Raw genomic sequence first — 72,089 nt, 5'->3', positions numbered from 1 at the left:
TTGCCGGTAAAGTTAAGTGAAACCTAATTACAATTTTTTACTTTTAAATATTACATTTTCAGTTGGCTTCATATATATTTGTTTATTTTATAATTGCAGAAAATTAACTGTACCTGACCATAGTAATAATAACGAGCAAAGAATATGTTTGGACTGGGCTAATCCAGTTTAATTTTGCCGTATGATTCACTAGTAAAGTTTACATTACGTTGAACATGACACAAATAATCGATAATCGTTGAACATGACACAAATCAGCTTTTACTAATGTTAAAGAACAATAAAAAATTCTCTTATGTAGCTCTCGCTGGAAACTTGAAATTGCAAGACAATTATCCTTTATAAACTGCATAGAATCAACTCCACAATGTTAATCGAAATTTTAATATAATTACAGCGAGGTATTTACACACGTGAATATTCCAGACACTGCGAAATATTTTTATCGTTGAGTTATATTTTTATATATGAGTTATTGACTCACCAAATGTCATGCGAGTCACGGCACTCGGTCATCTAATTGCCTTATTTGCATTGCTAAGTGACGCATTATCTCCTATTATTTAGGAAACTTCAACGTTCATCTCTCGTGCGATAAATATTCATTTTAATAACAATCAAATCCCAACATCTAATTACTTCAATGCACCGGATGAAATACAACCGGACGAGATTACAGCTTTACCAAGAATTACATATGGCAAGATAATCTATGTTTATTTTTTCTTGAGAATTCATAACCATACTAACTTATTGTTCATATTTTTGTAATCAAATAAGCGTATTCATATTTACGTACAATATTTTGTTAGTATTTGGTAAAATACATTCCCTGTAATATGAGTTCATTCTTAAATATTAATTATATGGTTAAATATACGACCCCAGAATTAATAGGTAATTTCATTTATATTTAATATTTATATAATAAGAGATAATTAAGTATTCACAATGTTTTATTAAACATAATAACTTTATTAGGCTCGTCGTCTTCACGAGCACGCGCGACGCGGCTCTTCAGAAGACCCAAGCCTAACTCGAGCCTACGGCGCGTACAAAACAAGTAACAAATAAGCAGAAACATTTTCTAATATAATATTCTTTTTGCAACTTAAACTATTCTTCGACTCGTCCATGACATAAAGATTTTATAAAGAAAATGACGTTGAAATCCACAAGAAAAATATTCGAGGAATATGCACGAAATATACATTGGTTAAACAATATTATGAATTAAGAGAAATCAATAATAATTAAACAGGAAAATCAATCCAAATAATAAAACAATAAATCGAACGAACCGAATAGCTCGGTTGCTCGGGTACTGCAGGCATCCGTCTCTAGGTCTGACACTGAATGCTGTGGCGCATGTGAAATGAACTGCGTCTTGTAGGTCAATTCTCTTGCTGCAAATTCCAGTGAGCATGGAAAATCAGAGATGCTGAAACAGCGGCTACATAGTATGTTCGATGAAATCAATAAGCGGCATCCGCCAAATGATTTTAAATCAAAATTTTAAGCACGTCAATAACAGCACTACTTTCTGTCGTTGATCAAATTATCTTGGGATCCACCAAGATTTTTTGCTCCTACGCGCCGACTTAAAATTATTTGAATTAGCTTCATTACTATCCAATATTGATTACGTTTCTTCTTTATATTGCAGTTAAATTAACAAATTAGCTTTTTGGACAATAGTAAATATATATACACAAGACCGAGGTCAAAGTTCTCCGAGGTGACCGAGAAGTGACCGAGGTCAAAGTTCTCGAACTTTATTGTTCGAGAATAAAAATTAGGAACAAACGTCAGCGTCCGAGTAATAAAGGATCCGATGCAAAAACAAGTTTCAGCTAATTTAAATTCTTAATTTCTCTGTATAAAATGGACATGCGTGCCCGCCGGTGAACCAACAAAAATATTTTCAAAACAGATAGGTTCAGTATTCATTCTTGTCACTCACAACCTCTGTTGGTTGGGAGTGATGTATTCATTACCGATGCAATAAGAGGTTACCAATTTATGCACATTATAGAAACAAATATATTTAAATAAACTTATCTACATAGCCGTCCATTAGCATAGCAATTCAGTCCAGCAATACGTGACAGATGCGAAGCTTTTTTTATTCTCAAAATTGAAAATTATGAATACGTTTTCCGCAGCCGCTGTTGAACTGCACTCCTTTGATTATAGATAAAAGTGTTTCTTGCCACGCATGATTATGTAGGTGATTATAACCTCGGTGTTGGTGGTGATTAAAGCCTTGGTGTTGGTGGTGTATAGCCTCGGTGTTAGTGGTGATATAACCTCGGTGTTGGTGGTGATTATAACCTCGGTGTTGATGGTGATTATAACCTCGGTGTTGGTGGTGTATAGCCTTGGTGTTGGTGGTGATAATCGGTGAGGAAGTCTTTAATGAACAACTCCACGCTTCTTTATAAGATTATTTTAATGTAAATTGTTCGCTGAATGAATATAATGGCAGCAGTCCAATAAAAACAAATGTACTTATCTGAGCACAGGATAGGAAATTCATTTATCTATCGCGATGAATGATTTTGTGCTTAGGAGAAACGCAATTCTTATTTGTTTGCTATTACAAATTCTAATAACAAGCACGTGCTTGAATTTAATATTTTTGAACGTTTCCTGGAAGCAATTAACTTTTATTCATGCGTACAGGGCTTACGCTAACGAAAGTTATTAATTATTCAGCGTGACATAAAGAGTTGCCTTCATTAATTTATTATCACATCAAGCATGGTCCCCTCTTGATTAATACTGAAAATCCAATTAATTTTTATTATATAATAAAAAATCCCGTTTGAGCTTGCTTTTGTGTTGCCATACAGGAAAGAACCCAACCCTCAACACTCGCATAGAATCAGACTACGTCAGAGTTGAAAGTTTCAACACAATTGATGTTTCACGCTGTTAAGGAATAGTATACATTTATTCATATTACACAGTAACAATTTTTCCATTTTCATTTACAGCTTTCCATACTTTAGCTTATGCAAGCATCCGGGATTCATTTATTCATGTTTTAGTTACACGCTGGTAAGGACTACACGGGCACAACGCAAGTGTACAAATTTGTTTTAATAAATACAGTGTGAATACTCAGTCTTCTATCTTAACTGAACCTTTCACGGCCGTTTCGAGATAATGTGAGAAAGAAGCAGTCTCCCAGCAACGCCACCCACTATATTAGAAATCTGTGATTCGCCTGTAAAGAAATAGCAAGAGCGATGGTTGAAATTTTGACGCATATACGTATAAGTTGAGGCTTATCTATGTTGAAGCGTATATATGTAGAGGAGTGTATTGGTACACGTTGCCACGTCGTTATTTAACATTTACACGCAATGCTGGAGCGTGTTGATAAATAATACAAGGCGATTGGGATTAACGCAAAAATTGAAAGTCACCGGCACAAATTAGTTCTCCTATTGAGCGTTTTTAACCATTTCCGAAGAGTCACATGAGAAACGCTTTGAATTTATAAACATCTTCTACGTGAACAACCGAGCTGTATAAAAATATTTTATAATGAATGACACTGACCTTATTTTTGTGGGAAAACAGCGATTTGAAATCCGCAGCGTATGAATATATTTATGCTCTGAAATCAGAATGAGAATTGACTGAAAATATTCGTGCAGAAACTTGGGTCTAGCAAACGCATTAACTTTTCAGCATCATACAAATGCGAATACAATTTATTCAAAAAGATAAGAACACGATTTCAATAAATTATGTGATTTAGTATAATAGCATTAGATGGCAGAATTTTCTTACTGAATAATGAATAATGACCAGTGAATGCATTATATTCCAATTTGCAGGGAATCAAAATTCTTCAGATGACGTTAATTTAATAAAGTATACACTTTTTATTATAAAAGTCTTTATATCTGAATACCAGCACGTATCTGCCGTATTAAAAAATGCCCTACAATACTCGTGTGGAAAATCGTTTATGATTTAATAAACGATACAATCATTCAAGCCTGAGCGTATTCTTGCTTATTTTTGCAAAAAAATTAAAAATCTTTGGTACAAAATATCGATGAATTAATTCTCATGCACAAATAATTCTATAAACAAATCATAAAAATATTTCATGAAGTGTAGTTGGTTGAAACTTTTTGAGAAAAAAAGACTTCTCGTGGAAGTCTTCATATGTTGAGGTAAGAAAATTCTTACCTTGCTACTGATTTTTTTCAGTAGCAAAAAACTCTGTCGGGTGTGTTTTGTCCGAACTAACTTGCAGGCTGGAAAAATTCTTGCGCTTACTTAGGACACGAAGTTGACGGTAAGTTATTTGCCGAGCTTCTCCTCGACCTCATAAGAAAAATGATCGCTTGGAGGCAGATACAGAAGCAATAAGATTTTATTATAGCAATATTCAACATAGTTATCCTCAATAAGATTTTATTGAAGCAATATTCAACATAGTTATCCTCAATAAGACATTATTGAAGCAATATTCAACATAGTTATCCATGAAATCATACCTCGGCAATCGATTGCGTGTAGAATGCGAAATAGAACACGATTATATGCAAGTATTTAGATTATTTTGTTCGCATTAAATTATTCATCACACATATTAGAATATTTTAATTCATATGTTGCTGATTTTCCATCGATAGTTTATTCCGTCTAAATAAAAGCAATAAACAAATTTCTCATACTTTTTAATTAAGTATTTGAGAAATTCACTACTAATTTTCCTATGCCGCATTTTAAATATCCATCGGCTTAACAATCAAAATATGAAATAAGGTCTCTATCATTATATCAGTTGCGACGTATCATTGACAGACTTTATTTCATATTCTGATTGATAAACAGAAATATATTTAAATGCTGCACAGCAAAGTGAATTTCACAAATATTAAAGACAAAAAGCATTATGTAAAATTCAAATTACATCACAAATTATTCAATAAATTAAAAACTAAGAAAATCGAGTAAATTTGCATGAAATGTACTTTCCAGGAATTTTCTTTGCTTTTTAATTTTTGTTAATACAAATAAAAATTGGATGCGCTCGCTTTCGCAATTCATTTTGAACAATATTCTTTTATTTTGTAAGTTTCAAAACTGAATTTAAATTGGTTCACTGAAAAAGAAATGAAAATTCATTATTTATTACTACCGCCATGTTTCATCTTGCCTATACAAATGATCTGTTGTGTGTGTACTGATGAATTCAGCTACACAAGGATTTATACAGCCGACAAAAAAAGACTAAAGGACTAAACGAACAACGTGATCTGGTTTTTCTAAACGCTGATTACGGATTTTTTTTATCAATACAGAAGACAATCAGCTTTTCAGCGAATAAGTCAATCTTTTTGGTGAAACTGGATTACAAAAAAATCGTTCTAAATTCAAAGCCCTATCCATAAAACTGCCTCAAAGTTAGAAAATGAATTTAAAAGTATATTAACATGTGTGGAACATCAACGAAATTTGTAGAGAAGTTATATGTTATTTGATGCCCGATGTAAAATCTTTGAACTCCGTTCCATTACTAACACTATAACGATTGACTTATAGCTCATCTTTATTGTACATATGATACCTGACGTATGATTTTACAAGTGTCTGTTAGTAAACTTATGATAGTTGTACACTAAATATTTTATTACGTGCCGAGCGCCTCATATTCTAGATTCCCTACAGTGCTAACTTCACTCTGGCCTGACTCCTAATCTGAGATAGAACTCCGTTATCTTGACTATTTCGTCCAGCAATTACGAGTGCACCGAGGCACTAATTGCTCGGAGTCTACAGTATAACTTTGCGGAACACGGAAAACTTCCTTCACTTAAGTCCCTTTCTTCCCCACGTGTGGGGATCATAAATAAGTGACTTGGGTACATGGTTCCTCAGCGTGCGATTTTTGAAGTCAGTGTCATAATTCTGTGTTGATTCGGGAAATAACGTGTCCAACGGGCGTAAATAATATGATCGTAACGTGTCAAACGCACGAATAGCAGCCAGAGCAAAATTCAATATAAGTGTTAGTTTTTTGTAAGAAAAGAGTACTCATAGAAAACCTTTGGGAAATCCCATGTGTCCCTGAAGAATCTTTTGTTTCTAACAAACCGTTTACACCTCTCTTTAAGTGGAGTTAAAAACATCTGCATTGCCACGGGTACTTTGATTCAAATAAGAAAACGACAGCATCTCCTGTAGCGCTTAAGGGAGACGGAGGCGACCCAAAAAAGGCCATCAATCAAGAGTTTCGAAACAATATACCCAACACAAATCTCGGGCAAAATTTATTAAGGAATAAAAAGTTTTTCAATCGTCCAGTATCCATCGAAAATTCGTTTATAATGTCTAACGCAATCAATCTAATTTAAATTGAATTCCCTAACGGGTTATTTCCAAGCAATAACTTAGCCTGGATCTAACCTTGGGAAGCGCGCGTCGGCAATTAACGGCTATACGCCGTCACTGGCGCCATTACGACGCCGCTCAACACAACATATCGCCTCGTTAAAGTCTACTTAATTCAGCCATGCCACATCACTGGCCCAGTGCCTGCATCACAGTCGTGTTATCGCCGGCCATTCAATAAAAGCTGGTGAATGTTAAAGTGTAAGGAGCTAATGAATTTAGTAAAATTATTTTAGAGTATTTGTTTCTGCGCTGAAAGTCTTAAAAATGTAATTGTTTCGCAGGCGATAGCCGACTTCCAAAATACTTTGAAGGAAAAGAATGTCTCGGTAGGGGAAAAAATTATCTAGGTTTGTTAAATCATAATCTACTACTCTCACTGCCTACTCGGTTCAAGAAGAAGCTCACCCGACCACTCAGTCATCGGGATTCAGTACAGACAACTGAGCTTTAATTGTCGTAGTAGAAATAGTAGACAACAGTTGAATCCAGAGCATATAATTGCTGACTACAGTAAACTCAACTCACTGTTACTGTTTCAAGACGCCTAGAGTAGCAAATAAGTAATAAAAATACCCAGTTAAAATCACCTCTCTTAAAATAAAAAATGCGCTAAAACATATAAGTAATAATAATACCAAGCCTCTAACGTCTCATGGACGTCTCTAAAGAGCAGATACAAGTTCCTCCTAATGATAAGCAGATAATAATAGCAGCGACTTGTAACCAACAACGGGCAGTTTTAAGTAACTTTTGGCTTCCTGTTACAGATCATCAGCAGTTATGTGTTGACGGTAAATAAATATCAGAAATAATCAATAACGAATATCTATTATTAACAAACCCGAGTCAAAAGACAACAAACCCTCCGCCAATTAACAAATATAAGAAACTTTTCGTGGATGACTGCAAATAAAAAAAAAATTCTCAACAACAGCATCGAACGAAATAATATGTCTTACATTCTGCTGCCTAATGCAAGTAATTTTAATATCTTACCAGTAATATAAACTACTTACCAGTAATACTGGTATCATGAGCGTAATATTGATATTACGCCAGTAATACTATGAAATTACACCACTATAATCATAACAGTAACACTGACATCATGGAAAAAGTTGTGCGATTACTGGCCTATAATGCGAACAAATTGGCAGTTATGATGCAATGCTCATTTTCAGAACAACAGTTTGCCCCTGTAATATTGGCCGTGAAGTACAGTTACTGCAGAATGTACGAGGTCAGTGAGGTGTACAGGACAGTCACTGTACACGGTGTCACAGTCGCCAGTGTCGTGACCCCGACGCTCGGCCGCCGTGTAGCTGCCCAGCACGGCGCTCGTCGTGTTGTCCAGGTCGTGCAGTGGTCTAAAAAACACAGATTTCTTTTATTTAAACATCGTAGTGAATTACATTCCTTTATCGAAAATCATTATAGCTTCTTTATTGAAACAGCCTGGAGAATTATTTTCCCATTTCTTAACTCATGATTGAATTCTGTATAATTTTTCAAAAACTTCTCTCTCTCATCTCAAAATTCCAGTCCAAAAAATCCCTATCCAAAATTCCAATTTATTTTGGCAAGAACATTGAAGCGTTCATGACGAACGATTTTTCTTCTGTTTCATTCTCCAACTCACTTAAATGATGCACTTTATATGATGCTTATTTAAAACGTGTTTATTGAATAAGTGTTTTTCAGTGTGATTAGAAAAATTCGCGAGCTAGAAGCCATGCTCCAAACCTGGGCACCTGCACCCACAGAATAAAGTGAAAATTTGTACAAATGGCGATGCATCTTTGCCCTGGCATGGCTCATCCAGATCCAGTGTCAGTGGTACGTGCAGACAATGTGTCACTATTTTGATAATATGACCCCTTAATTTCTCCGAGGGTACATACGAGGGTACATTCATACATTATTTTCTCCGAGGGTACATACGCGAGGAGCATAGCGGTGATCTCGCCGAGCAGCCCGTAGCCCTCAGGCAGACCCTCAGCCGCAGCCTGGCACACAGCCCTCAGCATGCAGCCCTCGCCCGGCAGCCCCACGCTGCACCAGGGCAGGCAGGGGTTGTGGGGTTAGTATGGGGTAAATAAGTGATGCGGGTTAAGGTGGGGATAAATCCTTGATGTTGGTTGATATGGGAACAAATAATTTATGAGGGGTTGATAATGGAAAAATAAGTGATGAGAGATGAGATGGGACAAATCATTGATAAGGATTGATAATGGAAAAATAATTGATGCAGATTAAGATGGGAATAAATCATTGATGTTGGTTGAAATGGGAATAAATTATTGATGAGGGTTGATAATGGAAAAATAAGTGATTAGGGATGAGATGAGACAAATAATTTATGAAGGTTGATATGGAAAGTTCATGTTTAAAAGGGGCAAAATCATTGTTGGGGTTAATGTCAATGATAATCATCGAAGTCAATAGGAGGGTAAGTCGTTGATGCGATAGAAAGGGTATCGGATCGTTGTAAGGGGTTGGCATTCGGGTATATTAAAGGGTTGTATTATTGTATATTTTTAGAAGGAAATGATAGAAAATCGTGAAAGAAATTGGGGAAGGTTTAATAACTATCTTCGGGTAGGAAAGCATGCGAGGATCACAAGGATGACTGAAGTGTGAAAGGAATATTCAATGGAACAATGAAAGTTTTTTGAGGGCAAATTTCTTATTTCAAACCAGCACAATCATGAACAAATTTAAATGACTGGGATGCAATATGAATGTTTAGCGGCAAGATTGTAATGTTATAATTCCTTTTATTTTATTACGTAAAAGTATTATCTTGCCCTCAGATTGCCCAGCTCTTGGTAGAAAAAGCAATTTTCCGCTGATCGAAATTATGCACATATTAATATCATAATATATTTTTTCCTAAATAATTATGTAATTTTTTACGAATCCCTCATATCTGCGAATACCTCATCATCAATCCCTAGTCTCTGGTGAGTGAAATTTTGCTCATTTTAATATTCTTGTGCTGATTATTGTCAAAACTCTCCAGTTTCAAACTATATTTATTTTCATTTACTTATTTCTCCATCTGTGAAACTTTGCTCATTTTGATATTTTTTAAATATTTCCGGCCAAAATACACGTCAGTGTAGAAATTCTATAATTTTTAGTCGTCTATATCTCATTTAGCTTCTCATTCCGTTTAAAGGGAGAGCACTGCTATATTAATGCTCTCTGTACACGTCGTTAGACGCTTCACCTCGCCCCTGGCGTGCTCATTTCCCTTAACTGCGAGTGATCCAAACCTCGTCGCTAGCCTCGTTTAAAGTCGGCATAAACGTTTGCATTACGCAGCTGATGTTATCGTTAGCTATCCAGCGACATCTTATCTCTAACGGCCGCCATTTCTCCTCTGAGATAAAAGCCTTTGAGATAAGACGCTGCTCAGCAGCTCCACGGTGAAAGATGAATGGCTGATCTGGCAGGATCGGGACTGCAAGATCGATCCGTTTACTGATCGGGAAAAAATGTCGACTTGAAGGGGACTCCCGATACCAATTCTGCGTTGACACCGCTTTGTACCTCTCAAACATTCACGGAAAATCAATTTAGAATTGAGCAGTTTTTTATAAATGCTGATTGGGTTAACTTCTTTGATATTTACGAAACATCAACAGCTTAATAGCCCAACACAATTGGGCTATAATTTACAAAACTTCTGAACGCACTCTACTCGGAGCATCTAAAACATCCGCGCTGCCCGTTGAATGTTTTATTGCCCTATCAGGCAATTTTTTTTTAATCCTTAGAGAAGTTTATTTAGAAACACGAAACTTCATCTCTAGAATCTTCCCTTGATAAGCTAGGTAGGTTCCAACGACAAATAATGTCTGCCCGAGTCACTGCCTTCTTATTTGCATTTCAAGTTCGTTATGCCTGAAATTTTTATTAAATTTAAATTAATTTTAACATTTCACTTTCACAAAAAAATTCAATTTCAGTGTAAGGAACTTGTATGCATTCAAATTTATTGTAATTCATGGCATGATAATCATTAGGAATTTTCCCTTATTTGTTAATAATTTCCATAAACTATTTCACTCTTGAATAACAAATAATACAAATAATATCTTTCTGACACTACACTGAATACAGCTTGATTACAGCAATAAATATATAGAGACTTATATACAAGAAAATTAGATCTGTTTATATAATTGCAAATTTGTTCACCATAATCAATAAACTCTGAGCATTTCTCATCAATATTATATTTGCTATCGTTCATTAGCTACAATATCCTGCGATACTATCCCTAGATCTAGCTCCTACATTCATCACAATTCTTGTTCCCAATCCTTCTCAATTCGCCTCACCCCTTTAGCAAACAGAATTTATTATTTGAAACAACTAAAATTTCGTCATCCTGCTTTGCCTTTACCTTTCGAAGGCGTTCTCTATGGCAGCGTAAGCGCGCGTACGACCTTCAGCTACGCTGCACGCGCGTCGTGCGCGCGATGTGTCCCTGTCAGCGACACGCGCATCTGACAGCGATCTGCCGAGCGTCACAAAGTTCGTAGGCAGGCTGTACGACCACGTGGCGAAGCCTTTGAATGTCGCCTCTGTAACACGAAGCGAACATGTTACTTAGCAAAAGCTTGCTCCAAATTTTTGCCCGAACGAGAATTTTTAGTAGCAATTGATAAAAATCTTTAAATTTATGCATTTTTTTTAATTTTTGCGGATAATAGTCTTTGATTTTTAATTACAACTAATGAACAAAATAAAATCCTTTCAGTGTAGGGTTCCATGCTTTTCAAATTACAGTTTCGACCGTGCTAGATCGTTCAATTATATAATCCAAAACGTGTATATACATTTTTAAGAAATGTTCCATTTATTAAGCACTCAGTTTCAAGACATGCATTGAACTGCAATTGATGTGGATAGGTCTTTGTAATTTCTACCTATTTAAGGATTCAAATTTTTATCTTTAACTGAACTCACCTCTCGTATACTGCCGTACACTTAACATGAAAACCCTTATTTGATAATAAAATTTTTCTTTCGAGCCTCAACCTGAGTTAAGAACCAAACGTTCATCACGTTCATAAGAACCTGAGTTAAGAACCAAACGTTCATCAAACATTCATCACGTTCATAAGAACCTGAGTTAAGAACCAAACGTTCATCGAGAACCATCAAACCCAAAAACATTGTAATTGAAAACAACGAAGGATTAACTCCAGTTACCTTCTAGAAATACCTACACTACAAAGCTTTTTCATTTTTTCATCTATCCGTAAAAATGTTAACGAGTAAAATAAATGAGGGACTTGATTTTAAATTCAATTATTCATTACTTACGAACAAAATTTATTAGTCAATAAGCTTAACTCACTGACGTATGAGTCATACTCGTCGAAGAGAGGAACGGTTAAATGTTAACGAGTAAAATAAATGTGAGACTTGAGTTTAAATTCAATTATTCGATACTTAGGAACAAAATTTATTAGTCAATAAGCTTAACTCACTGACGTATGAGTCATACTCGTCGAAGAGGGGAACGGTTATCTGAGTCTTGACTTTGGCCGTGGAGCTCGGAGGGAAGCTCAGGTAGCGCTTGGCCCGACGATGGGCCACTTCTGAAGCGTCCTGTGGGTGTTCAGTGCAGTGGAACTTGTTGCTATTCTTATACATCTTCAAGTTTGTATTTGTTACATACGCTAATTAGTAAAGAAGTGGAAAGAAATACAATGAAACAAACATAGGAATTCGCGTTTAGATTTGTTGCAATTTCATTTACCGAAGACTTTTTTTTCAATAATCAATAATTGACTATCATATGCCAAGTGAAGCACCTAAAATTCAAGCAACTACAAAGCAACTAAAAATGCCTTCTCAGAGCCTAACATCAGTTGCAAATAGAAGTTCTTCATAGGCACTTACGATGTTTTGTTCGGATAAATAAACATCGATGGCGTGCCCCAAGTCGTTTAAGTCTCCTGGATCGCCAAAAATCTGCCGACCGCCCCCAGCCTGCGCAAGTGAGCCGAAGGCAAGCAGCGCCAGCACGGCTGCAACGCGGCTAAAATGCGGCCGTGTTGCGGCTAAGACGCAGCCCTGCTGCATCCAGTGGACGGATCTCACCGCCAGCATTTTTCAGTGATGCTACTGATGATGGTTGAAAAAATTTAAATAGCACTCCGACAATCGAACTCAAAATGTTCATAGATAGATTTTGAAATCACTATTTCAAATCTAAAAGTGATGAATATCCAGTTTATTTAATAGAACAAATAAATCATATCTGAAAAATTCAAAGGGAAAATTTATTTTTTTTTTGCGTATATTATCAAAACATTTGTGGCATTGTTTGTATAGTTGAATTTTGTTAAGTAAAATATGCATTTTGCAAAAGTATGATGATGTTCGGGTATCATTATATATAGAAGCGCTTCATTTTTCATTGAAACACGAATAAAAAAACCTAGAACTGTTGAAAATACAGTGTTCCTAAAATTCCACAATTCATGGTTCGAATCAACTTTCCACTAATCAGGATAATGATTCAACTGCTGTAATGGTAGTTACGTATATAAAGATCCACTGAAACCTTAGTTTAACAATGAATCCTATATATTTATTAATTAAAAGTTGATTATTACCGAAGTATTTTTGAGTAACTGCAACGACATAATAACTCATTCTATAACCCCAAATTCCAGACTTTTTCGTCCGCGTGTCTTGACATCAACTGAAAAACCCTGACTGTTTCCTAGAACTAGCGGATAAGCAGCAACAACTGCAGCAGCGTTCGCAGCAACCGAGAAAACATTCTTAATTAGATAAAAAGCGGCGTGGTTTAGTTCTAATTTTGCAACCTGCCTTTCACGTCGGTTTCGTCTCGGAAATTAAAGTTCTCATTACTTCTTTTGGTCTTACCTTAATTGCTTTCTATCTGAATTACGGTCGCGAATGGGGAGCATTACAGAATATTGGTCTCTAAAGTCTAGTGAAAATGTAATGACAATCTCTGATCTCATATTTTAAATTCATTTTCTTATTTTCGCGCTCATCCCGAGAAGCCTATACTGATGTATTCATTACAAACGTTCAATTTATGTATCGTGATTTGCATCAATCAACGTTTATTGTTTGATTGATTTTAATTAAAATGTTCAATTTTACTTACACTTATTTTGAAAATTTGATTTATACGTTTTCAGTTCAAACGCTGCACTAATAATGTTTATACAAATTATTATAATTTTGAAAGCGAAAAAAAGACTAATTCATTATTCAGTTCTTGAAGTTAATTTGCTAAAGGGTTCCCTCTGAAAGGAATTCAAAGTTAGTCTGGGAGCTTCAAGTTAGACTTTAGCTCCGTGTGCCGCATTAGACTTTATTGAAGTCTGTATCTTGCTCACCGTCTCAGGGTGCTGGTCGTCTCGGCGGATTGACCTGCTCAATTTATTTAATTGTATTCATGCTATTTGGCTGAGCTTCCCTTTGAATGTGAAGCCTTTTCATGTAGGGATATTTCTGAGGTAATTCTTTCTTTGACATGAAAGGGGCTAAATGGACTGCAAGTTCTAGTAGGGCGTAATTAGCTGAATTTTTTCGTCAATTATACAATACTATTATAATTATGCGAGACATGGAGTCAATCAATTTATTTTCTTTAACTCTTCCTAAGTTTTATTTTATTTTTCTAACATGGCGCCTGAAAAAAAAACTGCCTTGCTTTTCATGATGAAAAGTTGTTTAGTTTCTTAGTTACTTGATGCAGCTTCGCAATATTTTACATTTCAGATTTTGTAAACTTTTTTCGGCTAAATTACTGCTTAAATCCTTCGTTGAAATTAATATGAATACCATAATAGGATATCTTAAACGAGTAATCCGCTTAAAATGCTCTATATTGCAATACACACATTATACGTTAATATATATATAACAAATTATTACTGTACACGCCGTGGCGATGATTAATATATTTGATTACAGAAAAACGAGAAACAGATAATATAATGTCGTCAGGGTTAAATAATAATAAATTTCAAAATTTCTATTTCTCTCACCTATGTGCGAAATCAATTTATTTATTCATGCTTGACGCCAATAAAACATGAAACAAAGAAAATAATATTATATCTAAGTATGAATAAATGACAGACGACACCAAAATTCCCTCCGCGTAAACTAAAACACGTAACATTTATACTAACAGACCAATTGCTTCGGTATTATTTCCGAATTGATTAAGTTTCGTCAAGATCTTCATTTAAGCCTTACGCCGTCGCCGGAACTCCGCAGTTTTCGGTTCCGCGTCGCATTTTTACGGACGAGATCGTGCGAAGAATTGTCTTATAAATTAGCTCCGGGACCTCGGCGGAGAACTTGTGCTGTACACTCGGATGCGGGAGGAACTTTTGAGAGACAGCGTCCGGGGGCTTGTCTTTGGCTGGTGGCTGGAGTGTGCAGCTGGTGGCTGGAGTATGCAGCTGGTGGCTGGAGTGTGCAGCTGGTGGCTGGAGTGTGCAGCTGGTGGCTGGAGTGTGCAGCTGGTGGCTGGAATGTGCAGCTGGTGGCTGGAGTGTGCAGCTGGTGCTGGAGTGTGCTGCTGGTGCTGGAGTATGCAGCTGGTGGCTGGAGTGTGCAGCTGGTGGCTGGAGTGTGCAGCTGGTGCTGGAGTGTGCAGCTGGTGCTGGAGTGTGCAGCTGGTGCTGGAGTGTGCAGCTGATGGCCAGGAATGCATGCCAGGTGGCAACTTAACTTATATATGACAAGTGAAGTCTTGGTATTTTCAAGTCAGGTTATGTCTATTGCGGTAGAACAGGCGGTCTTCATTACAAGTTATTGTACGATTATTTCTAGCGGTGGCCAAATCGTCGGTAGTTGATTCATGCATGGCCGTAGTAATGAGTAAACTTTTCACGATCACAGGAAGAGCAAAAACAAAGCGAAAAGCAATAAACCAACTTCATATGCACAGAAATAGGGTTCGTATTAACTCCGGGCATATAATCTCGGCCTTGACGCCTGCAACGAGACTGAGGCAGTCTCGGCCCTGGCATTTCTTCACAATTTTCATAGAAATTGAATTAGGTTAAAAATCAATAGCGCTATGATGAAGAAAATGAGGCTATGATCAAACAGATACAAATGCTGATTTATGGTATGGGATGGCGATTGTACGGCAAGCAAGCCTCCAAAAATTATTCAATTATGGTTAATAGTCAGCAAGAGCTTGTTTGTTGGAAACCACCGAGATTCAAATAGGGAGGCGATGCCTTAAATTTGCCTAGGCAACAGGCATCAGCAATCCTCCCCTCCTCTCCCTCACTAAATCGCCCATGTAATCTGAAATTTAAATCGGCTTCAAATTCGCAGTGAAAATTTTACAAATTAAATTGATCGAACTTTTTCATTTCCTTTGAGTAGAATGACAAGGAATGATTCGAGGATGACTCGTATATTCTGTGAATGGTATGAAGTGTGACAAAGCCTGTGTACAAGGGATGTCATGATTTATACCAGCATAACACGTGATAATAAAGCTCTATAACACACAAATTTACTAACGTCACCAGACGCAGAGAGCAACACTTCCACATACCTCGTGCATTAAGTTAAAATATCCTCAAGTCAACTCCAGACGATTTGTATGACCTCTGCCATCATCAAAACACAGATTCCATGGCAAAAAATACCCCACCCTACACACAACATATAATTGCCATGCAAAGACCATAAAAAGCCGCGCAATATGAGCCATAATATGCAATAGTCCGTAATTCAAAACATCCACGTCGTCCTGAGCGTCACAAAGCCCTACTGCATCCGTCGTCGATGGGTGAGTGCGACATGCGCATTGGCTGTGGCGGCGACACGTGGGAAGTGTCACCCGTTTCCCGTGACCGATAACAGGTACGAATAGCATTGTGATATCGGCTGCAGATGTGAAACTGCGCTTTCATCAAATTAACCGTTGGTCTATTGAAGATTGGAGCCGCCATGCTGAAGATCACACGCCAATCTTCACTCTCGTCGCGGCCAGAGCGTCGCCGCGATGAGGCCAGAATAAATAACTATGAATAAATAATTGGTAAATTAGAAACTACCGATGGATTAAATCTAAGCAAACATAACAATATGAATGCCAAAACTTTTTGAAATTAACTGCGTTCGAATAATTTTACTATAACATTATTTTACAAACAAATGAGATACGACAAAGCAACATATTGCTGATATATAGTGGTCTCTAACGGTACCAAAGTCTAATTTTTTACTTGTCTTATCATGATCAATGCATTAAAATCATCTGTATCTGAATTAAAGTCATCCCGTCATTTGTGTTTGAACAAAAATGTCAAGTTACATGTACTCTTATTTAAAAAAAACATTGAGCAGCAGCACTGGCCATACATGAGTGCATGGACTTGCAGCAGCGCTGGATGAACATCAATACACTGAAACTTATGAACATCAATACGATATGAACCTTATGAACATCAATACACTGAACCTTATGAACATCAATACACTGAACCTTAAATACGTGTCAAATTAATAGATCCCTCACTAAAAAAATTATTGCAAGGTCAACATTTCAGGTCACATTGCTGATCATGAGCTTCACGAAAGCCGCAACTGGAAGTTTGAACTTGCAAAACATACGCGATGATGCACCAAAAATTATCTGCTGTCAAAAACCTTAAAAAAAATAATGGTGCAAGCAGCGCATCACGGCCGCCTTGCGCGTTCGCCGACTTGCCACGAAAAGTTGCCGCAAAAAATTCGCACTGAAATTAATGAGAAACTTTGCCGCTGAAACTTGGAGTGAAAACTCCATGCACACAAGATGGACTTGCACTCCGGATCTTGGCTTAGTTTTGGGATTAGTCAAGCCAGAGGCTTGAATTTACCCTGTTACTTGAGGCTTCTGTATACACAGGGACTGAATTTAATTATAACTTGTAATACATTGATGTTAAAAATTATCATCTGGACTTTCACCCGAATGAAATATTTATACTTTTTAGCGCATTTTCTCATTTATGGAAAAAAGGCGCTATTGTGCTCGTCATGTCCGTCTGTCCGTAACTTTACGTTTTCGTCGACGAGAAAATTTGCTCTCTGTCACTCACTGCAGTGAGTACTGAGTTATATTTTTTTTAATTTATGTAAATTAGCACCCTCGCCTCGCTTCAAGAAATGCGACGCCCAGCATGGAGGCAGCAGCAAAAATTCGCATGTAATAAAGTAACCGCAATGCAAGTAATTAAGTAACTACACTGCCAGTGATGAAGTAACCACAATGAAAGGAATCTCAAACAATTTTCGTTTACTTCATTGAAGGCGGAAATTTATAGCTTTTCTGGCGATACTTTCCTCATTAAATGAACGCGCTCGCTAACGATGTAAACTTTCATTCGCCGTCTAGAACTTGATATGTTTTGTCTGGGACGTTTTTCCATGCGCCCACCGAACATTTTATACATATCAACGCCAAATTAATGTTGGACATTAATAATATTCAGTTCAGAAAAAAGTTGTATTATTACTGGAAAGATTATCATCAAAACAAACCTTATTTAGAAGTACTTTGAATTCCTGAAAATATTTCGCCTGTTTATTGCATTTGCCAAAATTGAAATTATAGCAAAAAATAATCGTCGTCAGTCACAATTAATACATTTCAGTTACTGAACTGCTAGAAATAAACTTGAATATTAATCGCGTTGTGTATTGAAAACGATGGCCAAGGGCCTTCTAAGAAGTAATAATATCCTATAAAAAATATTGCGATAAAGTATTTCAATTCGCCCATCAAAGAAGCTAAACCCAGAAAACCGAGAAAAATGTCTGTCAACGACCGTGAAAGTCAAAAAAATTAACTGCGTAAAAAATTATGGTAACGACCGCCATTAAAAACATTAAATTGTGAAAAATGCAAAAAAAAAAAAACACGTCAACGGCGCACTTCGCTGAAATTTTGAGTTGGGATCATCAATTTAGGTTACTTTTTTGGCCCGCTGCTCCAGGACAAACCTGGAGGTCTTTAATGCAGCGGCTATCGCCGGCACGACGCGCCTGTAAAGCTGTTAACAAAACTATCGGCGGAACGTGACCTCCGCCAAGCTGCTGGAATCTCAGTAGGCCGCTGGATTCTGGCTTAGAAAACCGGAAACTAATGCAATGTTACGGGACCTAATTTGAAGTGGAAAAGTTCATCAAGATCTGAAGTTATTCAATCGAAATCGTTGAATAGAACTGAATCATCATCGATGAAGAATTCTTGGAGGAGGCGATTTCTAGACTATTGTTAGAATTAGTTATGTGATAGCTCAAATTTCGTACTGGGTTAAGCAAGCGATGTTTTATGAATGATTCCATACAATCGTTATGGAGAAGATTGAAATTACAAAGTACGTATTAACGATTTTACTAAATTATTGTCATTCCTCAATCGTGAACTCCAGGCTCACACCATATCAAGAAACAGTTCGTCCAACTGTAATTCACTTCCAACTTTCCCAGGTCTCTAATTTTGCTAGCTACTAGACATTAGCTCGATGCATTCATTATTAAAACATATATTAACATGAGGGAATTCACACTCGCGCAGCCTGCCTATAATTATGCCGTAGAAATATCCTGTTATTCATTTTACGAGGTTCCGATTCTACTGTTATCCATTAATAAGGACCTTTCTACCAGTACTAATATCGATACTAATAGCTATCCATTAATAAGTTCTAATCCTAACTCTCCATTCTATTTCGGAATTTGAAAATTATTCGCAGTAATATCTAAACATGCTTAGCTATTAACATTATTAAATTTTGAAATACTTCGGACATAATGCGATGTGTTCACCAAGTTCAGGGTATTAAAGCAGAAGAAACTATATATAATGTAGGTATGGAGCATTTAATATTCTTGTACTGATGGAACTCAGGTTGATGCGTTGAACCTCTCTGACCACAGGACATTTGAAGAGTGATTTTTAGCGCAATTTCTCATTCATGGAAAAAATGCACTATTGTGCTCGCCATGTCTGTCCGTCTGTCCGTCCGTCCGTGACCACGTTTTCGTCGACGAGAAAATGCGCTCTCTGTCACTCACTGCAGTGATGGGTACCGAGTTATATTTTTTAATATTGAGGTCGAGAACCCAATTCACAAACTAGTACATCTTGGCAGCGTTCACATTAATACCTCAATGATAAATTATCATTAAATATTAATACTGAGAAACGCTGTTCCTAAATCACATTTTTTCAGGAATGAAGCGTACACATAACCATGTTGCTTAACAATTGTTATCGAAAATGTTAATGCTAGGGAAAACTGTACCTAAATGACATCTCATTCGGGAAGAAAGCGTTTACAGCACCACATTACTGGACCATTATAATCCTAACTATTAATTTTGGGGAATCCAGATCCGAAATTTAATCTTTTTCAGAATAAAAAACGTTCCCGTTCCCCCCTCCTTGCACAATTGTTATCTCACGCTAGCAGCACAACACAGCGGTGCTCAGAATACATGATCCCAGATATTTGAGGCGCGGGTTTGTTCTCTTCCGTTTCCCCGGATGTCATTAATTAATTTCATGGCAAAGAGGTAATAATTAAAGGAAGACCCGTCAAACCTGATGTTTGCCACGGAACTCCCATTAAAGTCCCGTTCTAAAATGTACAAGGAACTTGAGCTTTTTAATTCGTAAATAATTTACCCTTGCAAGAAATAAAATCTAATTTTAATTGTTTACTTGATTTCCAACACCCAACCCCCAGCAATACGAATTTTTTAATATATATGATTGCGTTACAGAAAAAAAAATAAAATTCCAGTTCCTGGTGATATCTCAACCTGTAGTTATTATGTATACGCGCCCCAACAGCGCCACTAAAGCCAAGCTTAAAACAGGCATCATCAATCACAAAGTATCACAAAACAGAGCATGTTACCGCCTGAACTCAACGCTGAGCGTAAAGTCTTTCGAAATCCCTGGAATACAGAGCTGAAACCACAGATTTCAGGGAATATATATTTTTTTGTTTGCCTCGCGCATATCAGATTCACTAATGAATCAATTAATCGCAAAAAACTCTCTGTTCGAAGTAAGTTCTTTCTTTAATTGTAAAAAGTAGATCCAAATGTATCATTCCTTATATGGCAACCAAACTCCTGTCATGTAAACTAATGGTTTGAGGTCACTTACCTTTCACCTCTCTCAACACTAGAGGCATGAATGCTCAATAAAATTATTGCAGGTTCATAACATCAGATTGTGCATCATATCATCTTGAAACCAGATTGACCTATTATTAAATGCTATTCAAATCAGCTTTAATCGATCAAATCAATCGCACCACGGATATATACATTTTGCACACACACACGTCACCAAAAAAACGGTCATTGACAAAAATAAAAAACCTCCGTTGGGTTATTCAATCAACATATGGATTGGCAATCATTATTATCCGTCACTGGAACATTCAACCTTTAGACTATAAAGAATATCCTCGGAGTACAGGTAGCTTAACAGAATACAATATAGTTTAATTTTAAAGCATACAAGCACACAATGTGTATCTATTTTGAAACTAAACAAGACCTCTACGAAGCAAGGAACATCTGTCAGAAAGTGCTATGCAGAAACGTTCTACTTTCACGTTATCACGTAATATAATGCATATTGTATAATTATATAATATCGGTTCGATCATGAAAATATTGAAAAACGGCACGTGTAATCGTAAGAAAGGCTCTTCGCGCATCATGGAATACAAATTACGACATGTAATTTCAAATCCCATTAAAGTTCAAAGAATCAGAGATGATATCTCGAATTGAGCGACGGCAATGTTTTTTTATGGCTGAAATTCTACAGGACGCTACGCGGTCTCAATAAATGATACGTCTCAAAAGTACGAAACAATTTGTCCAGAATTCATTCCATATTTCACGCTAAGTAGAGCATAAATGTGAACTGAATTCACAATTTTTATTTAACTTATCTACATGCAGATTTAAATTGAGAGAGGCTGGTAGCAAAATTGTAATACATAAGTAATTTAGATACACGGATGAAACACTATAGAGTTGACGCTTCTGCGTTTGGCGACATTTGAGCATTTCTCTTCCAACATTACATTTAAACGCACTCACTTGAACAGCGCAGGGCCAGCGCCGCCGCAGAGCAGGGCCTCAATACACTCGCCGGCCAATCGAGAAGTACGGCCCTGATCTTGCGTCAAGCTGGACATGCCTGCGAGGATTACCTTCTCTTAAAGGCTGCGTGGAGCTGTCCTCAGCACAGGCATGCGCTAGAGCTTTGGAGGTGGGAGACATCTGCAAGACATCTGCAGCTTTACCGAAGTTTGCCATTTGGTCTGTGGAGTTGAGGTTTAGCGCGGCATGGAGTCGGCAATCGGCTTAGATAAGAGCTTGTGATTTGGTTGCTGTCTTTCTAGAACAAGCTGACAAGCGCGACACTGATGTTGGGAGAAGATCTGCACTCAGGCGGGTCTAGATATTCAGAGTAAAGGGTTGTGAAAATAGTAATGATACAGGTAATACAAAAAAAAATAACTCAGTACTTACTGCAGTGAGTGATAGAGAGCGCATTTTCTCGTCGACGAAAACGTGAAGTCACGGACAGACGTACAGACGGACATGGCGAGCACAGTAGTGCATTTTTCCATTGATGAGAAGAAGCGCTAAAAATACGGAAAGTCAAATCGCAAGGAAATCGAATGTGTGCAGATCTCGAATTTCATGGAATAAGTGAAAAATTAAGTACTAGAATTAAATGTAAATACAAAAAAACATCAGGTTTTTCCTCATAAGGTCACCAGCAGAGATTGACCTATGCTATTAATTTGCCATAATGGCCTCATATACGCTGGCACTCATACGATAGTAGCTGATATTACTGATAAAATCGACAAATATAAATATATATATTTGAAAATATTTTTAATGCTTAAGGGCCTATTTTTTAAATTTTCAAAAATATTCACCGCGATGAGACAAATGGCTCAGCATTAATATTGAAGCTGTACAGTAGAGGAGACTATTCTTTCATTTGCAGATACGAATAACGGTTGGTGTATAGCTCCTTGTCCTGGAGATATACGTGCTTGTAATCGCGTAGTGAAGGACCTATGTGCGAAACTCTTCCTACATCATCAACGCCATAGATTCTAGGACAAAACACAGTACACTCTTCCCAATATCTCGTGGGAATTTTCCCAGCAAATGAGCGCTTTCACCATGATTCCCACGCGGGAGTTTCTTTAATGAATGTCGGGACAGAGGGACGACGAGACAGCGGATCATTTCTCTAACTCGCGGTCACCGCCGTTTGAAGTAGCGGCCAACAAATGTCGTTGATTGTTGACGATCTCTATCAAAACCTAGAAAATAAATACAACCCTGATAATAACCCTGATTATTTGGATAATAATCCAAATACACGGGACGTCGGGGAGTTGCTGATTATTTTTTGGATAATAATCCAAATATTTAATAAATAAATATATTTCGGATAATAATCCAAATATAAATATATATTATAATCCTGATTATTTGGCTAATAATCCAAATAATCCTAGAAAAAATAAATACACATCCAACCCTGGAAAACGGTGGGTTATCGTATGTTGTTACAGTCGTATTCGAAAAATGTTGTTTATTTAATCCTAGATTTAAATTTACCTGTAAAATGTAATCACATGCAAATTTTGTCCATTCAATCCTTGGAAGAATAGGTTTATTACATAAAAAACGTGGTGTATTCAGACCCAAAATAATAAAAAAACTACACACAAAGCAATGCATGTGCAAGGTAATTATTGAAACTTTTAAGGACTATCAATATAATTCAAAATAACTTTTCCATTAATTTCGATATGTATGCTAGTGCACGTTTTGTAGCGTTCATAAATAAGATACGAATTACTTGAAGTGGATTTGAAATGTAATACGAATTGAAAGAAACAAATTAGGAATTCGTATTTGTGGCTTAACAAAATGTTGCGAATTCATATGAAAAACAGAATAAACATTTAGCGTAACCAATAAATTCAGGAAGGGACGAATGGGTTAATGCAGAATTTCATATTTTATTCCCATTATCATATAATGATGGATAATTTATAATTGTTTAAAATATCAAAGAATGTCCTGAATATTTGTGTGAATTTATTTTTCATCCACGTTGACTCAACCAATTGAATAGTTGCGCTAGAATTGCAGGTGGCCGACATATGTAGTATTTACATCTCATGATGCAATTTGATTTATTTCAGCGTTATTCGAGCCATTCACAATCATATAATCACGAATCATGGAATCCCATCAAAATTGCGATATATTTCCAATTTAACGGAATTTGCAATCTAAATCACGATCGTGTACTCCCAGAAAACTCTGAGCTTCCCCTTATTGCTCAAGTAAAAATTTTCCCTCAAACTGTTTTTTGTATGATAAATTTGTTACACGCTGCTCATAGAAAACGCTTTAAATTTAAAAACTGCAATCTAAATTACATTAATTTCTTTAAACTTCATTTATTATTGCTTTCATTTAGGGCTTCATTCTCGAACAAGAAAAGGATTCCATATCCTTAAGGTCTCGAGACCTCTTCAAATATTAAGAACCTTCGTGTGTCACAACCAAAGTGAGGAACCGTGCTCGTATAGACGCTTGAGAAGCTGCTTATTTTGCAATTTAAATTTAGAACATTTTAATGCATTTTAACGAATTAAACAATATCTAAATAATAATAATAATAAGAGTGAAATAATTCTTTGGAGGCAGTCGACTCCCTTAAGAAGTATCGCAGCATCTCACTTTTCACGAGCGTTGTCTCGTTAAAAATGTGCTAAAAAATGTCACATTTCGAGGTTGAACTTTTGAAATCTTTTGAAAATATGGAAGGGGAGCCTTCTGTGAAGCAGATACTTTACCTGGCGTCAGGTTGTTCGTGTGTGGATATTCAAAATAATGGTGAAGAATTGAAGCTTTATTTTTGCCTAAGAAAGTGTCCTTGCGAAATAAAAAGTAATGAAATGAACGGAAAATTTGTAAAAGATTCGAACGCATGAATGTAAGTATTATTAATCGTCTTCAAGCATTAAGAGTACTACAATTGTGCTTCTGGTGAAATGTTTTAAATAAAGTTCAATGAAATTAAATGCTCAATTGAAGCTAAACATGAAATCCTTTATTTAATTCTCTCGAATTACTGGATATATTCTCATAAAATAACATCGTTCTCTCATGATGCCATTTATCCGTATTCCGAGCTCCCGGAAATGACAGACGCGTCAATAATTTATTTTCTTTTCCGTTCAAGAATTCAAATGTGAGCTGCAATATCGTCATGCGCTCAGGATTATTTACAAATATTTTCAGTCATTATTATAGATTTTTCTAATGCACTTAAACTATTAAAATTAGAGTTAATGTTATTATTCTTTTCTCGGGAAATTTTAGAACGAATAATAATTATCTACGAAATCACATTTAGAATAAAAAGAAAAACTTTCAAAGAATAGGACGATTTCACAAACTGCAATGTTATTTTAGCGATTTATTATATAGATATCTTTATTTATTAATAGTTTTTACTAACAAATGATAGAAATTAATATTAATCAACGAATTATTTTTGGAAGAATTTTTGGATTTGCAAAATTATCGAACTTGAATCGTAAAACATCTAAAAACACTTTTTCAAAATTTGTAAAATGGTGTCAAATAACAACGGTCGCTAAACTGTGTGTATATTCCTCTTTTATTTTCTTTCAACTCATTCCACAGGCTAATTCAAAATTATTATGATTATAACTTGCTGTATTGATATAATTATTATTATATTAATATACATTATAATCTAACATAATGATTATACGTAATTATATTACTATAATAATAATCTGTAGGTAACGAATAAAATAATTTCTTCCCTATTTACAAGAGCTCCCCACTCGTCAAGTCTGTTAGCTGAAGCGACTTTATCTGCAACATTTAAATAAATGAGATCGGATCAGAATTTCCCAGAATAAGAGTATTTCACTTGCAAAGATTCATCGTATTTCTGATTTTATGAATAATTTTAGGGACATTTATTTTCCATCAGTATTATGAATAAAAACTCATTATAAAAAATAAAAACAATAAAATAATAACTCTAATAATAACTTGATATTTTTGAATAAAAAATATTCAAAAAATATCAAGTTCCACGAATAAACAATCTAAACCCTTCAGCGATAAATCCTATTACGAAGGTTAAGTCTCCTATATGCTCGACATAATCCAATACACGAAATTAACCTTTTTCATTTTGGATCAATCCTCCCCAGATAGGATAGATTCTGATATTAACCAATGTATCAATATATATATAGGGGATGAAAAGTTTCAATGAAGCTCGTACCTTCAGTCACGATCAATGTTTCAAAAGCGATCTAACCTTCTAGATCCACCTGTCCACCAGATCCACCTGTCCACCAGATCCACCTGATCACCAGATCCACCTGTCCACCAGATCCACCTGTTCACCAGATCCACCTGTCCACCAGATCCACCTGTTCACCAGATCCACCTGATCAGCAGATCCACCTGTCCACCAGATCCACCTGTCCACCAGATCCACCTGTTCACCAGATCCACCTGTCCACCAGATCCACCTGTCCACCAGATCCACCTGTCCACCAGATTTTCTTATCCACGAGATCCACCGGGAAGTGCTTCAGTCATCACAAGCCATAAACTAAATTAAAATATTAAAATGCATCTACGCAGCAGCAGATGACAATCCTCCGCCAAGGACTGACGCTCCAGACGCAAGCAGATCCACCAGATCCACCGGGCACGCCTGGAAGTGCCGGTCGCAGGATCCATCCATGTAACCGATCTCCTCGGCAATCATATACTCCACCAGCGCTGGAGATCCATCTCCGTATCCAGCTCTACCGATATCCAAGAATAAAATCAGCTCTCAGTCAGGTTATGCGCTCTTTTGTGAAAATTAATACAATAAAGAACCTATCCTTGCATGCTAACTAGATTGTATAGCTTATTCGTTTGTTTTTATTATTGATTTCCAAAATTCAGACACCATCTATGAGCATTTATTATATTAGAATATATTAAAGCGACATGTTAGCCATGGTTTTCAACGATAATTAAATCGGTAACGAACAAACATATTATCCATTCAGGTTGGGCAGCACATGGTTTGTATGAGCATTTATTACCATGAGAGTGAAAAAACATTTAATTTTTCGTCCATAGAAGCATGTCAGGATAGCATTTATAAATTCAATATAAATAAATATTGCAACTACCGAGTCCATTTGGCAGCGTTTGCCGTCATCATGCATGACCATTTTTAGCGCATTTTCTCATTTATTGGAAAAATGCCCTGTTGTGCTCGTCATGTCCGTCTGTCTGTCCGTCTATCCGTCCGTGACTTCACGTTTTCGTCGACGAGAAAATGCGCTCTCTGTCACTCACTGCAGTGAGTAGTGAGTTATATTTTTTACGCTTTATCAGAATCTTTGATAAAATAATTGATCGCCGAGCATCATTGCACGTGATATATTCGGTCACCGGCCATCGTGACGTATAATAATTGGCCGCCAGCCATCATGACATGCAATAATTGGCCGCCAGCCATCATTGCAGGAGATAATTGGCCGCCAGCCATCATGACATGCAATAATTGGCCGCCAGCCAACATTGCAGGAGATAATTGGCCGCCAGCCATCATGACATGCAATAATTGGCCGCCAGCCATTACGTGAGAGGAACGTAATGCCATGCGGTATGAGCGGCCAACCATGCACAAGTCTATGGCCGCCTATAAGCCGGCCTAGCGCGCCGTGTTTGCACTCACGCCAGGAACAGGTTCAGCATCTCCCCCAGCAGCCCGAACTCTGACAGAGGCTCGGCAGCCACGGCACACACAGCCTTCAGGAGACACCACCGCCCCGGCAGACCCGCCCTGTGGGGGACCATTGGGTGCCTTTGTTATGTACCTTTGTGTACTTTGTTACTATTCATGTTAAATGTTGCTAATTCAAATTGTGTTGATAATTCAGATTGTGGTGCTACGCGCAAAGTTTGTGAAGGCGGACGAACGAAAAAGTTTATTTTTAAATTCGCTCGGGTCGCGTCGACTTCTGCTTCATAAATAAGAAAAAAAATAAGCTTTTATTAAGTCTAGTTCTGATACGGCCAGCTTCCCAAATACAACTGGACACAGGAAATTAATTAAACATGTGCGTTCCGCTCGAACTTTCTGAGTGAAATTTTGTGGTGATAAGCATGTAGTATTGCTATTCCTATGCATCTTCATGCAAAGGGTGATATATCGTAAGTTTTATCTTTTCTATTTTATACATCATCGTTTTGTCACTTAGATGCAGGCATATATATGATAATATCATTGGATCTTAACATTTATTCCAACTATCGAAATTTTTATTAAATATAAAATCATATGTATTTACCCGTCGAAAGTTTTTTCGATGGACTTGAAGCCAAGCAGCCTCTGGTGGTCAAGCGGTGACATGATGACATCGTGAAGATTTTGTTGACTTCCATGTGGTTGCATCCAATCATCCAAATCCTCTTCATATTCATTGTGACTCAACGTAATATTCTCAGGTAGAAGACCCAGGTCTGATTCATGAAAAGTTGCTGCATGATATTCATGAAGCTGCGTTGCGTTTTCACTTAGTGATGTCAGATCAGGATGGAGTAATGAGTTCACTTGCAGCTCGTAGTCACTCAGTGTTGAACCTAACAAGTCTTTCTGCAATTTGCTGTAAGAACTCGTGCCGGAATCCTGCTTTTGTTCATCCGGTTTTCCATAATCCGCAATTATTCTCGTGTGTGAGTTTGGTCGTCCGTATGTTGCGCCCTCGGACCCGTGGAGCAGCACTGTTTCCGGGCGAGGTGTCCCGTAGCCTTTGTCGTGCGGGCCTTTGGCTTTGCCAGGGTAATGGAACACGTCATGGAGCCCCGTGAATATCAACTTCTCTGTCGGTAACTGTATGATGAATGCGTACTCTATGTACTTCTCCAGCACTGAAAAGTGGAAATGGGGGAGAAAAGTGATCAGCTGTGTCTTGAATAAGGTATAGTGCATTTAATTGTCTACGATAGAAACCTATTCAATGTATTAGATGATGCATATGTTAACAAATTTGCCGAGCTTTGCCAAAATAATGGCATGAAAATATCAACTAAAAGTGTTAAAAACTAATGTATTAACTATTTCAAAACACATACATATCAACGTTGGAATAAGTTCTAAGCTCGATCGGCTATATTCAAGCTCCTCTGGGACTGCTCCTGTCACTACCTATTCTTTCGATCGTATTTTAAAGTTATATGCTTTTTGGCTCGCACCTAATTGTTATCATATATAGGGTAACATGGGGCAGCGAGCCCACTGCGGGTCACGGGCCCATAGCGGGTTTCTCGCTAAGTATGGCAGATATTGGTCCGTGTTCTCTACCGCCGGTCGACAGTTTCACTGGGATGAAGTGTACGGATTTACGTTTTGCTAAATGTTTGCGTTATTAAGTTCTTTGCGAATAACTGTTTTAGTCTAGATAAAAATTTTTTTGCCGCTAAATAAAGTTTTTTTCCATTAATATAGATGAAGATTTTGAAATTACTTAATAACTCTATAGGCGTCTAATTCACATCATACATTCCTCATTAGTTGCACCTTTAAACAAAACAAAGAACCACCTCGTATCAATTAAAACTTCATCAAAAATTTAGTTTAAAAAAAGTGGGGGGGCGCGCTGCCCCACGTTGCCCTAATAGGTTTATAACGTAAAAGATTAAGTTACTTTCTTTCCATAAAAACTATACAAGATCAGAATTTTACGGAAAATGCCAGAGGAAATTCTTAACAATTCTAATGTTTTCCGTCTTCTCACGTTTACTATTCGTAGATCCTAAATCATCTCCTACGTTTAGCTCAAAATTAAGCATCAAATTATTTCTTTTTATACGTAATTTCACAAAAAATATGCTCGGCTTATGCTTCGTCACTTCTATACTCCGAAAGAGTGTTCAATTCTATTCTGGTTATCGATTTTAGATTGCATTATATATATACAGAAATATGACAATTTTAACTCGATGTATAGTTTTATTCAAACTGTAGGAATTTCGATTTAATGTTAATACTCAAGTTTATTATTTCATTCCAGCTGTTTTTTACAAACAGAAGAATCGAGTAAAATTACATGTAAGCAGAAAAGTTTGCAAGATGTAACTAGGCTGATAATTCAATATAAAATTAAAATTGAATTATTTAAATACATGGCTCACACTTGTTTCCGTTGTACATGCTACCAACTGGAATTGAGAAAGCAACTTTGAACGTCAGTGTCGAATCGTCGGGAAAGGCCAAGTATCTTTTCTTCCTGTCTTTTACCTGAAATTAAATAAATTGTTTGGAAAATATAAAAAATTCTAATTGAGCAAATAAATTAGGTAAGAATTACATTTTATATTCATTCATTGGATAATAAATTTTACTCGCCTACAATAACATTTGAGCTTCCTTAGCTTATGTAAATGGGGTTTGCATTTCGAATTTTGACCAATTTATCCAAAAGTTTTTATAATTTAAAATTTGGTCACTTATTTTTTAATAGTTCAATTATAAACTAACAGATAAATTCAAAACTCAGCATAAAATTCAAATCAATACACAGAAATTTACAAATATCGCTAAAATTCGTAATTTTAAACAAATTTCTAATTACTAACTTTATATTCTAATCATATACTACAAGTATAATAGATCAGTGTGCGTCAGCAGGTCAATGAATTCACTTATAAATTCAATTATCTATTCCGTCAAAATCTAGGCTCAATATAACATGGGTTTTTAATACACTTCACCAGCTGGACAAAGCCTGAGGTGGATTTTTTAATGAATAAACAATTAATATAAAACATTAATTCAATAATTTCGCAAATGTAATAGCTATCTTGTGGCATACGAGACAATTTCCAGATGATGTAAGGACAGAAACTAATGTTTACTAAACGTAAATCTATAGTGAAAATATTAATTTTCTGCTAATAGTACTTCATTATATTCATAACATTCATCTTACCGGCTCTTGATATCCTGAGGCAAGACCCTGGTTGTGATGATTGAGCAGCGCTCCAACATCTCCCCTGACGCGGCCGTGGCGTGCACCACCCACGCATTTCGGTGCGCCCTTGAGGGCCCTCGAGGCCACAAGCGCTGCCGGCTCTACAGGACTCAAGACGAAGCCATCGACGTTTTCCAACGACCAGCACATACAAATTACCAAGACTACAACGAGGCAAGTTCGAGTGCCGACGAAAAGACGTGTCTTCCTGACAGATTTGACGGAAAAAATTGAAGAGATAACGGTAAATTTTCGGATATATTGCGATAGACTGAGTCCGTGTGATGACATCTGGAATGGCTCAAGTTTCTCCGAGACTGCATTCGCTTCGGCCGATGGAGGAACTAAGCACGAGTTATCGCAGAACTGGAATTTGTCGGAAATGAACAGGTTTCTAGAATTGGTCATGCCGAAGATTGCTTGCCTTTCTCAGCTGCTTTCTTGCATCGTTATAGTTGAGAGTCAAGTGAAGCTCTGATCTAACGACTGAATGAAAAAGATTACAATCGATAACTCAAATTTCTAAACAAATGCGCAATATGACTTAAGTAACGAAAAGTTGTACATAAAGAGTTCATGCTTGCCGTGGAAAGCCAAAAGCGTGGAAAATTGACAGAATCATGATTGCATGTATAGTCGTTTTTTGTCATTAGTTTGGTTTATTTCTGCAAGAAGAGATTTTAGTCTCATGAAATAATCATAATTTTATTGAACGTCTATTGTAAGGCTTCTATTGGAGGATTTATCCTGCAGTACAATTTCCAATAGAAGAGCAGTGGTAATTACCTGCAGTGGTAATTTCATTACCAAATCGTTGTTGAACCGGAATTTAAACTGTGAAGTTTGAAGGTACAAGTCATGGTTGTAATATGAGTTTCACGATGACCTGCAGGAATCACATGCGCGCACTAAATTTCAATTTTTACAAGATAAAGTCAATATCACGTTATGAATTTCACTAGTTCAACGAAATGGTCGTTGTAATGTTTTTGGCTCTCACAAGGAAAGGTCATTGTTGCGTCATGAGATTTGCGAGTCACAGCTGTTCGTAAAGTTTTACGAGGCGGTGCGAGGGTTACAGTTTTTCGTAAGTTTCAGAATGTGGTGCAAGGGTTACAGTTGTTCGTAAGTTTCAGTATGGTGCAAGGGTCACAGTTGTTCGTAAGTTTCAGTGTGGTGCGAGGGTTACAGTTGTTCCTAAGTTTCACAGTTCGGTGCAAGGGTTACAGTTTTTCCTAAGTTCCACAGTTCGGTGCAAGGGTTACAGTTGTTCCTAAGTTCCACAGTTCGGTGCAAGGGTTACAGTTGTTCCTAATTAAGTTCCACAGTTCGGTGCAAGGGTTACAGTTGTTCCTAAGTTCCACAGTTTGGTGCAAGGGTTACAGTTGTTCGTAAGTTCCTGATTGCAATGGTAGTGTCATTGGTGCCCGTTAATAGGGAATTTCCGTCGAATTCGGCAAAAGCGCAACGAACTTGAGCCCTACCGTAATTTTTTAGCCCGGGCAATTATGCAAATGCGGTCTGAGCAGAGAGCATTGAAGCTCCTGGGCGATGCTCAGCGAATAAAGCGATAGATCTTTGAACCTCGTGGGCCTGAACGCCAACTTCTGCAGCCGAAAACTCTTGAATGTAGCCCCAGTATTATTGTTTATTTTGGAAACTTGTTTTGTGTTGCAGTGGACTTTAGGTTTGATGATATTTTAGGTAATTGGTATTTTCTATACGAAAGTAAATTTTGTGACTGTAAGTAAGCCATTGGTCGAGCCTTGAAAAATTGAACAGGGGCATAGTAGAAATGCCAATTTACATTTCATTTTGAAAGTGTACTATAAGGAGTTAATGTTACATTTTTTGTGCATAATAGTTCGCTTAAAATTTGTATAACAGCTAGATGACCATTTATAGAAAGGTAGTAAATAATACAATACAGGCATGAATGATGTTCCAAATCGATAAATAAATGGTTCACCCAAACGGTATACTTAATCTTTAGTAAGGGTATTGCATAGGTATATCAAATAACCTTTCATAATAATACATATTATATTGAATTATGTTGAATGTGTGTCACAACAACTATACAATATAGCGACAGCTGCAACACCTCTAGCACACGTTTACAACACCTGCAGTATAAGCGACGTTATCAAAATGGATATATAAAAGTTGTATCGTATATAATTAATGCATTTATGATTTACGTGAGCTTAGGCATAGGTATTGCATAGAACATCCAAAACATAGTAATCCATTATACGTAATACAAGAAAAATATAAGAACAAGACACGTACGCTACAGAAAATGGGTTCAAGATAGGCACACGTACCGTCGTATGATGAATGAACGTATCATCTACGTAATATACGTGAACGCAAACTCTACTCAAGATAAATGAACGCATATTCAAAGTAAGATAAATGCACGTATACTCTACGTAAGATAAACGAACGTATACTCCACGTAAGATAAATGCAAATATACTCAACGTAAGATAAGTGAACGTAAATTCTACATAAGATAAACAAGCATATAGTCTACGTAAGATAAGTGCACGTTTACTCTACGTGAGATAAATGCACTATACTCTACGTAAGATAAGTACATGTATACTCTACGTAAGATAAGTGCACGTATACTCTACGTAAGATAAGTACACGTATACTCTACGTAAGATAAGTGCACGTATACTCTACTTAAGATAAGTGCACGTATACTCTACTTAAGATAAGTGCACGTATACTCTACTTAAGATAAGTACATGTATACTCTACGTAAGATAAGCGCACGTATACTCTACGTAAGATAAGTGCACGTATACTCTACTTAAGATAAGTACTCGTATACTTTACGTAAGATAAGCGCACAACAGCGCAGAGCGTGGTCAGGTAACGCGACACCGCTGCTCAGTTGTCGCAAAACTCGGCGGGCGCGCGGGACGGCCGCTTTTATACGCAGTGCGTCATGCGCGTCGCCGCGGTACTAAGCACCGTAATGAGATGTGCGTTATCTTGCATATGTGCATTGGGGATACAAATTAAACATATCTTTTAAGTCCTTCTTATTTCTAAGTTCTTCTTGTCATTTTTCTTGTCATTCGATAAACGGCAAAATGAATTTGCGTATCGTTGGTTTGGCCTGAACTTCCTCTCAAGTCTCCCTTGAGTTCCTGTTTGGTTTTAATGATGATATTTCGTCATATTTTTACGTATTTTAACTCTTCAGTGCAATCCTCTATACAGGTTTTGAACTTATGTATAAACCATCACAAGTGATCACCGCTTATCCATACATCATTTTCCCCGTGCATCTCAAAAAGGTTTTCACCAAAAACTTCTTTATCCAAAATTTTCTTCGTGCTTTTTCTTTGCTCATTTCAGGAGCAACACGTGTCCATTTTTGGGTCTCAATCAATGAAGAATTTCTATCCATTTCTATTCATTTTTATCTATGATTATCCAGTGTCATCCACTGCTATCTCTTTCTATTCCTTACCAAATTCTCCCCAATCAAAATTTTATCTCAGAATCCAGCGTCATCTCTCATATACTATTCAATCCACCTGGTCTTCCTGTTGATTTCTTTTGCGGTCAAATTTTTCACCTAATTTTCCGTCTCCCCTCGATTTCTATTCAAATTCTGGATGGTTTGCAAAAGAATATTCTTCTCTTCATGAAATACTTCAACTCTCCATAAAATACAACTAAGAAATCCCTCGTTTCGCAATAAAAGAAAAAATCTTTCATTTCAAAATAAAACTTATACAATAGAACCAATAAAAATTTCTTAATATAGTATTGAAATTAATAATCAAACCATAAATCTGGGAATAAATTATTTCATCAAGGAAAAGTGATATAAATTAGCACTATTAATTAGTAGGAATGTAATACATAGTTACAACTCGAATATTATACGAGAGTGTACAGCCGACATTTTATCATTTTATTTCCTTGTTTCCATCTAGTAGTTTCTAGTAGTAACATCTCGCACCAGCCCATATCATCTGATACCATGCCATATATTGCATACCATGCCATATATTTTATGCCATGCCATATATATCACACCATCTCATACTCGTAGTACAACTCATAGTCGTCAGGGGACAGCTCCCCAGTCGTGGGGAGGAAGAGCGAGGAATTATTTACCCCAAATTCTACACGTCGCTCCTCATTAGGGAAGATCCTTGCTCCATTTAATGACTTCTCTCTCTCGAAGAATGGTATTTCTTCCTCGTTATGAGCTGAATTCTTCTCCCCACCAGCGATGTGGTTCTCCTCAAAATAAACATGCTTCGTTTCATGTAAATCATTTTTCCATTCATGAGGTGAAAGTTTCCCCTCCTGGGAAGCTTTCTTTCCCTCTTGGGCACCGTTTTTCTCGTAGAGGGCGCCCAGTCCTCTCTCAAGGAGGTGGGTGAGGTCCAGGGGACACTGTGGGAAGTGGGACTGGCAGTCCCCATCGTACAGCCCCACCTCCTCAGCGATCACGTACTCCAGCAGGTCGTCCGAGCCGCTACCGTAGCCCGCGCTGCAACAAACAACGGTAAATGCTGGGACTTCTTAACGCGTGAGAGCGGCCCTGGGAACTGCGTGCAACTCTCGACTGCCGGTGATTAGAGAGTTATGGGTGGTGATGATGGTGGTGGTAGAGAGTTATGGGTGGTGATGATGGTGGTGGTAGAGAGTTATGGGTGGTGATGTTGGTGGTGGTAGAGAGTTATGGGTGGTGATGATGGTGGTGGTAGAGAGTTATGGGTGGTGATGATGGTGGTGGTAGAGAGTTNAACATGCTCATCACTCACGCTAGGAACATGCTCATCACTCACGCTAGGAACATGCTCATCACTCACGCTAGGAACATGCTCATCACTCACGCTAGGAACATGCTCATCACTCACGCTAGGAACATGCTCATCACTCACGCTAGGAACATGCTCATCACTCACGCTAGGAACATGCTCATCACTCACGCTAGGAACATGCTCATCACTCACGCTAGGAACATGCTCATCACTCACGCTAGGAACATGCTCATCACTCACGCTAGGAACATGCTCATCACTCACGCTAGGAACATGCTCATCACTCACGCTAGGAACATGCTCATCACTCACGCTAGGAACATGCTCATCACTCACGCTAGGAACATGCTCATCACTCACGCTAGGAACATGCTCATCACTCACGCTAGGAACATGCTCATCACTCACGCTAGGAACATGCTCATCACTCACGCTAGGAACATGCTCATCACTCACGCTAGGAACATGCTGATCATGTCCCCCAGCAGGCCGAGGTCGTTGAGAGGCTCTGCAGCCACGGCACACACAGCCTTCAGGAGACACCACCGCCCCGGCAGACCAGCCCTGTGGGGGAAAATTGGGTGCCTTGGCAATAATATTTAATATACTTCAAATTAACATCCATAATTTGCCACCAATATTCAAATTATTTAGCCACCATAATAATTTCATCACATAAAATCTTAAGCAAACTCTTCCTATAATATATAAACTTCAGACAGTATAGGTCCACAATTTTAAAAATGCTTTCTAACGCGGCAATCGGTGGAATGATTGACACTGTACAAAGAGCGATGCATTTCTCGCCTGATTGGGTACGTTTTTTCTCTCGCCTGCTGCACGCCTGATTTTTTTTCTCGCCTGATTTTTTTTTTCTAGCCTGATTTTTTTTTTCTTGCCTTATGTGGGTATTCTGAACTAGGTTGGTCGGGTAGAAGGAAGTTTCAGTTCAAAAGCAGAAAGTGTATTACTATTTGGACAACGATCGACCCATACAATATTCTGAGCGTTGAGGTACGTTGTCAACAAGACGCATGACGATGTTGAAGCTAATAAATATTTATCAAGTCTCGTTCGGCTCCTACGACGCCTCATTAATTAAAAATCGATCTCAAACAAGGATGATTTGTGATAATGAGCTCGGGGGTGAGTGCTTCATGTGTCCATTGAAGGCAATTTTTAATTGGCAGCTGCGAGAAAGAATTTCTAGTTTCTTTACAAAATACATTTGGTTTCAGTCGAGCTTCAAGGGAATTATTACGATGAACTTGAAAATAATAATTGCAATCTAAGAACAATGACGGGGGGTGCTCGTGACACCTCATAGATTCTTTTTCTTTAACACGTTGACTCCAAAGTGGTACATATGCGTACCATGAAATGTATTTCTCCAGGACGTAGTGGTACATAATTCAGGTTGCCTATAATCGGCCAAATCCGAGAACAAAAAAGGCCAAAAAAAGGCCGATAACTCAATATATACTAGTTTATTTGTAGGTTCCGCTAAAAAAATTCCATTTATTTTCTTTTCGCAGTATTTAAAATTTAATTAGGAAGTACCCTTATCATAAATTTTAGCCGGCCAACGCAATTGAGAAAAACTAAATCACGGAATTTGTCCGGAAAAAATAACCGTCTGGCAACCCTGCTTAAAAAAAGTACAAAAAATGAAATAATAGTACAAGATGAAGCAATTGAAGTCAACGTGTTAAAAGAAAGTCACGCGAAGTAGGTTTCTACAAATTGTATTCGCTATTTATAATGAATTAAAAGTGAAATAAATCATTTATCGACACCCTTTGTACTCGTATTAAAAATTCCGAGTAGTGAAAGAAAGAATCATACCAAGCAATTCGATTCGTTTCATAACAAAAACAAAAGTTAACAACTATACAAGCATCTCTGACAGTGCTTTTCTTACAAAAATAACTATTGGTTTCGTGGAATATTCGAGCTTGCCAACGATTCAAAATCGAAGTTTGCATCTAATCTTTTTGGTTGCATTATTTATCTAGGAATATCAGTTATGCAAGCAAAACATATATATGAGATATATGAATATCAATTATGTGCTACAAATGTTTACTAAAATTTCGATATTTTTGAAAATTAATCTCGTAAATCAAACCTTTCTCTAATCCTGACAGAACATTTTCCTTATCAAACTGATACATAGAGCTTTCACACTTCGCTTTCTCGTGGAGCAAGGCAAGCAATTGTGAAAGAGTAAACTTCAGACTTTCAGACATACTTCAGGTTTTCAAAAAGCCTTGTTTGCCTTCATAACCATAGCCGTGAAGGCGACACTAGCCTGACGTGCTCCTTAAGAACCAGACTCTGAAGATCAACAGCGAACTAACGAGGCTGGCGTTTCGCCATTGTCAAGGAGACGAAAATTTTTCAAGCGCAAAGCAGCTTGCGTTTCACCTTGGAAATGCAATGTTTAATAGTGAAATAATTTAGAGAGATTCAAGAAGCTTGTATTTTTGTTTCTCCTTATATTAACAAATATTTTAAACACTCGCACTTTTCCTCTACCGTTTGTAAACAGCAAATAAATCAGTAAAAATTGTCAATTCTTCTTCAATAAAATAAGTTATACTCTTGCCTACTGCTTAGAAGGGCATTTTAGCAAAATTTAACGAATTAGTTTAAAATTATGATCGTTTTATTAAATTATTAAATTAGTTATTAAAATTATTATTAAATATATTATCTTTATTGATTAAAATTATTAAAGTTTAATTAAAAATTATGATCGTTTTATTAAATTATTAAATTAGTTATTAAAATTATTATTAAATATATTATCTTTATTGATTAAAATTATTAAAGTTTAATTAAAAATTATGATCGTTTTATTATTAAAACGATCATAATTTATTAAACTTTATTTTCAAAGATTACTGCAGTCAATAGATTTTTCTGTTTTCAATACTCACGCATCCATCATAGCCTCGAGGGCATCGAACCCTGCCTTCCTTTGCGCGTCGACGCTCTTGGCGTACGAGGTCGCGTAGCTCGACGAGGGAGACGCTGCTGGGGGAGGTGCTGCTGCTGGTGGCTGCTGGTAGATAGTGAACGATGGTGCCCTAGTGGTGCTTGCTGGTGCTGGTGGCATAACTGGTGGTGCTGCTGCTGCTGGCTGCTGGTAGATGGCGAACGATGGTGCCCTAGTGGTGCTTGCTGGTGCTGGTGGCATAACTGGTGGTGCTGCTGCTGGTGCTGAGTACCCGTGAGCAGGTGGTGCAGAAGGTGTGTGGGAAGTGTGAGGGTTGTAAGGGATGTGGTGATGGTAGTGATGGTGCTCACCCGGCCTCATGCCGAGGTAGGTCACACGCTGCGTCGGCAAACGAATCACGAAGAGATATTTGAAGAGCGCGAACAATACTGAAAGAGATCAAGGTTTACCGATTACCAATGTAAAATATCTGTTTTATTTGTTGTTAGTGATACTTCGTACTTTCGTAGTAACTTCTCTATATGAGGTTATGTCAGCAGTTGATACCTGTGTACCTAAGATTACGCTTGGAGGGATCAAAAAGTCCCAGTGGATGAACAGTGCAGTTAAGGCTCAGCTAAAGACCAAGAAAGAAGCCTATAAGCGCTATTTACGAACTCGCAGCGATTCTGATTATAACCTGTATGCAAGAGCTCGAAATCAAGCTAAAAAAGTTTGTCGCACTGCAGTGAAAAACTTCGAAGAAAATATTGCTAAAAATGCAAAAAAGAATCCGAAAGCCTTTTTTTGTACGCTAGTTCGAAGTGTAAGTCAAAGGACGGTATATCTGGTTTGAAAGTAGACCAACGAAAGATATCCTCTGATGAGGGCAAGGCAAACGTTCTTAATCAGTTCTTCTGCAGTGTATTCACAGATGAAGACTTGAACAGTATTCCAGATATTGAGAAGCGCCCAGTCGGCTCGAAGTTAATATGTTTTGAAATACACGAAGAAGAGTTTCTCAAGCGCCTGTTAGCTCTAAATCCCAACAAGACATGTAGACCAGACGGCTTCCATCCCAGATTGCTCAAATAATTAGCAGCCGTTCTGGCCGGCCCATTGACAGTATTCTTTCAAAAAACCTTGAACGACAGAACTTGCCGTCCGACTGGAAAGAAGCTCAAGTAACACCATTGTTCAAAAAAGGTGACAAAAGCAGCCCCGGCAACTATCGCCCTGTCAGTCTGACAAGTGTTGTTTGTAAGCTAATGGAATTGTTGTGAGGGATAGGATTATCGATCACTTGACTGCTCTCCATATCCTATCAGATTGTCAACATGGATTTATTGCCGGTAGATCTTGCACCACTAACTTATTATCTACGTTGAACGATTGGACTCGCCTGCTGGACGAAAGGGCGCCAATGGATGCATTGTACCTCGGTTTTGCCAAAGCATTTGACGGTGTTCCGCATGAGCGGCTGTTGCGTAAAGTGAAGTCTTTGGGAATTGAGGGAAACGTACTCCGAGATTTTCTAGTAGGTAGACGCAACGTGTCAGTATTAACGGAACCGTGTCAGACTGGGCATCAGTGCGCAGTGGCGTGCCACAAGGAAGCGTTCTTGGGCCTATTTTGTTCGTTGCTTTTATAAATGATCTGCCAGAAGCAATGTCCAGAGTGTGCTCCATGTATGCCAACGACACAAAAAGGATGCGTCAAATAAAGCGCAATTGCACAATGATCTTGACAGCTCAGTTAACTGGGCTGATACGTGGCAGCTGCGGTTTAATGCTGACAAGTGTAAAGTACTTCACCTCGAGAAGAACAATGAAGAGCCAGATTACAGTATGAGAAGACATGGTTGCAACGAGAGAGTAATGATTGAAAAGTCTAGTGTGAAAAAATATCTCGTAGTTTATGTCGACGAGGAGCTGAAATTTTCTAAGCATGCTGAAACGCAAACTAACACATCCAACAAACTTCTTGGGCTAATCAGACGCTCATACGAGTTCCTAGATAGCGATGAAGCAGTTGTTTGTTGCTGTCGTGCGCCCGAGTCTAGAGTTTGCAAACGTTGTGAGGTCACCGAGATTTGAAAAAGACAAAAATTTAATAGAGAATATCCAAAGACGTGCAACAAGGATAATTCCAGGCTTGAAGGGCAAGTCCTATGAAGAAAGATTAGAGATTATGAAGCTTTAAAGCCTCAGTATGGTTTATACAAGGTCCCCTAAGGATTACTAGAGATTGAAATAAGAACCAGCACCAGGGGCCACGGCTATAAACTAAAAGAACTGCGCTGCAACTTCTCCACGCGCCATTTCCAACACCGACATGTGGAACAGCCTCCCCGATGACATCGTTGGCGCTCCAAGTATGAACGCGTTCATGAACAGACTAGATAAAGCTATGAAAAAATATATGTTCAGATTTGAAATGCCTAGCACCATATCGAACCCGGTGGAAGTCTAGTAGCTATTTCAAACTATCGTCAGTCATGAAAAGATCCGGTCAAATTACACGATTTTAGATCTTCTGTGAACAAGGCACGAAAAGGAAAAGAATCGGCGACAGGCCACATCAGGCCTACACTCCAGCGCCGAGATCACTATGTTATGTTTTATCATTGTCGCCGCTTAATACTAAATTTGAACATCGCTTTTCACATTAACTCAATGGTGAATCAACACATAATTCGAACATTAATAGATGACCCCACCTCACAACTGAATAAAAAATACGAAATTAATTAATGAAATTCTCATTTAATTCGAAATTAATCCCAAATTGTCAACAAAATTCAAATTTTACGAGCGCAAAAAACATGGTCGGGCAGCAGTGAGTCGATGAAGATACTGAAGGCCAGACCTGCGTTGCCAGAGTTGTACTGATGGACAGACCTGCGTTGCCAGAGCTGTACTATAGGCCAGACCTGCGTTGCCAGAGTTGTACTGAAGGACAGACCTGCGTTGCCAGAGTTGTACTGAAGGACAGACCTGCGTTGCCAGAGTTGTACTGATGGACAGACTTGCGTTGCCAGAGTTGTACTGATGGACAGACCTGCGTTGTCAGAGCTGTACTGATGGACAGACCTGCGTTGCCAGAGCTGTACTGATGGACAGACCTGCGTTGCCAGAGCTGTAGGATGCGGCCGGCACCAGCAGCGCCACCGTCAGGATCATCCTTGACTGCTCCGGGAACTCGAGCAGGAGGCGCTTCTTCCTCGACAAAACTTCCTCCTGTCGCCAGTTCCGTTGAAAAATAGCGAAAATTTTTAATTAATTCGGGCGGAAATTAAATTCACGGATGTCACCAAATAAGCGACCGTAACGCAAGAATGGTGAAGATTGATGCTGTGCTGTTGTAATTTAGATGCAAAGTTTGAAGTCGAACTCGTGCAGAACTTTTTTGCTAGGCGTCGAAGAAGCGCAAGCTTCCGAAAATTTTATTAAGCACCAAATGTTCATCTTAATCTGAGCTAAAAATGACTGGCTAAGATCGCACAAAATAACCAAGCAGAGACTATAAAAATTTACGGTTATCTTAGATTTTTGTGATGAATAACAAAATGATATCTCTTCCAGTATATGAACATTCCCATTTTTTTGTTCTTATTTCGTGAGCTTTGCGTCTTACTTCCAAATGATTGTGTAATAACAGTTTGTTTTCTTCATCAAGGAATTCAAATTTTCTAAATTGAGTTGCATTTTATCGACTAATGTGCCGCATTGGATCGAAATTTATCATTTTTTTTACTTAATCTGCAAATGTTTTAACCCTTCAAATTGATTCGTTTTTGACATCTTCGATGCAGACTAAAATTGCATAAATATATTTACATCATGCAACCATACCTGATCTTCCACAAGGGTTCTTGAAGCGTTCCCTTCAGCCACTCCATGCCACCCGAGATCGCCTCGTCGGAGGTCGCGCAATTTGCACTCTTCGATGGCCCGTTCAGAAAACGGACTCAAATCTCGACGTAAGAACCGAGTGCCTTTCCTGAGCTCAGCAACACTTGGAATTTTGTGACCTCCGCTCTTCAGATACTGGGACCCTGAGTCATAAGTTTCAGCCATACGTCGCCGGTCTTGAGTCACCAACGCTGCTGATTGTACAGCCAAAATCACGAGCGTAAAGACGCTCAAGCTCGGCCATAAAACGCATAAAAATTGCCGAGTTGCATTACAAGGAAGCGCAGATTTGAACATCGAACTACAGAGGGTGGCAGGCATTATTTTTCTTGATTATGTTCGGTATCTGTTTTTCTTCCTCTTTACAGCCAATTGTTCTCTGCAAAGCATTTGGACAAAATTCAAATTATTTTTATTTGAGTTATATTTTTTTTTAAACTATTAAATACAGAGACTAAGTCAAGGCTAAGGCTGATAACCTAAATTTAAAAGATTTGGATTTTCGTCAATCTGTTTTTAAGAAAGGTTGAATCCTTCAATGAATGAGGTTTATATAGTTTAAAATATTTTACCACATGAAATTTTTTATCTCTTCTAACAAATGCAGCATTAGCCAGTAAATTGATCTCGCTTACTGTCATCTGATTGATTTAAGTTACGGTCTTCTGATTTACCAAGCATTACATAATTTGCTAAACTTAATTTCCAAAAATTCTGATATTTTTAAGTAATTTTGTTTTCTATGTCAAAGTTTAATAAAACTGAATTTGTAGTCAACAGGATCGCGGAATAATTTTTATAGTTTCGAGCATCTGGCACATCTTGCAAACAATCACCGCGACAGCCGAACTTTGCTGAATAACTGAGTCCGTAGCGTTCGACACCTCCACGCGGAGAAACTGTAACTAAATACTCCTGAGAAATCTTCATTCAGATAATGCTTATTACTCGGTCATACTTTCAGTCAAATTCACTTACATGGTAACACTTCAAGTCAATTTTAACGCCAGGCCTACAATCGACTTGAAGAATCATACGTGACTGATGACAGTTCCAGCCGAGCTGTGTGCTATACTCTACAATTGTGATGAAGGAAGGTGTTAACTGTGACACTGATGAGTGTCACTCTACAATTGTGTTGAAGNGTGTATAAGAGACAGCTCCACAATTGTGATGAAGGAAGGTGTTAACTGTGACACTGATGAGCGTCACTCTACAATTGTGACGTAGGAGTGTTGACTGTGACACTGATGAGCGTCACTCTACAATTGTGACGTAGGAGTGTTGACTGTGACACTGATGAGTAGCCACCGTCCAGTGATTCATAGTCCAATCAATCATGATTAATGAGCAGGACTAGGGAAATGGCTAAATTATCAGAAGCTTAGGGCCACGAATAGCTATAAGCTAACATTTTGCGGTCATCAACTCATAATTCATTTATTAATATTAATTAAGTATAATCTCTAGATATCGAAAGTCAATAAGTACATATCTTGGTTGGTCTTGGTTTAAAATTTAATTAAACATTAAATATAAAATTGCGTTATACCTCTCACTTTTTCCCATCTCTAATGTCTTTGAAGACACTCTGATTACATTGAAAGATTTGAAAAATTATCTGAAAGGAACTTATTTGGTAAGTATTCATGCATTAAAATTCATAGTCAGATAACGAATTTCTAAAAATTTTCGTGTTTGAGATTCTTCAAAATGTGAAATTCCAGCAAATGCACCTCTTAGAATGCCAGATAAAACTTATCATGGCCTGCCTTTTGGTTAAAGTTTTCTGGGAGCTCAGAATCTTCAACGACAATATTACTTAACATCAAAACCATATCAGGACCGTCAATGAACTCTGCAATTACGTAATGGACGTGGACAGAACAGGTATAAGCTCATTTTTTTAGCCATTTATGCCACTGTGCTAGATATCAAACTACCTACACGTGCCTTTCCCAAATGCGATGAAAAATTATTCTCTTAGCGCCGCGTTTTTCAATCTATTTGCAATCAAGTACAAATCGAAGGTACGTTCAGTTGCAGCAAACCACCAACACTAAACTGTAGCCAACAGCAAGTGGTATTATGTACATTGTACATTGAAAGTGGCTTGTTATAGGAGTTTAAAATTGCTACAGAGGCAAATCGTATATACAATATAATATTATTGTTTGTTTGTAGACATTTTTATATAGAAAATAAAAATAATTCAAATAATGCCCGATATGGTCGCTGCGAAATTCGAACATTCACTGATGAGAATTTTTCCATCTGAGAATTGAAGTCACCGGCATGGTTTTCCGAAAACTAACAATCATAGCCTAATCATAGGTAAACCAAAATGATAAATGAGTGTTAAAAAATTAACGTGAAATACTGAAATCTCAGGCACAGTGCTCCAAAAAAATATTTAATTTGTACATAAAGAACGATTCTGACCCATCATCATAAATTTCAGTAAATAAAATTGCCGTTGTATAGCTTGTGTACACAGCTCAAATTTAAATAACTTTCTTCTTCTTCTTCTTCTTCTTCTTCTTCTTGTTTGAACTCGAAAAAATGTGAAGATAGGTGAAAATTTGGGACAAATTTTATTTAAATTATGCGTTCCAGAGCAAATAATTTGACTTAACAGTTTGATAATAGACAGTCAAGAAATAATAATTTGATTTAAAAACAAATTCACGGTTATATGAACACAAATAAAAACAATCTTAGCAATAACATCTTAGCTTCTTAGTATTAACAATTTTATTGGACGGCGAACTCTGGGTATTCTAACAAATTGACTCTCGCAGAAAATAAGAAGTTTGCCCAACTTTTTACGTCACTTGAACCTAGGCAATACTTTCAAAACTCACTAAGTGAACGTAAGTACTTACGCTCTATTTTCTTGTCTATGATTGGTGGATTTGGCTTGAAAGGCCGTCAATGATTGGCTGATGAACTTACGATCTCTCAACTTTTTTTTAAATTATAGGCCCTGAAAGGTAAACTCTAGAAGCACTTTCGTTCACAGAGTCTCTGCACTATTCGGTGTGACTGCTAGAGGGGCAATGAGGATTATAATGTATTGCAAGTGCAGCGAGTGAGCCATGCAATACTGCGGTGTAGCTACTCACTCGTGAAATTTGCGTGCCACTGTACTGTAAACTATAGAGATGATTGCCGGTAGACTGGTATAGAGTCCCTAGATATCGATGAAATTCGTGAGAACTAACGTGCAAGTTGACATAAGAAAGCGCTTAATAAATCTTACTTATAATCGTTATCTCTTTTCTTGTGGTAGCCACAATGAGACATCGAACAATGTATCATGTAAGAGCAATCGCTCCGACATCAACTTCAGAATTGATACTGGGCAGAAATTGCTTGAAGGGAACAGGAGCGGTGCATGACAAAACTAATTTGCCAGTGAAGGTATATTGTTGGTAATAACAAAGATTTGAATGTATTATATTACCTGATTTTGTGGCTATAGTGGATATATCTGGCACTGACCTACTAATTATCAATGTCATATCTGGTAGATATTTCATTGACTGCGTATGTAACGTTTAATTTAGCTGGTATGAACCCTTAATTTAGCATAATAATATCTCAAATACTTGCAACATTAGACTCCATTAATCAAAAAATTATCTTCTGGCATTATGTTAAAGAAGAGATATACCAGAGGTTTGTGATCTGTTTAAATCGTCACTTCGTAACCAATGGCAGTGTAACGAAAATTTTTTAATGCAAATACAATGGCCAGAGCTTCTTTTTTTTTGTCGTCGAGTAAAGTTTTTCCGTCCCTGCTTGGACGCCACTGTCATTGTCAAATCGTTGTATCAGTTCCAAGGGACACATTTTAGTCCTAGAAACGGTAAGTGGACTGAAAAACGACAAGTGAATCACTGTATATGCTATATTTATTTTACGGATGCATAATATAAATAATTTACTCAGGAAAATATCTGAATATATTAAGGCTGTTCATAATTCTCTCTTGGTAAATTGTGTAATTGTGAAGAATATCGATGGAGAATTCGGAAAGGTTGACCAATTGTCCGGAAAAAAGTTTTGTTTGGATTTTTTTTACCATTGCTTCATTGCGCATTTGCCTAACCATTTTTTTACTATCTGAGACTTTCGTTAATTCTTTGGTTTGTATTGAGCTTCTGTAATTGTTCAGGTTGAGTCAAATAATTTATGTGGATTTTCTAATCCATTATACATATGTAGCGACCATGTACACCATGTTCGAGTTACCCTCGCCCCGTAGCTCATTTTCAAAGACCCGACAACTGGTGACTCTGAGTTCTTAACATAACATAACATAACATAGTGATGTCGGCGCTAAGGAGTAGGCCGGGTGTGGCCTGTCGCCGATTCTTGAACTTTTTGTGACTAGTTCACAGAAGATCTAAAATCGTGTCATTTGACCGGATCTTTTCAAGGCTGACGATAGTTTGAAATAGCTATATAGACTTCCACCGGGTTCGATATGGTGCTAGGCATTTCAAGTCTGAACACATATTTTTCCATGTAGCTTTATCTAGTCTGTTCTTTAACGCGTTCATACTCGGAGCGCCAACGATGTCATCGGGGAGGCTGTTCCACATGTCGGTGATTCGAAGCGAAAAGAAATGTTGTTGCGTGGACAAGTTGCAGCGCAGTTTTTTTAGTTTATAGCCGTGGCCCCTGGTGTTGGTTCTTGTTTCAAATTCTAGTAATCCTTCGGGGACTTTGTATAAACATGAGTATACTTATATACTTCAATGAGGTCCCCACGCAGACGTCGATTACTGAGGCTTGTAAGCTTCATAGTCTTTAATCTTTCTTCACAGGACTTGCCCGCCAAGCCTGGAATTATCCCTGTTGCACGTCTTTGAACATTCTCTATTAAATTTTTGTCCTTTTTAAAATCTCGATGACCACAAAACGTTTCCAAACTCTAGATTTGGGCGCACGACAGCAACAAACAACTGCTTTATTGCTTCTGCATCTAGGAACTCGTAAGAGCGTCTGATTAGACCAAGAAGTTTGTTGGATGTGTTAGCTTTCATTTCAACATGCTTAGAAAATTTCAGCTCCTTGTCGACATAAACTACGAGATCTTTTTGCACACTAGACTTTTCAATCATTACTCTCTCGTTGTAACTATGTCTTCTCATACTGTAATCTTGCTGTTCATTGTTCTTCCCGAGGTGAAGTACTTTACACTTGTCAGCAATAAACCGCAGCTGCCACATATCAGCCCAGTTAACTAAGCTGTCAAGATCATCTTGCAATTGCGCTTTATTTGACGCATCCTTCACTGTATTATAAACTTTTGTGTCGTCGGCACACATGGATCACACACTGGACACTACTTCTGGCAGATCATTTATAAAAGCAACGAACAATATAGGCCCAAAGAACGCTTCCTTGTGGCACGTCACTGCGCACTGATGCCCAGTCTGACACGGTTCCGTTAATGCTTACACGTCTACCTACTAAAAAGTCTCTGATTCATTGAAGTACGTTTCCCTCAATTCCCATGGACTTCACTTTACGTAACAGCCGCTCATGCGGAACACTGCTAAATGCTTTGGAAAAATCGAGGTACAATGCATCCACTGGCTACCTTTCGTCCAGAAGGTTTGAGAAATTATAAATTTCTCACCGATTATTTCTTTAATTTCAAAGCTAAATATTATTTCCTATCAATCTTCCATAATAATAGAGGTAATCTCGAATTATTTATTTCCGACGCAGTGCGGTTGCCTTTTGTCCAGCTTGTGCGGACAAGTCAATGTTCGAAACTGGGCGAACAAGCTCGTGAAATTTTTCTTAGATTCATTTGGCTGTTCCGAGTGGTGGTCGTCACTCTGTGATACTTACGAACTACAGTTTTGTGCCGCCAACTAATCAGTGTCTCCAAAAGCATCATACTCTTCATTCATTAAGTATTTCTCAAACTTCCTATAAACCTAATTCGCTGTCCCTTATTTTGTGCGAATGCCGTGTCATTTTCCTTTTGTTTGGTTTGCACTAACTGTGCTTATTATTGCTCCTGTGGGAAGTTGGACACATTTTTTAAGTTAATCATTCAAAGCAAATTTACATCAAATTAATATCTAATATATTGCAAATCTATAGCAAACTTTAAGTTAATTTCAAATATATATATTAAATTTATTTTATTATCTATATCAAATATATATCAATTATTAAATATATGGTTGCTAAATACGTATCAAATTAAATCAAATATTTTAAATCATTTCAAAGTATAATTGAAGTTTATCGAATATCAATAGTTCTATTTTTGCCGTGCAATCCTAATTTAAGTCTTTCATCTTCTTTCAACACGCAGTGAAACCTTTAGCTATTCATGCTGTCTTTTTCCGTCCAACTTCCTACTCCTCTAGCTGATTTCCTCTAAATTTCTCAAATTAAACTCTTCATTCATTCTATTTTCGTAAAGTCGTAACACTGGACATTATAAACCTCAGGTCAGTGGAAGGATTCTGAGTTAATTTGATCTTTGCTGCTGAAATTGCTGATTATTAATTTTATAGTCAAATCCTGTATGAACCTGACTGAGATAATGTTTATGCCTTTTTAGTATCTACGTTTTCAAGTTTCGGGTCCAGTGCTGTAGACGAGCCTTTCCTCCGTGCTACGTTACTTATTATACGTAACGTCTACGTTGTCTGGCGTCACGGCTACGTCGCAGCACCTGGGAGACCACATCTGGAGCCCATTAAACTTTGCCACGCTCGGAGCAAGCCAACCTTATTTTACTTCATCACTATTGCTGATCAAATTTTACTTCGTCGTTACTGCTACCAGGAGAATGAATAAATAAATAAATGAAAACCTTACAAAGCTTCTTGGCTATTGAATCCAGACTAGACTGTGTAAATCTTACAAAGGCGAGTCCAATCGTTCAACGTAGACAATAAGTTAGTGGTGCAGAATCTATCGGCAATAACACCATGTTGACAATCTGATATGAGATGGTGAACAGTCAAGTGATCGATAATCCTATCCCTCACAACAGATTCCATTACCTTACAAATAACACTTGTCAGACTGACAGGGCGATAGTTACCCGGGTTACTTGTCACTTTTTTTGAACAAAGGTGTTACTTGAGCTTCTTTCCAATCTGACGGCAAAACCTTGCCCTCATCAGAGGATATCTTCCGTTGGTCTACTTTCAAATCAGATATACCGTCGTTTATCTTACACTTCGAACTAACGTACAAAAAGAAGGCTTTCGGATTTTTTTTTGCATTTTTAGCAATATTTCTTTCGAAGTTTTTCACTGCAGTGCGACAGACTTTTTTAGCTTGATTTCGAGCTCTTGCATACAGGTTATAACTTATAATCAGAATCGCTGCGAGTTCGTAAATAACGCTTGTATGCTTCCTTCGTGGGACCATACTTTCAAAACTCGCTAAGTGAACGTAAGTACTTACGCTCTATTTTCTTATCTATGATTGATTGGATTTTGCTTGAAAGGCCGTCAATGATTGGCTGATAAACTTACGATCTCTTAACTTTTTTGAAAGTATAGGCCCTGGTCTTTAACTGAGCTATAACTGTACTGTTCATCCACTGGGACTTTTTGACTCCCCCAAGCGTAATCTTAGGTATACAGGCATTAACTACAGACGTAAACGTGTCTTTGAGAAATGACCATTAATCAGCCACATTCATGTCCTTGATACAGTCCGAAATATTCGCCGCATTGACCGCTTCACGGAGTTTGTCATTGTCGCCTTTCGCGAAGTTCAAACGTTCACGTTTCCTAAGCGTCTCTTCTGCATAGCACTTAATACTGAAAAAACAATGATTGGTGGTGGCTTTTGCCCAACGGAGCCTCATGGCGAAGCTCGTCTATCATTGATTCTTCACTAGTAAACACTAGATCTAGAATAATTGGGGTCTGTTTCCCCTAAAATGGTTTGGCTCCAAGAACAGGGATGCTGGGTGATTCCCATTTCTTGGAGTAGATCCATCTGCCCAGTTTATTTTCAGATGGTTAAAGTCACCAATTATCAACGTATGCAACCTTCTGAAAGTCATGCTCGGTAAAAAGCTGTTTAGTACTTTATTGTTATCAGAGGATGTTCGGTGATCTATAAATGACCCCTATGAGGAGGTTATCCTTGCCTTTTAGAGTAAGTTCGCACCACACTGATTCTCTAGCTGAATGATTCTCTGCCGATAACTTAACTTGCTGGGCCCCAAAGGAGGTTCACCCACAGTGCTACAACTCTACTGCACTGCTCTTCATTTAAGTTATGAAAACAATCGAAACCTGGCAACTGAAATTCAACAGGTACAATTCCCCCCCCCCTGATTTTTAGGGAGTGTTTCTGTAATACAAATAATTTCTATACACTCGTTTGCGATCACAGTCAGCAGTTCACTTTTTTGTTCAAGGAGTCCGAGTTCGTTTAAAAATATTTTAAAACTCTTTGTGCACTTTCAATTTGATGTATGCGGTTACTTCCTACATTATTTACAAGCCATGATCTACGGACATCATTCCTACTAACTACTAGTCCTCCATCACCTCTAACTGACCATGAGTAGCTTCTGACCGACCTCTTAAGAGAGTTCACGTGTACTCCGCACGGGAGCAACGATCACTGCATCGCGTAAACGGAGGCTGCCCCTAAACGGAGCCCGCCAAGCCGTAACCCCTACACCCTGCCCCTAAACGGAGCCCGCCAAGCCGTAACCCTTCACCCTGCCCCTAAACGGAGCCGCCAACGCCAAGCCTTAGCCCTACAGTCCTACACCCTGCCCCTAAACGGAGCCCGCCAATCCGTAGCCCCACACCCTGCCCCTAAACGGAGCCCGCCTAGCCGTAGCCCTACACCCTGCCCCTAAATGGAGCCCGCCAAGCCGTAGCCCTACACCCTGCCCCTGTACGGAGCCCGCCAAGCCGTAGCCCTACACCCTGCCCCTAAACGGAGCTCGCCAAGCCGTAGCCCTATACCCTGCGCCTGCATGCGGAGGTTGTTCAAACCTGTCAACGCCAAGGCTGTTTCACACGTGGCCTTCCTCTACACCATGCATGCCCGGGACTTCCTCCGGATCTCCAAGCCTGATACCAGTCAGCCCTGCTGCTTCAACTGACTCGCATACATCCTTGTCAGCCGACAGACCGCATGTCTCTGCAGTCGCACTGAAGCTACCACCAAAGGCTCATGCCACACCGCAACCACTCGTGATAAAGCAATACCGCAATGCAGTGTCACTACCGCCAGAGCTTTGGAACAACTTGCACAAAAATGAATTTCTCCTTGCAACTGTAAGGAGATCGAGATTTGCGAGTGATCACGACGATCACCTCTCGCAAACGCCTTGACAAAACTGGTCATAGAGTATCGATTTAATCTATTTCGATCTAGGAGCGGGATATTTTTAGCGACCATGTATAAATGCTTCTTTGAGTTACACCCGCAACTCATTTTCTAGGACCGTTGTCAGCCTATCATAATTTAGTGCATTTAACTGTCAACTCAAACTTCCTATTTTTGTCCATTACATTTTATTCATTGGCATTAATAAATACCAACTATGATCCAGATACTGTTATATATAAGTTAGCTACATATTCATAAAATTAACACCGAACTAAAGCAATACAAAATCGAGTAACACCAGTTGTCATATTTATTTGCATAAGTGTAATACATTGTATAATGTGGTCTCTAAACCTTGATTTATCTAAAGAGGGGAACTGCTTCCGTAATTCATTACGAAATGCATATTACCGATGTATGTCGGTAATGCATATATAATATTTGATTATATGCGCAAGACCTCACTGTCTCACGCATATATTTAGAATAGAAGTGTCGGCGTTGAAGAAATAGGCCCATGGCCTATTTATTTATTGCCGTCATGCATAGTAAACTTCAAGCCATGACTGTTAGGATTAATGCTACCATAGTCTGCCTTCCACTCCAGATGGTAATGCCAATTGTACTGCTGTGATTTAATTAAGGAAACCAGATACCCTTATCGGTCGGTTATAATATGAACATCAGAAACGCTTGGAACTTCAAAAACATTGGCATGTAATTTCACTGCATCAAATCACATATTATTTGCGCAGAACGTCTGCTGCGAGTGAACAAAAAAATATATTGCGTGTGCCTGCTCTCACCACCACTGCATATTACTGAGAAATTCATGTTAATCCAGCTTAAATGTTTTTGCGTAGCTTGCAAGTCTGCAGAACTAATCAAAATTACTTAGTCTAAATAGATCATCGAACTTTAAATTATTTATCCCCAAAAATTCCCTGCTGGGATAGTGCCTACGTGCCCCGAGACCTCTTCGTCCTCCCCCAACAGCGCAGCCCCGCGTGTGCGAGCCGGCAGCTCGTATACGGGAGGCTCAGCGTCAGGGGAATCGGTACGCGCTTCGGATGCTTGGAGATCCTACACCGAACTAAATATATATGGCGATAAGTAGTGACGTCGCAGCGTCTCGATACAAATTCGAATGAAAATCTACCACATCGACATTTGAAGCCGAAAGTTTGAATCATGATTTTTTTAAGAATTGCGGTTTTCCGTAGAGTGTTTCCTTTGTCTCTTCGTTTATAATTTATACGAAATTAAGTAAAGTAAAACTTAAAGTTATACAAAATTAGGTAAAAAATTATGACCATGATCGTCGCGCTCTCATTTTATTGAATCAATTACTTTAGTTCATGCAGATCGGTTTCATATTAAGGGCTATGAAACTGAGTAAAATGTTTTATTGTTTATGTGATGTGTAATATTTTTGTTTAATTTCGTTGTATATCGCAATGTGTTTAGATTTAAATATTTTCTCTTTATGCCACTTTATGAGATAAAAAAGACAAGCAGGTCACTTTATTTTTGGCATGATATGATCATAATGATATAACATAATATTCTCGCTTGTATCGTAAATCGAGACAAGCCCCGAGATTAATATTAGGATGAGCAGCCTAGCTTAGTTTTCCATTCATTGGAGAACTCCGCACGTCAGCAATTATACTTGTTTGCTATCATTTGTGTTTTCGAGTTACTTATTGAACGACAAGTATGCTCCTAGAACTATTTCTTTGAAATTATTTAAATCGAGTCCTCCTTGTATGAGACTACGAAGAAAAAGGTCGCATTGTTTACATACAGGCCATACTCCATTATCTGTAAAATAGTTAATGTTAGCAATTCAATTTTACTTCAGCCAACGTGTCACTGACATGAGGGGCGTTGAAAAACATATTTTACGACAATCAATACGGGTTTTTTGAATAAATGGTGTAGCAGAAAATGCCCTAATATCAATTTGCTACAATGAAACTGGTAAATTTCCTTGAATTGATTATGTATTTAATTCATGCCTAGTCTGGAAAAGTCCTATTTTTGTCTGAAATATTGCGGCTCTAATATCATATAATTTCAGTAGGTATGAAATCTCACGGCTCGAATGTCATAAATTTTTGTTTGATTAAAAAATCGCGGTTTGCACTTCGCAAACATGTCATTTCATAAAATTTTCAACTTCCGCAATCCGCATTGCTTTACCGTTTCCGCTTCGTAGAAATGGAATCACGGCTGGCAAATCCATAAAACCACGGCTCGAAAAATTCAGTCGCGGCTCGCCAAGTAGATATATTCCATACTAGATTCATGCTAAAATGCGATGGCAGCTAAGCTTCCTGTCGTTCCTGATGTGAGGCTGATGGTATTAAAGCAGACTTTTTTAGACTCTTCAAGTTCATTTTTGAGTCCTATAGGGAGACCAGTAAATATCATAGATAGGCCTACCAGCAATCCAGCATTATCATACAAATCATACATAAGGAATTGGTTTAAATGTTAAGTAGGCTAGGCCGCTAGGTAGGCCACACTCAGGATGATGTTTGTTTTTGGTGAATTTTCCCGCGCATTTTCACTTTTTTTAAGCTATTGCTGGGCACAGTTGGCGCAATGTAATGAAAATTGATTATCTTCGCGCACGTGTTCGCGCACCACTGTGCAGCTGTCTCTTATACACATCTAGATGTGTATAAGAGACAGAGCTATAACTGTACTGTTCATCCACCGTGACTTTTTGACTTCTCTGATCGTAATTTTAAGTAAACATGCATCAACTGCAGGCATAAAAGTGCCTTTGAGAAATGACCATGAATCAGCTACATTCATGTCCTTAATACCGTCCGAAATATTCGCCGCATTCAATGCATCACAGAGTTTAACATAGTCACCATTCACAAAGTTCAAACGATCACACTTTCACAGCGTCTTTTCTACATAGCATTTAATACTGAAAAACAAAGATTGGTGTTGGCTTTTGCCCAACGGAGCCTCGTGCGAAGCTCGTCTAACATTGATTAATCACTAGTGAACACTAGATCTAGAATATTTGGGGACTGTTATGAGTCTCGGTGTGGACTAAAAATGAGTCTCGCACCGACTCCAAGAACATGGATACTGGGTTATTCTAATCTCATGGAGAGGATTCATCAGTCAGTCTATTTCTGGGTAGTTAAAGTCACCAACGATCAACGTATGCGACCTGCTGAAAGTTATGCTCGGTAAAAGGCTGTTTAGTACTTTACCATAATCAGAGGAACTGTTAGGTGATCTATATACACGACCCCTATGAGGATGCTATCCTTGCCTTTTAGAAAAAGTTCGCACCAAACTGATTCTCTTGCTGATTGATGTTCTGCAGATATCTTAACTTGCTGGGCCCCATAAGAGGTTCTAACCCACAGAGCTACACTTTTTCATTTAGGCTATGAAAACAATCAAAACCTGGTAAATGAAAATTCAACAGGTACAATTTTCGCCCCATGATTTTCACTATTTTTGTTCAAAGCGAGATCCGAGTTCGTGTAAAAATATTTTTAGACTTTCTGTGCACTTTTACCTTGATGTATGCGGTTACTACNGCCAAGACCTAGTGTTTTTGCAGTATTTTGACACGCAAATGTATGACGTCACCATTTCAACCATCAATGAACGCATGGAACTAAAACAAAGCTTAATATAAAGGAAAAGCTGGAGAGGTGACGGAATTACCTACGATGTCGGAATATACCGCGTTTACCCTATACTTATAGGGTAAACATGGTATATCCCGACATCATGGGTAATTCCAACACGTCTCAACTTTTTCCTTTATATTAAGCTTTGTCTTACTTCCACGCATTTGTTGATGGTTGAAAACTTGAAATAGTGACGTCATACTATTGCACGCCATACCATTGCCAAAACATTAGGTCTGGGCCATCTGGCAGGAAAATGTTAAGATCCAAAGAGAGACAGTGCACATCACCCAGAGGGAACATTGAAAAACGTGTAGAAGTTGATAGTTAACCTTGCTCTCCCAAATAGTGGCACGATAAACTGTTTGTGTAGAAAGAATATTATGGTTTGAGACTTTTGAATAAGTCTGTGAATATATTAGGAATCCTAGGTATAACTTGTATTTGCTGATTTCAAGTAGTAGGTAGTAAATAAATTAATAGATGATTAAGTTAAGCAACAATTTTTTGACACATAAAAACTAATTCTGACACAGCTAGGAATTAGATACACACAGATCATTCTGAGCTGTGTCCAAAAATTAAATTTTTTCTAATTAAAAGTTTAATAGCTCTTAATTAAAAGCTTAATTAAAAAATTAAAATCTTTTAATTAAGCTTGTTCTGAGCTGTGTCGTATTCCGATACAGCTCACACAGGGCATTGGAATTCCAACACAGGGCCCCGGAATTACAAATTTATAGAGTTTGAAGCGCTGCCAGAATTGGTCTTGCAATATGCCAAATTTAGTCACACACTGCGTCGGAATTCAGTGATTTTGTAGGTTTGAATTCTAAAGGCTTTTAAATAAATATGGCAACAGTTTGTGACGTTTCATCATTGCTGGCACGTAGTGTGGTGTCTTGAGAGTGGCGTAAAGCAATCAGGACTTGAGTTTCGCTTACGGTGATATTTTTATAGCCATTCATTTCTTGCTACGGTATGTCCTTAATGTGTCGGAATATACCGCGTTTACCCTAGGACTCGAAAATGAACTTGAGGGAGAGTCTAAAAAATTCTCTGCTTTGTCACTATGCGAGTATGCCATCAGCATCATGGAACTTGAAACATGAAAGCCTTTCATAGCAAGTCTATTTTAACTTTAATATATAATATAAGACTAGAAATTTCATACTTAGTACTGAAATCTTGCAGCTGATGACTCCAAACTGACATATTTTCAAAATAAATTTAAAATTTCATTGCTTGATTATCCTCTTATATTAAAATTAGAATTAGGCAACCCAGCCATCAGCCTGATCAGGGTGCCTAATGGCTAACTGGAAAGTTGGGCAGAAGCCACACATGAATTTCCTTAATTAAATCACAGCAGTACAATTGGCATTACCATCTGCAGTGGAAGGCAGACTATGGTAGCAATAATTCTACCTGTCATGGCTTGAAATCCTCTAGGCAAGACGGCAATAAATATATGCGCAAGACGGTGAAGTCTCGCACATATATTATATACGTATTACTGACACACATCACCAATACATATTGCATAATGAATTACGGAAGCAGTTCTATTTAGATAAATCCAGGTTTAGAGACTAGATTTTACAATGTACCGTATTACACTTGTGCAAATAAATATGACAACTGGTGTTACTTGATTTTGTGTTGCTTTAGTTCGGTGTTAATTTTATGAATATGTAGCTAACTTATATTTAACAGTATCTGGATCATAGTTGGTATTTATTAATGCCAATGAATAAAATGTCATGGACAAAAATAGGAAGTTTGAGTTGACAGTTAGATGCACTAAATTATGATAGGCTGACAACGGTCCTAGAAAATGAGTTGCGGGTGTAACTCAAAGAAGCATTTATACATGGTCGCTAAAAATATCCCGCTCCTAGATCGAAATAGATTAAATCGATACTCTATGACCAGATTTGTCAAGGCATGTGCGAGAGGTGATCGTCGTGATCACTCGCAAATCTCGATCTCCTTACAGTTGCAAGGAGTAATTCATTTTTGTGCAAGTTGTTCCAAAGCTCTGGCGGTAGTGACACTGCAGTGCAGTATTGTTTTGTCACGAGTGGTTGCGGTGTGGCATGAGCCTTTGGTGGTAGCTTCAGTGCGACTGCAGATACAGGCGATCTGTTGGTTGACAAGGATGTATGCGAGTCAGTTAATTTCAAAAAGATTTTTCCAAAAAAATCTTGTAGAAAAAGTAATTTCCTATTTACTGATTTAGAAGTGGAAAAACTTGAACACTATGCTTAAATTCCAAAGACTCAGTCTGAGCAGCAAACAGTTCAAACTGTTTTAAATCTTTGTAACAATTTTGAACAAACCATTTATTTTGCAGATACGGCAGAGCAGCACTGATTCAGGGAGCTCATCCAGCGAGTCCTCCTCATCATCACAGTCATCGTCATCAAGCAGTTCATCTTCTTCATCATCAAATTCCTCTTCTTCTGATAGTGAACAATCATCTGCTGTGTCCACAAGGTAATTTCTGTAGCCTTGATATCCAGGGTTCTTCTATACATATAACATTATTTATAGCTGCATTCACTATTTTTATGATCCTTTTCTTCTAGCCCATTTTTAATATTTCTTCATTACTTTCAGTATTCTAGTATTCTTTTTCTTTGTTATATTGTGATGCTTTTTTAATTGTTTTAATTTTTCTATTATGTTTATTTTCTTGATACATCTTCATATGGTTTGTGTCACATCAAATATTAATGAAGTAGTTTGTGTGATTATGTTTACTTTTACTTTAGTCAGTTAATTATATGCACCCATACTTCCTCCTGCTATTCCAAATGTTTTCATTAGATCTGTTTTTTTTTTTTTTTGAAACTCAATTTTGCCTGAAAATATTGTATGTATCTCCTAAGTATATTTTTTTATTGATACGGTGATTTCCTTCATTACATTTTTGTTATTCATTCCTTGGTTATTTATTTTTAATGGGGGCAGGAGTCGGGCTGCCTCCCACCCTGCTTCTAGTGACCCTGAAACTACCCCCCACAAAACCCTTCCCCCCTCCTCCCCTTCCTCCTCCTCCTCCTCCAGCAAAGGCCGGTGTTCCGACACCCCTTCGGGTCCCCTCAAGACCAGGTACTCTGAGCTGCTTCCTCAATTTGTGACTAATTCAGTAGTCAAGTAAATTTAGTTGCAGACTTATGGCAACTATCAATTTTTTACTTAACTAATGTGAGTTGCCGTTGTCACTTTATCAATCTGATAGTTGCCATTGTCACATAAATGTCATATTTGCCATATTCACGCTTTTTGATGTTGTTAATATCTCACAGCAACCAACAAATGTTCCTGAATAGCTTGATTGTTGGGCTGCAGTCTAATTCTTTGAATGGTTTACAACAAATTTCCGACAACAAACTTTACCTCCAAACAAAAATTAGCTTGATCATTTCATAAATTCATTGACGCTTCAGTTCTTTGCAAATATATCAAAACAATTATTGTAATAGGTAATTAATATAGATATAGGTATACTAGTGACTAACCTTCTGAATTTAGCTTTGAAGAGTTTCTAAATTCATGTTTGTGATTACCATATGTCTGTTGCATGAGATATTATTGTACTCAATTAATTTGATTATTATATTCATTTATATTTTTGCCATGTGGTTATGCTTATTTTTTATTTCCTTCAATTCCTCCCCTGTCTTTTTTACCTTATAAATTTTTCATTTTACAATTTATCCTGATCACTGATCCTTATCCTCAGTTATTGATTTGAAAGGTTTGTGTTCTTTTAAAGCATAAAGCATTTCTTTTTTATCTTAGCATATTTTCAAAGTTTCATTTTGAATGTTTAATGTAGTTCATGTCCCTTACCATGTAATTCTAGATAACTACTTCTTCAGATAACATTCTCACCACTTGCATAAATACTTATATTAATGTAACTTCATTTTATTTTAGTATTTGTTTAGCTTCATCATCACTTGAGCTTCATGTATGAGTTGTAAATTGAAATATACAATAACCACAAATGTGTGTGTGTGGTCTAGCTGTGTTTAATTATCGGTTCAATTTGGTCTAAAGTGTCGGGTAAATCGTCTCACTTTCATGTTATTCATCACCTGATCAGTAAGTTATTTTATCAGCAGATCCCAAGAATCATGTATATTTTCCCCTTGCATGTTCAAGTGCTTTTCTTGTCATCAAATAATTTATTGCCACACTCGGTACACTTATCATTTTCTACATTTTATTATCTGCGCAGCATTCTTCTTTCCTTGTAATTATTACTTCCCTACACTACAGAGCTTCATCAGAGTCAGAACAAGAAGTAAGCAAACCAGCCAAGAGGAGTGGCTCGAACAAAACCAAGACTCCCACTTCCAAACAACAACTGCTGTCTTCTTCAAACTCTTCTTTGCCATCTTCTTCCTCCTCGTCTTCCCGTAAGAATAGCGTTACTGTTCCATCCACGCAACGGAAATCAGCCAAAACCGTCGCCACTCCTCTCAAGAATGCGGGCAGCCGCAATAAGGCGCCTGTAGCGCCCCCACGTGCGGCGTCCAGCAAAGCTAAGCAGCCACAGCAGCAGCGGGGCAGCACCGGCACTAAAGCTGCGGCGTCCAAAAAGACTCCAGTGAGCACCGCCGCATCCAAGAAGACGCCAGTTGGTGAGTAGATGCAAGCAAGTAAATGTGAGAATGGATGCAAGAAGGAACGTTCACAGGTATGGTAGGAAGCTAATTATCTTAGATAACTATTGACAAGTATAGTATGTAGTCGACGGCCTCTGATTATTGTCTTTTAATAGAATGAGAGAAAAAGCTCAAAGGTACCTGACTAGTTTACAAACAATTGAATGCATTTCATTCTAGAAATTGTAGAAACAATATGTTGAGGTGTTTTATTAAAGCTTTAATTAACGACGTTGATTACTTTAATTTTACACTTAATGATAAAGTTTGCATTCTTGTTGTGTTGAAGGAAATTAATATTTACTCCTAGCCCAACCTGTGAATTTAATGTCATTTGGCAGGGAAGAAGACCAAAGTTCCGACTTCTGATCGTAAATTACGGGACTCAAGCACTGAAAAAAGTAGCAGTGAAAGCAATGATGAAGATGAAGAAAGGGTCGAGAAAAGTGACGACAGCGAAAGTCGAGAGCGTCGCTCTGGCAAAAGAACCAACGCTCGATCGCTCCCGAAATCCGCATTTTCGAAGCACTCGTCTTCATTCCGCAGCGAGAGTAGCAGCAAGTCGTCCAAAGAGCCTCCTTCTGAAACCAAGTCTACTCCTGTCAAAAGCGCCTCCATCGTCCAGCGTGCGATGACATCAAGCGATAGTGCAGCAAAGCACCGTAATAAACACAGTAAACCCACACACACCACTAAGTCTGCCCTCGCCCAGGCTGTACAGTCAAAGTCTTCATCGAAACTCAAGCAAAAGGAGGTGGTGACTCCTTCGAAGGGCAAGAAAGCCAGAGACAAAACCACTACCAAGTCGTCTGAATCTTCTACCAACTCTTCTTCTGGGTCCTCGGGTGCGTTTTCTTCCCTAGTTTTATGGCATGTGTGACAAGTTATATTTTCGTGTCATGGGTTTACTTTACACTTTCATTGTCCTTTGGGACTGACATTTTATTGCTGTTGCTCTTGATCTTCTTAAAGCATTGTTCTTAAGTTCCATATAATTAGTTATATTCGTCCGTCCCTCCTAAGGGCAGCAATGCATTGTCTTTTCACCATTCTCTCATAGCATCTCCCTGAGGTCGCAAACAGTTCCAACTTGTTACCCAATAATCAGGTTGCACTCACTTATGTTGTCATCTTTGATGAATTTGACTAAATTTAGCCCTCAAAATCCATTAATCCCGAGAATAGATCTGTTATCCAGGAATTACTTTACATCAGTTTGTAAACCGTTACCGTAACCAAAGGATTGCTAATCAAAATCTATTGCTGTTTGCTATCGGTAGTTTCAAAAAGAAATAACTTTGATAAACTGATATTTCATTTTAAAGATCAAAATAACCTGATCATTCAATCATTTTTCGAATTCCCATTTTGATTTTGCAGGAAGTGAAAGTGGAGATTCTTCCAGTGAATCGTCAGGAGAATCATCAAGTCAGCGTCAGAAGTCGTCGCCGTCCAGTGGGCATCACCAGCGCAAGCCGTCCTCAGAGCGGCGGCTGACGGCACGCAGACCTTTTGATAAAGACGAATCTGAGAACAACGAATCTGATGAAACTGAGAAAGAGGGAGAAGGAGGGGAAACGGAGACCCCTCGGAAGCACTTAACCCGCTCGTCCAGCGTCAAGTCCAAGCGTAGCAACTTGCTTGGCATCAGCAAGGGCACTGACTCTGAGTCTGAAAATAATGGTGTGTAAGCGTGCTGTATGTGACAGTGACAGTTATGAAGGAGCTGGTGAACGTGTTGTATGTGACAGTTATGAAGGAGCTAGTGAACGTGTTGTATGTGACAGTGACAGTTATGAAGGAGCTAGTGAACGTGTTGTATGTGACGGTGAATGATGAGTTGTGGTGTGGCGAGTGAACGCGTCGTGAGTCGCGGTTAGTGAATTAAAGGGTTGTGAGTAACGTTCAGTGAATAATTTGTAAAAAATGGTGAGTGAAGGTATTGGAAATAGCTGTGAGTGTATTAGTTGTAAACTAATGCCTCGTGGATAATTTCCTAAATTACTCGTGAATTTTCGAGTTAATACATCAAAACCGAGGTCGAGAATGTAGCATCAGCCTCCCCTCCTAACAAACTTTCACCCGACAGGTGCCAGCAAGAGCGGCCGCCGCAGCGGTGCCCCGCGCAGCAAGCGCCACGACGCCTTGCCGGGAGCGTCGCGTGCGCTGCTCGCCGCCAGCAAGAAGACGCCCAACCGCACGCCCCTGTCTGATGACAAGGTCTTCCCCCTGTCTCTGTCGCCTGTCTCAGGCTCCTGTCACTGTCTCTGTTGCCTGTCTCAGGCTCCTGTCACTGTCTCAGGCTCCTGGCACTGTCTCTGTCGCCTGTCTCAGGCTCCTGTCACTGTCTCTGTCGCCTGTCTCAGGCTCCTGTCACTGTCTCTGTCTATGTCGCCTGTCTCAGGCTCCTACCCTGTCTCTGTCGCCTATCTCAGGGTCCTGCCCCTGTCTCAGGCTCCTGTCACTGTCTCAGGCTCCTGTCACTGTCTCAGGCTCCTGGCTCTCTGCTCGGCGTCGTGTCTCAAGCTCAAATCTCGTTATAATTAGCGCACAACACTAGAAATGTGCTGCTCATATTGCTACCCTGCTTATCGTGTTGTGTTTAACTGATCTGTTATCTCTCAATAATAACAAGCATACGCTTATTCTTTCTCACTACTTACCGAACCCGCATACTATTTTATAGTATGCTGGTTCGGTGCTGAATTTATGCAGGGCTCTCTGCTGAATTTATGCTTATTTAATACTTATTTATACATGACATTTTTCATTGCAGATTGGAATGATGTGCGAGCTGACGCCCCCGCGGCCCATCGAGAAGCGGTCGTGCCCCGTGGACGGCTGCAACTCCCTGGGGCACCTGGGGGGCGCCCACCCTCGCCACTTCACGGTCGAAGCTTGCCCAATCTTCCACAACACCACGCCTGAAAAATGCAAGGTGCTCCAGTGACCATGCACTCTATTTACTGTATGCTACAGCATACTTCTGCACTGTTCGATTTACTTCCTGTACTCTGCAGTGCACTCATCCCCTCTGATGAGCACTTATGCCCTCTGCAGTGTTTATCAATGTAATGCAATGTACTTTCTAACCTGGCATTAAGTGGACCAAGAAGTCAGACGTACATTACGTAATTTAATTACCTAAAGTAGAGATAACTCGTGACTCGATATAAAAGGGTAATGTGGCAGACACCTGTTTTCATATTTAAAAATTTATGTCGTTTCCTGTATTGTAAAGTAAGCTTAGACGTGACTAGTAACACGTTATAAAATTCAATTTTTCAAAAACTCAATACATTGATATAGCGCAATAGGGCTTTAGTTGTTTTGATAATATTGTAGTTTTACAGCATTCATTATAGTTTTCATCAATGATAATTCCTTAATTATATTTTTCATCAATGATTGTTTATTAATAAAAGTATTTATTGTTCATATTTCTAATTATATGTTGTTGTTGACGGTTGAAGGCTGACCGCGAGGCGTGGCTGCAGGCGGAGGAGGAGCGTCTCAAGGCCCGGGACATCATGGCCAAGAAGAGCCCCCGCGTCACCGCCGAGCAGCGGGCCTACTGCAACAAGGTACCGTGTGGTGCCTTGTGGTACCGTGTGGTAACGCTGCAACAAGGTACCGTGTGGTACCTTGTGGTACCACTGCAACAAAGTACCGTGTGGTACCTTGTGGTACCACTGCAACAAAGTACCGTGTGGTGCCTTGTGGTACCACTGCAACAAAGTACCGTGTGGTGACTTGTGGTACCACTGCAACAAAGTACCGTGTGGTGACTTGTGGTACCACTGCAACAAAGTACCGTGTGGTGCCTTGTCTTACCACTGCAACAAGGTACCGTGTGGTAACACTGCAACAAGGTACCGTGTGGTGCCTTGTGGTACCACTGCAAAAAGGTACCGTGTGGTACCACTGCAACAAGGTACCGTGTGGTACCTCATACGGCACACGGGCGCGGTGTGCAGCAGTTCGCTAGCAGCTCGCAACAGTCCTAGTGATAGGCTGATGACTTAAAACTTTCTGTCGCTTTGTAGTTATATAAACTTTATTTTATTATTAATTTATTTGTAAATTAATAATCTAATGATAATTAAATTCCAAGTATCTCAGAATATCTAAAGTGCTAGATAAGCACGGTTATAGATATCCACTTTGCAGAATATTAATACATATTGGAAATATTATATCATATGTCCATGGTACCGGTTACCCCCCGCTGTAAAGGTCCATGCTACTAAATTATCACAATTACCGGTATTAATATTGACGGTACGAAATATCCACAGTCATAAATTTCCACGATACCGAATGTACTCATCAATGAAAATAATATTCAACTTATTAAAAAAAAGGCAAGAAAGTTATCAATAAAACTTATTCTCCGGGTTCAATCAAACATGTTTAAAAGAACAAATTCTGCCATCCTAAAATTACGTCCTTTCAGCATCCTCTGTACTACATACGGCCATAAATCCCCTCAAGGGGGACTTCTGACGCATGTCTGTGCTCGTCAGAAGTCCTATGGGATTTCGCGTTCCTAGGGGGATTGTTCTTGAGCGCCCCACCGCTGAGCTCGTGGTGTCTGACTGCAGATCTCAGTTGTGGCTTGTGGGGTTAAGTTATTATGTAGGTAGGATTCCTTACATTTCCCTTCTCTGTCTCTCTCGTGCAGGCGGCCGACGTCCCGTGTAAGCGACCTCTTGTTCGAGCGTCTTAGTTTGTTACTTTTCACCTGTCCCTCCTTGTCACTTCGTCTCTTTGAGATGCTAACGCTGCTTCTTTCGAGCCAGCTTCAGCGGGCTGGACATCTGAGACCTTCCAGCCCTTGTGGGTGATGACCTATTTTTGATTTGAGAAACTTTTGATAATTGAGGCCTTCCACCTCTTTGGTGATGTTCAACATGACTTTCGGTGCGAGGTAGCTAAATAGCTGAAGCGCTAGTAAACATGTGGCCACTAAACTAACTAACTAACTACGGCCATAAATTTAAATGTGAAGGAAAGGGTATTTGAAAATTAATTTGAAGTGATCTCAATACTGAGCATATGACGTCCTGTAGATCCGGGAGGAGCGCGCGACGATGTCGGAGGCGCTGCCGGGGGAGGAGGAAGAGCTTGCCGACAGCGACCGCCAGCCAGCCCTGACGGGACACAGCCCGGCCTGGGACCTGCGCCTCTTCCAAGAGGCCCAGCAGCGCGCCTCTATTATTATTGTGAGTTCTGGCCTCAGTTGCTGTTGCGTGTAATGCTTCAGTTGCTAATGTGTGTCACGCCGCAGTTGTTGCTGGCAAAGATTTCATTGTTATCGTGCTCAATGCTTAATTTTTTGCCAGAGTCCAGGAACAAATCGAGATTAATTGTCATTCTGTAGGTGTTTTTTATCGCTTATTGCTCCTTACGGCTTTGTAATTGTTTCTCTCTCTACTTCCGGACGATCACTGCACCCGATCTGCCTGTCACTAACGTCACCCGCCTGGAAATTACTGCCAATTTCACCGATTTATTCGATAATAAAAACGTAACCCCCTTTAAATATGTCGCTGAATAATGTACCCCTGATGGCAGGTTCAGGAAACAAAATCACTCGCCTTTTCAGGAGGACGACCTGCGGGGATTGCCCGACACCAAGGGCATCAGGTACCTGGAGATGGGTCACTACGAGATGGAGGCCTGGTACCAGTCCCAGTATCCCGACCAGTACAACCACCAGCCTAAGATTTACGTGTGCGAGTTCTGTCTGAAGTACATGCGGAGTAAAACCGTCCTGCACAGACACATGGCCAAGTGCGTGTGGCGGCACCCGCCTGGCGATGAAATTTACAGGTGAGTACCGGTCACTTCAGGTAGGAATAGCATTAAAAATTGGAGTTTGTTGAAGTGTTACTGAGTTGCAATTTTTAATTCTCCAAGTTACGGTAGGAATATCATTGGGGCTGAAGTTGTAGCTTGTTGAATTGAGACTGAGACAACAAACTAAGGACTGAGAGGTACGTATTAACCATTGGCACAACAAAATTAATCATTGTTCAAATTGCTTTATCATTGCAGGAAAGACAAGTTATCAGTATGGGAAGTGGACGGCAAGAAATACAAAACGTATTGCCAGAATTTGTGCCTTCTAGCGATGCTATTCCTCGACCACAAGACGCTCTACTTCGACGTGGAGCCGTTCTTGTTCTACATCATGACGCTTGGTGACCACGAGGGCTGCCATATCATCGGATACTTCAGCAAGGTGATGCCACGTGGCGTTAGGATGCCACTTGACGTTGTGATGCCACTTGGCTTTGTGATGCCACTTGACGTTGTGATGCCACTTGACGTTGTGATGCCACTTGGTGTTGTGATGCCACTTGGTGTTGTGATGCCACCTGACGTTGTGATGCCACCTGTCGTTGTGATGCCACTTGGCGTTGTGTTGCCACTTGGCGTTGTGTTGCCACCTGACGTTGTGATGCCACCTGACGTTGTGATGCCACTTGGCGTTGTGATGCCACCTGACGTTGTGATGCCACTTCGTATTGACACTCGCCTCAGTCCTCTCACATTCCCACTCATAATTGTGATGATCGAGCGTACCTCGCTGAATAATTTAATATTTTTAAAAGTCATATGCAAAAACGATAAACTTGAATGATAATTAGCATAAATCTTGGCATGTTAACTAAAGTAAAACTGAGTGCAAGAGTGCCATGATGGCATATGTAAAGGCTTGAAGATAGAAATGCTTTCTAGCAACAAATAATATACATAATATCTGATACAAAACACTGAATAAATTATGAAGCACCAATCTCAAATTATATTTACCTTGGAGCAATTTTTAAGACCTACGTTTACAGGAGCTGACTTTCTTTTAACCAAGCGTTGCTGCTTGCTAGAAAATGTCCCTGTATATTGTTAATAAAATATTCTAATTTAATACTCAAATAACCGCCCATTCCCTCCTATGCAGGAGAAGAACAGCTTTCTGAACTACAACGTGTCGTGCATCATGACGCTGCCGCCCTACCAGCGCAAAGGCTTTGGTCGCCTTCTCATCGACTTCAGTGCGTCAGTCGCTTATTAACCATGATTATCGTCATCTTGTTCATGAGCTATTATTTATCCTGATATCCGCTGGTGTTAATTTTTGTCGTGTTCACATGTGAATTTATTAGTTTTCAAGCCCGAATGTCTTTATTCTTAGTAATTCATTTGATTGTGCTGTACAATTTTCTGTGAACTTTCCCTCTGGGATTTTGCCCATGAATCCTGTCCTAAATTGTTGTCCTGCGGCCAAAACTCACTTAAATACTCGGGACGGCCGTTTTACAGTCTGTGATTGGTGGATTTTGCTTAAAAATCCGTCAGTGATTGGCTGACGGTACGCCCCATAACAGAACAAAATATAAACTCGTAAGTATTTTTGATAGCACTGTACGCCCCATGAACCCCAACAGGTTACCTGCTGACGCGAGAGGAAGGCAAGATCGGGTCGCCGGAGAAGCCTCTGAGTGACCTGGGGCTGATCTCCTACAGGTCTTATTGGAAAGACCTGCTACTCAACTACCTCTCCAGCTACTCCGACCCCAACATCTCCATCAAAGGTAATACAACGCAACCTCTTCCTCTATTGTTCTCCTATGACAGAAATATCTGTGGGTTAGAAGCCCTTTGTGCCCTGGAACTGTGTTATTTTTCGTTACAAAGTAAGAAGAGCTTTTTGAGATTACTGGCTTAGTTCTGTCTTGCATCATCTTTGAGTCAACAGTTACGAAATGAGGATTATTTATGCTTGTATGTTTTACGTGATGCAGACATGAGTGCTGAGATGGCCGTGAACTCGTACGACATCGTGAGTACGTTCCAGTACATGGGCATGATGAAGTACTGGAAGGGGAAGCATATCCTCCTCAAGCGCCAGGTCAGTCCATCGTGCGATAGAGACACTCCTTTGATGTCATCCTTCTTGCATTACTAAAATGAATACACATTCATTTTATCGTTATTATAGTAATTATGACAATTTACGCAGTAACTATGACCAGTTTTGCAGTACCTACGTATGGCTGTGTTATCAGTCACTAGTTTTTGCAGTAACTATGGCAGTTATCGCCGTAACTATGGCAGTTATCACGGTAACTATGGCAGTTATCGCTGATCTCGCAGGATCTGCTGGAGGAGTTCGTGGCGCGACGCAAGAAGCGACGTCAGGATCACGCTGAGATCGACGATCGCTACCTCAACTGGCGGCCCTACGTCGTCACCCCCGACGACGCCACGCAGAGTAACTCCAATAACGGCTCTGGTGGAGGGGGTGGAAGTGGTGGGGGTAGTGGGGGAGGAGGTGGTGCTGCTGGACCAGGTAACGGCAAGGCTTCCTCCACCAACACCAAAGACCGCAAGAAGAAGAGCAGCGCCCCTGAGTAGCGCAGCGTCTCGACCGCGTTTGCGAATATATTTCGTTTACCTCAATATTGGGCTCTTTGCGTTTCTTTTTTATTGACTGCAACTCAGTGAACTGCAGTCAAATCTCATTTAGCTTCAAGTTTAATGCCGTTTGCTAACGGTGTACCTTGTTCGTAGATTTCAGAAAATGAAAACTAATGATGCTCGTTATATATAACTTAGTGCAGTACTACTCATAGCAATCAAGCCTGTGTATAATTATACTTAAAATATATCGTAAGAACATGTGTGTGCGTTACTCATTGGATAAATTATGTTTACTGGTAGTCGTTGCTTGCTCGAACAATGTAAAATACTTTGTATTTTGTGTGCTTTGTTCTTGGAGCTTTGCATACTCTTGAGCGCGGCTCGCAGCGTCCAGGAGCCGTTCTCTGTAATCTTGCTGAAGTAATCTTGTGGCCTAAGTGCAACAATCACGCCGATTCCTCGTCTGTGATTGGTGGGTTTAGCTTGAAAATACATCAGGGATTGCGCCATTGGCTGATGAAGTTACGAACTCATAATTATTTTTGATAGTACTTGCCAATCAATGTGAGTATTGAAATTAATTTTGTTGTGTGACTGCGGAATTTGAAAAAAGTAGCCATAATGACGCAGATGAAATATTATTTCTGGCTCAAAGTGAGGCACTAATTCCCACGTATAGCTTCCGTTTTTCTAATCCCGCACCTAGCTTCCAGGACTAAGCAGATGTGTCACTATTTCCATTGATTTCTTGTTGTGCAATTAATGAGACCAGGACCCAAGTTTGACGCATCAGAACTGTCGCATTTCTGGGACTGGTTGCTGCCTCGTTTGTGTTGCACCTCGAAGCTTTCATGTGAACGTCGCTCGCTGGTGTGCATTGCAGCGTCCGTGATTTTGCTCAATCAGAAGTTATTTACTAGAGGAACTTTCAGAAGAAACTTTCTGTGGGAACCTTTAGAGGAAACCTTCCTCTAAGTGGGTTGCAACAACGGTTGGGGAGGATGTAGTGCTGGTGAAGTGGGTATATTGAAAATTTGGCGAATGAGTGTGTATATGGTGTATTTTATTATAAAGTATGATGATTGACTTAGGTTGGGTTGATGGTGATGTTACTCATGTTAATGTTGTGTTAGATTTCGTTGATTATAATTATTACGTTGTTATCGATGTGGTTTAAAAGGATGGTATCAGCTTTGACTGAAAATGCCGTCGGCAGCGACGTTGTGAATGTTATTAAACTCTTCGTCTACTGACGGTAACTCTCGTTACCAGTTCCTTAGGTACGAATAGCATTGACGAATACTAATGTATCCGTAGATGACACGTGATGCAGGATGTGGTGTTGGTGGTGATGGTGGTGGTGGTGGTGATAGTAAGTTGTTATATGTATTTAGTTAGATCGTTAAGGGCGTTGTGAGATGGTCTTGTGTAAGCATTGGTGTTCTCGAGTAAGATATTGGAAAGCATCTTGTAAGAGTACAAATTAATAATTAAGTACTTTGTTCGTCTACAATAGCGTGTCTTGGTACGTCCATGTGTACAGAGTTCGTTCTTTTACCCGTGCAACAAACTTGGCTACTATTAATTACCTTTGCTATATAAATTATTATCTATTACCTTTAAACTCTCATAGATTATTTTCCACCTCTTGTGTGTGCTTGATGGTAATAATAACTTTTGAGAGAGATAATATTTCCAAGTTATTCATTACGTATTCAGTCTCTGTATGAAATAGATAGCGACGTTTGGCTTGCCTCGCCGGATTTCACACTACAACTTTCCGGTTAAGGGTTCTTATTATGTTCTTGTAGTTCAATTGCATTGTTGAATCCATTAAATGTTGGACTAGTTTACTGAGGGTTCTGAGTAAACTTGCGTGCCATGCGAGAGACCTGCTATGGGCTAAAGTTCTTATTTGGTAAGGCAAGAACTTTGAACTTCATAAGTGTTAAATGCCAAATGGTTGTTCAGCATCGTTATTCGTTATATTTCTAGTATTACGGATTAGATCTGTTAAAATTGTAGCTTTTAACTTCTTTACACTCGTGTACATTTTAATTGGTCTCTTACTTCAAACTTGTGCACATTTCTAATGGTCTATAATAAAGTTTGTCTCTTCATTCGTTTTGACTATAAACTGTAAAATAGCTGTTGTAGCGATTGCGTTGTCGTTGGACCGAAGAGCCAACCACTTTATTCGTATTTTGAACTGAACAAGCAGATGTGATCGAGTGTTAGGGCTGAAACAATATAAAAAAAAACACACAAAAATTTACCCTCCAAAAATTTGCACTGTAGAAAGACGATCTCATTGAGAGTTTTGGAGAAATGTATATTTATCATACAAATTTTCCATTCCGATACTTGTAAATAATTGCATAAGGAACTAACTGTTGCTATTTTGTATCTCTTGCTGTTACCGGTTATAGATAATTTGACCTAATGTTTCTTAGTGGTTAAATCCTGTATCTTGATGATCCTCCGGCCTGTCCAAGTGTCCCAAATAAATTAATTAACTCTTACAAATTTTTTTGTTCCTTTTGAATCACTAATTCACACAGATTGCATCTTGACAGCGGCTGGTTTTACTGTGAAAAAAAATTGGATTGGAAAGTCTGTCAATATGACTAATTAGGCTCCCAGTATTACTGGTATCGTCTGAGCACCTACTTAGAATAATGATAATATAGCGGTTTCAGCGTTTATTAGGCCGTAGGCCTGTCGCCGATACTTAACATTGCAGAACATTCACAGCTTGTTGCGGGCTTGAACTCGCAACACTGCTACAATTTTTCTTTGCTTAACTGCCCGGCCTCCTCGCCGATTCTGACCAGAAACTGGCGCACAGAGCTGGGATCGAACCCGCGCCTCTCTGCGCCAATATCTTGGTACTCAGTACTTTAACGTTACACTGGGCCACCTATAATCTATAACTAACAGCAACAGGGCCAATGTATAACTGGGCAAGCTAATGTAAATTCGTAATCAACTCTCTTTCATCTAATATATAAATTCGCACTGATCTGTAAATGAAAAATGAAGTATTTCCGTTCGTACAACAAAAGTACAAGTCACGACATACTCCGTGTGGAATACATTGGCAGCTTGTGTTATGTATAACACGGATGTTATGGGAAAATAAAACTACTTACGAGACGGAACTCCGACCAGCATGTTCGAGACTGTCTCGAGTCTTGCAAGCTTAGCATGATGGCTCATAAGGTCTCGTCACGAGACTATGTCTCGAGTCTTGCATGCTTAGCATGATGGCTCATAAGGTCTCGTCACGAGACTATGTCTCGAGTCTTGCATGCTTAGCATGAAGGCTCATAAGGTCTCGTCACGAGACTATGTCTCGAGTCTTGCATGCTTAGCATGATGGCTCATAAGGTCTCGTCACGAGACTATGTCTTGAGTCTTGCATGCTTAGCATGATGGCTCATTAGGTCTCGTCACGAGACAGTGTCTCGAGTCTTGCATGCTTAGCATGATGGATCGTTAGGTCTCGTCACGAGACTATGTCTCGAGTCTTGCATGCTTAGCATGATGGATCGTTAGGTCTCGTCACTAGACTATGTCTCGAGTCTTGCATGCTTAGCATGATGGCTCATTAGGTCTCGTCACGAGACTATGTCTCGAGTCTTGCATGCTTAG

The 72,089-nt window shown here is 38.8% G+C and overlaps 3 protein-coding genes across 4 annotated transcripts; 1 reads left to right on the top strand and 2 right to left on the bottom strand.

Moving 5' to 3' along the window:
- Positions 1-6,162: 6,162 nt before the first annotated feature.
- On the bottom strand, positions 6,163-21,810 carry LOC108665855. The gene is made up of 7 exons (XM_047879473.1): positions 21,705-21,810; positions 14,790-15,141; positions 12,349-12,487; positions 11,934-12,054; positions 10,841-11,021; positions 8,368-8,478; positions 6,163-7,793 (listed from the first exon to the last, which is right to left on the bottom strand). Exons 1-7 carry the CDS (start codon positions 21,808-21,810, stop codon positions 7,604-7,606), a joined length of 1,200 nt encoding a protein of 399 aa, XP_047735429.1. The 3' UTR covers positions 6,163-7,603.
- A 4,282-nt stretch (positions 21,811-26,092) lies between these two features.
- Positions 26,093-31,697, bottom strand: LOC108665852. Its single transcript, XM_018152660.2, has 5 exons — positions 30,591-31,697; positions 29,794-29,899; positions 27,951-28,530; positions 27,335-27,442; positions 26,093-26,405 (listed from the first exon to the last, which is right to left on the bottom strand). Exons 1-5 carry the CDS (start codon positions 31,038-31,040, stop codon positions 26,231-26,233), a joined length of 1,419 nt encoding a protein of 472 aa, XP_018008149.1. The 5' UTR covers positions 31,041-31,697; the 3' UTR covers positions 26,093-26,230.
- Positions 31,698-53,364: 21,667 nt separating this feature from the next.
- LOC108665854 (histone acetyltransferase KAT7) lies at positions 53,365-69,016 on the top strand. Of its 2 annotated transcripts, XM_018152662.2 has the most exons (16): positions 53,365-53,632; positions 57,680-57,822; positions 58,300-58,440; positions 59,617-59,981; positions 60,347-60,850; positions 61,386-61,688; positions 62,095-62,225; positions 62,782-62,943; positions 63,479-63,589; positions 65,078-65,230; positions 65,614-65,840; positions 66,066-66,252; positions 66,973-67,066; positions 67,460-67,606; positions 67,817-67,923; positions 68,169-69,016. In XM_018152662.2, exons 1-16 carry the CDS (start codon positions 53,624-53,626, stop codon positions 68,427-68,429), a joined length of 3,045 nt encoding a protein of 1,014 aa, XP_018008151.1. In that variant the 5' UTR covers positions 53,365-53,623; the 3' UTR covers positions 68,430-69,016. The 2 variants fall into 2 exon arrangements, with proteins under 2 accessions (XP_018008151.1, XP_047735426.1); XM_047879470.1 differs by lacking the exon at positions 58,300-58,440 and having other exon boundaries at positions 53,367-53,632.
- The last annotated feature ends 3,073 nt before the right edge of the window (positions 69,017-72,089 follow it).

This window comes from Hyalella azteca, unplaced genomic scaffold, assembly GCF_000764305.2.
Source record: "Hyalella azteca isolate HAZT.00-mixed unplaced genomic scaffold, Hazt_2.0.2 contig3147, whole genome shotgun sequence".
NCBI classification, from domain to species: Eukaryota; Metazoa; Arthropoda; class Malacostraca; order Amphipoda; family Hyalellidae; genus Hyalella; species Hyalella azteca.
This window is presented reverse-complemented; position numbering and strand designations above follow the sequence as displayed.

Coding starts and splice junctions, on each gene's coding strand:
- LOC108665852 (XM_018152660.2), bottom strand. CDS start 31,040: ATGACCAATTCTAGAAACCTGTTCATTTCCGACAAATTCCAGTTCTGC. Junction 29,900..30,590: donor CCTCAGGATATCAAGAGCCG/GTAAGATGAATG, acceptor ATTTAATTTCAG/GTAAAAGACAGGAAGAAAAG. Junction 28,531..29,793: donor CATGTACAACGGAAACAAGT/GTGAGCCATGTA, acceptor TCCACTTTTCAG/TGCTGGAGAAGTACATAGAG.
- LOC108665855 (XM_047879473.1), bottom strand. CDS start 21,810: ATGGCAAACTTCGGTAAAGCTGCAGATGTCTTGCAGATGTCTCCCACC. Junction 15,142..21,704: donor CACGCAGCCTTTAAGAGAAG/GTAATCCTCGCA, acceptor CCTGGCCATCAG/CTGCACACTCCAGCACCAGC. Junction 12,055..12,348: donor ATTTATCCGAACAAAACATC/GTAAGTGCCTAT, acceptor GAACACCCACAG/GACGCTTCAGAAGTGGCCCA.
- LOC108665854 (XM_018152662.2), top strand. Junction 67,067..67,459: donor TCGCCTTCTCATCGACTTCA/GTGCGTCAGTCG, acceptor GAACCCCAACAG/GTTACCTGCTGACGCGAGAG. Junction 67,924..68,168: donor ATATCCTCCTCAAGCGCCAG/GTCAGTCCATCG, acceptor CTGATCTCGCAG/GATCTGCTGGAGGAGTTCGT.